The 72,089-nt window shown below is 40.7% G+C and overlaps 1 protein-coding gene and 1 non-coding gene across 2 annotated transcripts; both read right to left on the bottom strand.

Moving 5' to 3' along the window:
* Nucleotides 1-23,013: 23,013 nt before the first annotated feature.
* On the bottom strand, nt 23,014-23,120 carry LOC147376022 (U6 spliceosomal RNA). Its single transcript, XR_015161782.1, has one exon. It is a non-coding gene; the product is annotated as a U6 spliceosomal RNA (small nuclear RNA).
* Nucleotides 23,121-32,110: 8,990 nt separating this feature from the next.
* CD53 (CD53 molecule) lies at nt 32,111-71,035 on the bottom strand. The gene is made up of 8 exons (XM_086391736.1): nt 70,879-71,035; nt 53,790-53,870; nt 52,491-52,679; nt 50,969-51,043; nt 50,283-50,378; nt 34,969-35,049; nt 33,815-33,898; nt 32,111-32,961 (listed from the first exon to the last, which is right to left on the bottom strand). Exons 2-8 carry the CDS (start codon nt 53,850-53,852, stop codon nt 32,890-32,892), a joined length of 660 nt encoding a protein of 219 aa, XP_086247862.1. The 5' UTR covers nt 53,853-53,870; nt 70,879-71,035; the 3' UTR covers nt 32,111-32,889.
* Nucleotides 71,036-72,089: the final 1,054 nt, after the last annotated feature.

The following is a 72,089-nucleotide window of genomic DNA, read 5'->3' as shown; positions in this document are numbered from 1 at the left end:
GTCCTTGTTAAACCTTTCTTGCATCTTCTCAATCCTTGTCTCCAGGCTATTTATCTGTAACTCCATTTTGTTTTCAAGATTTTGGATCATTTTCACTATCATTATTCAGAATTTTTTATCAGGTAGATTCCCTATCTCTTCCTCTTTTGTTTGGTTTGGTGGGCATTTATCCTGTTCCTTTACCTTCTGGGTATTTCTCTGCCTCTTCATCTTGTTTATATTGCTGTGTTTGGGGTGGCCTTTCCGTATTCTGGCAGTTTGTGGAGTTCTCTTTATTGTGGAGGTTCCTTGCTGTGGGTGAGGTTGTACGGGTGGCTTGTCAAGTTTTCCTGGTTAGGGAAGCTTGTGTCAGTGTTCTGATGGGTGGAGCTGTATTTCTTCTCTCTGGAGTGCAATGAAGTGTCCAGTAATGAGTTATGAGATGTCAATGGGTTTGGAGTGACTCTGGGCAGTGTATATTGAAGCTCAGGGCTATGTTCCTGTGTTGCTGGAGAATTTGTGTGGTATGTCTTGCTATGGAACTTGTGGGCCCTTGGGTGGTGCTTGGTTTCAGTGTAGGCATGGAGGTGTTTGTTGAACTCCTGTTTATTAATGTTCCCTGGAGTCAGGAGTTGTCTGGTGTTCTCAGGATTTGGACTTAAGCCTCCTGCTTCTGGCTTTCAGTCTTATTTTTACAGTAGCCTCAAGACTTCTCCATCTACACAGCACCATTGATAAGACATCTAGGTTAAAGATGAAAAGTTTCTGCACAGTGGGGGACACCCAGAGAGCTTCACAGAGTTACATGTTGAAGAGAAGATGGAGAGGGAGATATAGGTGACCAGGAGGAGTTGAGGGGGAATCAAAAGAAGAGAGAGCAAACTAGCTAGTAATCACTTCCTTATGTGCTCTCCACAGTCTGGACCGCTCAGAGATGTTCACGGAGTTATACAGAGAGGAGAAGAGGGAGGAAGGAGACAGAGGTTGCCAGAAGGATAAGGGGGGAAATCAAAAGGAGAGAGACAGATCCAGCCAGTAATCAGTTCCCTAAGTGTTCTCCACCATCTGGAACACACAAAGAGATTCACAGAGTTGGGTAGAGAAGAGAAGGGGGAGGGAGGAGATAGAGGAGACCTGGTGGAGAAAAAGGAGAGTCCAGAGTGGGAGAGAGCAGTCAAGCCAGTAATCTCTCTCCCAAGTATAAATGGGTACTGAAGATTGGGTTCTTGAAGGTACAAAATTGATAACAAATACCAAAAAGCAAAGATTAGAAATCTAGAGTACAGGTTGGATTTTCAAAAATACAATATTAAAGAAAAAAAACGAACATCACAAAAATTATAATATATATATATATATATATATATATATGAATTTTGCTTTAAAAATAGGGTCTTTTTTTTTGCAAAGTAATAGTAGGTTATTTAAAAATTAAGAAAAAAAATTTTTTTAATTTAAATCATGATAATAGTAAAAATATATCTAGGACTTTCTCTGGTGTTGTTGTGGGTAGTGTGGGGTCATTTCATTTTCAGAGAGTTTCTTGATCTGGCTTATACTTCTCAAGATCTATGGGCCCCTTTCTATGTAGTTGGTGCTAACTACAGGGTTTAAATCTATTACACCTGTCACTTCCAAGTCCGTTCCCTCTGTTTGTTTTAGCTTCTTCTGTTTGCTGGTCTCTTCAGTGTCTAATTTCTGCCCTGACTCAAGAGGGCGGTGGTGGACACTTTTTTAGGCTCACTTGTTCAATCGTGCTGTGCAAAGGGAAGAACACTGCAAAAAAATAACACTGGCGTGTGCTCGCAGTATCTTGGCCACACTGGGTTTGCCCCTGTTCACCGCGTGTGTGCTTTCCCTGTCTACACTGCTTAGGCTCTAGGTTACTCTGCGGGAATTGTCTGAGGCCGGCCCTGGGTTGTATGCATTTCCCAGGTCTAAGCCGCTCAGGTTCAGGTACTCAGGTACTCCTAAAGGCGCAGACTCGGTTGGGCCTGTGTTTTGTGCCCTTCCCAGGTCTGAGCAGCTCAGGTGACCAGGTGCTTGGCGAGCATGGTTGCTGTGACTTATTGCCTCCCCTGTCCCTGCCGCTCGGTTTTCTGGGTGTACAACCAGCCTACCTTCTCAGGTGTGCTGTGTGTCTCTTCTGGGGAGCTGATCTCTGGCTGCGACCCTCCCGGTGGATGTCGACCATCCAGAATCCCAGGAAGTCTTGGTTAGCAATGAAGCCTGCTTGCAGTTTGGTAGATGATGCCTCTCTGGGGCCGTGATTGCCCGCTTCTGGCTCTGGCTGCCCTCACCTGCCTGTCTCCAGCAGAGTAGGGGACTGTCCACAGCCGGCCAGCTCTGCTCAGTCCTTTGTTCTGTGAGCCAGCCTGGTGGTGTCTTAGGTTAGGGCTTTTCGTGGGATAGCTATCCCAGTCTGGTTTGCTATCTCAAGTTAGTTCCCTCAGATTGCCCTCAGGGCATTCAGGCCTGGTCCTTACTCCAAGCAATGCAGCCACGCCTCCCTGCCCAGCCCCTGCTTGCTAGTGGCAGATGCAGATGTCTGCGCTGCTTCTCCACTGGGAGTAACATTTGGGCATGTAATCTGTGGGTTTTAATTATTTATTTATTTTTCCTCCTGGTTATGTTGCCCTCTGAGGTTCCAAGGCTCGCCACAGACTCACCAGAGTGTTTCTTGGTGTTTGGAAACTTCTCTCTTTTTTAAGACTCCCTTCCTGGGATGGATCTCCATCCCTACCTTTTTGTCTCTCTTTTTATCTTTTATATTTTTTCCTACCTCCTTTTGAAGACAATGGGCTGCTTTTCTGGGTGCCTGATATCCTCTGCCAGCATTCAGAAGTTGTTTTGTGGAATTTACTAGGCGTTCAAATGTTCTTTTGATGAATTTGTGGGGGAGAAAGTGGTCTCCCCATCCTATTCCTCCACCATCTTAGGACCGCCCCCCCCTTTTTTTTCTAACATATGCATTTAAGGCTGTAAATTCTCTCCAAACTGTAGCTGCTTCCCATATATCTTGAGCAATATATATATATATATATATATATATATATATATATATATGTGTGTGTGTGTGTGTGTGTGTGTGTGTATTAGCGTTATCATTCACAATATTCTGTGATTTATATTATGATTTCTTCTCTATTCCATGAGTACTTCCTAAATTCTAAATAAAAGAAAGTCCTTTTTTGTCTTTCTTTAGTAGATTTCCAGTATAAATGGATTATGAGCAAAGGACATATTCTATATATTTTCAGGTCTTTGAAATTTTAGATATTTCTCTTGTAAATAATATATAATTTGATGTTCAAAAAATTCAGTGTGATACTTTGTCTTTTGACTAGTTCATGTCATTCATTTACATTCAATTTCAGTTCAGTTCAGTTCAGTCACACCGTCATGTCCGACTCTTTGTGACCCCTATGGACCACATCACGCCAGGCCTCCCTATCCATCACCAGCTCCCAGAGTCTACCCAGAATCATGTTCATTGAGTCAGTGATACCATCCAACCATCTCATCCTCTGTCATCCCCTTGTCCTCCTGCCCTCAATCTTTCCCAGCATCAGGGTCTTTTCTTTTCTTTCTTTTTTTTTTTTTTTTTAAATTTATTTTAATTGGAGGCTAATTACTTTACAGTATTGTGGTGGTTTATGCCATACATTCACATGAATCAGCCATGGGTGTACATGAGTTCTCCATCCTGACACTCCCTCCCACCTAACTCCCCATCCCATTGCTCAGGGTCATCCCAGTGCACCAGCCCTGAGCACCCTGTCTCATGCATTGAACCTGGACTGGCCATCTATTTCACATATGATAATGATGTTCACATATGAATATGTTTCAATGCTATTCTCTCAAGTCATCCCACCCTCGCCTTCTCCCACAGAGCCCAAAAGTCTGTTCTTTACATCTGTGTTTCTTTTGCTGTGTCTTTTGCCATCTCTCACATACAGGGTCATCATTACCATCTTTCTAAATTCCATATATATGCGTTAATATACCATATTAATGTATATTGGTGTTTTTCTTTCTGACTTATTTCACTCTGTAAAATAGGGTCCAGTTTCATCCAGTTTCATTAGAACTGAGTCAAATGCATTCTTTTCAATAGCTGTGTAATATTCCATTGTGTATATGTACCACAGTTTTCTTATCCAATTGTCTGCCAATGGACATCTATGTTGCTTCTATATCCTGGCTAGTGTAAACAGTGCTGCGATGAACATTGGCGTACATGTTTCTCTTTCAATTCTGGTTTCCTGGGTGTGTATGCCCAGCAGTGGGATTGCTGGGTCATATGGCAGTTCTATTTCCAGTTTTTTAAGGAATCTCCACACTGTTCTCCATAGTGGCTCTACTAGTTTGCATTCCCACAACAGTGTAAGAGGCTTCTTTTTCTCTGCACCCTCTCCAGCATTTATTGTTTGTAGACTTTTGGATAGCAGCCATTCTGATTGGCATGAGATGGTACCTCATGTGGTTTTGATTTGCATTTCTCCGATAATGAGTGATGTTGTATATCTTTTCATGTGTTTGTTAGCACTTTTTGCATCAGGTGGCCAAAGTTTTGGGGTTTCACCTTCAACATCAGTCCTTCCATTGAACACTAAGGACTGATCTCCTTTAGGATGGACTGGTTGGGCCTTCTTGCAGTCCAAGGGCCTCTCAAGACCCTTCTCCAACACCACAGTTCAAAAGCATCAATTCTTCGGCACTCATCTTCCTTTATAGTCCAACTCTCACATCCATATGTGACCACTGGAAAAACCATAGCTTTGACTAAATGAACCTTTTTGGCAAAGTAATGTCTCTGCTTTTCAATATGCTGTCTATATTGGTCATAACTTTCCTTCCAAGGAGTATGCTTCTTTTAGTTTCATGGCTGCAGTCACCATCTGCACTGATTTTGGAGCCCCCAAAAATAAAGTCCGACACTGTTTCCACTGTTTCCCCACCTATTTGTCATGAAGTGAGGGGACAGGATACCATGATCTGTTTTCTGAATGTTGAGCTTTAAGCCAACTTTTTCACTCTCCTCTTTCACTTTCATCATGAGGCTCTTTAGTTCTTCTTTGTTTTCTGCCATAAGGGTGGTGTCATATGCATATCTGAGGTTATTGATATTTCTCCCAGCAATCTTGATTCCAGATTGTGCTTCTTCCAGCCCAGCGTTTCTCATGATGTACTCTGCACATAAGTTAAATAAGCAGGATAACAATATACAGCCTTGACGTACTCCTTTCCCAATTGGAACCAGTCTATTGTTCGATGTCCAGTTCTAACTGTTGCTTCCTGATCTTCATACATATTTCTCAAGAGGCAGGTCAGGTGGTCTGGTATTCCATCCCTTTTAGAATTATGCACAGTTTATTGTGATCCATGCAGTCAAAGGTTTTGGCATGGTCAATAAAGCAGAAATAGATGTTTTCTGAAACTCTCTTGCTTTTTTTTTTTTTTTTTTTTTGATGATCCAGCAGACGTTGGCAACTTGATCTCTGGTTCCTCTGCCTTTTCTAAGTCCAGCTTGAACATCTGAAAGTTCACGGTTCACATATTGCTGAAGCCTGGCTTGGAGAATTTTGAGCATTCCTTTACTAGCGTGTGAGGTGAACGCACTTGTGCAGTAGTTTGAACGTTCTTTGGCATTGTCTTTCTTTGGGATTGGAATGAAAACTGACCTTTTCCAGTCCTGTGGCCACTGCTGAGTTTTCCAAATTTGCTTGCATATTGAGTGCAGCATTTTCACAGCATCAGCTTTTAGGATTTGAAATAGCTCAACTGGAATTCAATCACCTCCACTGGCTTTGTAGTGATGCTTCCTAAGGCCCAGTTGACTTCACATTCCAGGATGTCTGGCTCTAGGTGAGTGATCACACCATCGTGATTATCTGGGTTGTGAAGATCTTTTTTGTTTAGTTCTTCTGTGTATTCTTGCCACCTCTTCTTAATATTTTCTGCTTCTATTAGGTCCATACCATTTCTGTACTTTATTGAGCCCATCTTTGCATAAAATGTTCCCTTGGTATTTCTAATTTTCTTGAAGAGATTTCTAGTCTTTCCCATTCTATTATTTTCCTCTGTGTCTTTGCACTGATCAGTGAGGAAGGCTTTTGTATCTCTCCTTGCTATTCTTTGGAACTCTACGTTCAGTTGGCTTTATCTTTCTTTCTCTCCTTTGCTTTTCACTTCTCTTCTTTTCACAGCTATTTGTAAGACCTCCTCAGACAGTCAAAAACTCAATTTAATTACTGATAAATTAGGATTTCTTTCCACCCTCTTATTTTGTTCTTTACATTTATTATATGTGTTCACTGTGTTTTATTTCTTTTTTTATTTTTTAATTTATTTATTTTAATTAGAGGCTAATTACTTTACAATATTGTATTGATTTTGCCATACATCAACATGAATCCACCACGGGTGTACACGTGTTCCCAATCCTGAACCCCTCTCCCACCTCCCTCCCCATACCATCTCTCTGGGTCATCCCAGTGCACCAGCCCCAAGCTTCTGGAATTCTGCATCGAACCTGGACTGGCGATTTGTTTCTTATATGATATTATACATGTTTCAATGCCATTCTCCCAAATCATCCACCCCCTCCCTCTCCCACACAGTCCAAAAGACTGTTCTATACATCTATGTCTCTTTTGCTGGCTTACATACAGGGCTATCAGGTGATGATAACCCTGTATGTGAGCCAGCAAAAGAGACACCGATGTATAGATCAGTTTTATGGACTCTGTGGGAGAGGGAGAGGGTGGGGAGATTTGGGAGAATAGCATTGAAACATGTATAATATCATGTATGAAACGAGTCGTCAGTCCAGGTTCGATGCACGGTACTGGATGCTTGGGGCTGGTGCACTGGGACGACCCAGAGGGAGGGGAGGGGAGGGAGGAGGGAGGAAGGTTCAGGATGGGGAACGCAGGTATACCTGTGGTAGATTCATTTCGATATTTGGCAAAACTAATACAATATTGTAAAGTTTAAAAATAAAATAAAATTAAAAAAATATTTACCCACTTTCTAGATTAAAATGAGTATTTAACTCCATTTATCCTCTTCTTGATTTGTTGTCTAGTGTTGTAAAACTATATTTTTCCATCCCAACAACACATTATTATAATTTTTTTATAGAATCAATGGTCATTTACATTTGCCCATATATTTACTAAGCTTTTTCTCCTTGATTCTTTTTCTATTTCAGATCTTCCATCTAGGATCACTTAAGTTCAGTTCAGTTCAGTCACTCAGTCGTGTCTGACTCTGCGACCCATGAATTGCAGCACACCAGGCCTCCCTGTCCATCACCATCTCCCGGAGTTCACTCAAACTCACATCCATCGAGTCGGTGATGCCATCCAGCCATCTCATCCTCTGTCGTCCCCTTCTCCTCATGCCCCCAATCCCTCCCAGCATCAGAGTCTTTTCCAATGAGTCAACTCTTCGCATGAGGTGGCCAAAGTACTGGAGTTTCAGCTTTAGCATCATTTCTTCCAAAGAAATCCCAGGACTGATCTCCTTTAGAATGGACTGGTTGGGTCTCCTTGTAGTCCAAGGGACTCTCAAGAGTCTTCTCCAACACCACAGTTCAAAAGCATCAATTCTTCGATGCTCAGCCTTCTTCACAGTCCAACTCTCACATCCATACATGATCACTGGAAAAACCATAGCCTTGACTAGATGGACCTTTGTTGGCAAAGTAATGTCTCTGCTTTTGAATATGCTATCTAGGTTGGTCATAACTTTCCTTCCAAGGAGTAAGCATCTTTTAATTTCATGGCTGAAGTCACCATCTGCAGTGATTTTGGAGCCCAAAAAAATTACCTTAGGCCTAAAATTTATCCTTTGGAATTTTCTTTAGTGAATACCTGCTGATGACAAATTCTTTTGACTATTATTTTCCTAAAAATATTCTTATCTCAGACTCAGCACTTTGAAGTCCACTCTCTTCTGGAGAGAGTTACTACTGATATGTCAATGATCAATCTGTCATTTCTTCAGAAGTAAATTTTCTTTGACTGCTGTTAAGATTTTTCTCCATCTTTGGTTTTCTTCAGTTTTCCTATGATATTCATGACTGTAGATTTATTTTTACTTATTTTTTAGATTAAATGAATCTGTTAAATCTATGCATTGGAGTCTTTCATTAATTCTTAGATACATTGTCTTCAAATTTTCCCTTTGGTTCATTTCTCTCTATTCTTTTCAGGACTCAAATCAAACAGATTCGAACTATTTTTATATATCTTTTATCCTCTCTACATTTTCTGTATTTTTATATATTTATGCTGCATTCTCAATATATTTTTCTGTTTTATCTTCCTGGTCAAAAATTCTGTCTTTTGTTTCTATTCAATCTATTGCCACATACATTTGTTGAAGTTTTTAATTTTGATTATTGCTTTTTTCATTCTAGATGTTATTTGGTTCTTTTTAAAGTCTATGGTGTTTTTTTTTTTTTCTTTCTAATTTCCAGTGAAAAATTTTAAGTTTATGACTTACTTTTATTACACATTAAACATAATTGCTTTAAAAGATGCATCTGAAACGTTCAACATCTGAAATCTGTCTCTGCTGACTCCAAATTATGTTGGTTCTTGCTCTTGTTATAGTGTCGTTTTGTTTCATGGCTCACAAATTTGAATTGCTTGCTGGCCACTGTACTTTAAAAATTATCTGGGGGCATTTCCTGAGGCATAAGACAGATTTCCGCTCCTCCACATAGGTTTTTTGTTTACCTCTATTAGGTCTCTGGGCATATTTAGTTCAGTTCAGCTCAGTTCAGTCGCTCAGTTGTGTCTGACTCTTTGCGACCCCACAAATCACAGCATGCCAGGACTCCCTGTCCATCACCATATCCCAGAGTGTACCCAAATTCATGTCCATTGAGTCAGTGATGCCATCCAGCCATCTCATCCTCTGTCGTCCCCTTCTCCTCCTGCCCCCAATCTCTCCAAGCATCAGGGTCTTTTCCAATGAGTCAACTTTTCGCATGAGGTGGCCAAAGTATTGGAGTTTCAGCTCCAACATCAGTCCTTCCAATGAACACCCAGGACTGATCTCATTTTAGATGGACTGGTTGGGTCTCCTTGCAGTCCAAGGGACTCTCAAGAGTCTTCTCCAACACCACAGTTCAAAAGCATCAATTCTTCGGTGCTCAGCTTTTTTCACAGTCCAACTCTCACATCCATACATGACCACTGGAAAAACCATAGCCTTGACTAGATGAACCTTTGTTGGCAAAGTAATGTCCCTGCTTTTCAATATACTGTCTAGGTTGGTCATAACTCTCCTTCCAAAGAGTAAGTGTCTTTTAATTTCATGGCTGCAATCACTATCTGCAGTGATTTTGGAGCCCAGAAAAATAAAGTCTGAAACTGTTTCCACTGTTTCCCCATCTATTTCCCATGAAGTTATGGGACCAGATGCCATGATCTTCGTTTCCTGAATGTTGAGCTTTAAGCCAACCTTTTCACTCTCCACTTTCACTTTCATCAAGAGGCTTTTTAGTTCCTCTTCACTTTCTGCCATAAGGGTGGTGTCATCTGCATATCTGAGGTTATTGATATTTCTCCCAGCAATCTTGATTCCAGCTTGTGTTTCTCCCAGTCCAGCGTTTCTCATGATGTACTCTGCATATAAATTAAATAAGCAGGGTGACAATATACAGCCTTGACGAACTCCTTTTCCTATTTGGAACCAATCTGTTGTTCCATGTCCAGTTCTAACTATTGCTTCCTGACCTGCATACAGATTTCTCAAGAGGCAGGTCAGGTGGTCTGTTATTCCCATCTCTTTCAGAATTTTCCACAGTTTATTGTGAGCCACACAGTCAAAGGCTTTGGCAGGCATAGCCAATAAAGCAGAAATAGATGTTTTTCTGGAACTCTCTTGCTTTTTCAATGATCCAGTGGATGTTGGCAATTTGATCTCTGGTTCCTCTGCCTTTTCTAAAACCAACTTGAACATCTGGAAATTCATGGTTCACGTACTGCTGAAGCCTGGCTTGGAGAATTTTGAGCATTACTTTACTAGCATGTTCAATATCATGGTAATCCAAGCCTATGCCTCAACCAGTAACACTGAAGAAGCTGAAGTTGAACGGTTCTATGAAGACCTACAGGACCTTTGAGAACTAACACCCAAAAAAGATGTCCTTTTCATTATAGGGGACTGGAATACAAAAGTAGAAAGTCAAGAAACACCTGGAGCAACAGGCAAATTTGGTCTTGGTGTACGGAATGAAGCAGGGCAAAGGCTAATAGAGTTTTGCCAAGAGAACGCACTGGTCATAAACACTCACTTCCAACAACACAAGAGAAGACTCTACACGTGGACATCACCAGGTGGTCAGCACTGAAATCAGATTATTATATTCTTTGCAGCCAAAGATGGAGAAGCTCTATACAGTCAGCAAAAACAAGACAGGGAGCTGACTGCGGCTCAGATCATGAACTCCTTATTGGCAAATTCAGACTTAAATTGAAGAAAGTGAGGAAAACCACTAGACCATTCAGGTATGACCTAAATCAAATCCCTTATGATTATACAGGGGAAGTGAGAAATAGATTTAAGGGCCTAAATCTGATAGACAGAGTGCCTGATGAACTATGGACAGAGGTTCGTGACATTGTACAGGAGACAGGGATCGAGACCATCCCCATGGAAAAGAAACACAAAAAAGCAAAATGGCTGTCTGAAAGGCCTTACAAATAGCTGTGAAAAGAACAGAAGGGAAAAGCAAAGGAGAAAAAGAAAGATATAAGCATCTGAATACAGCGTTCCAAAGAATAGCAAGGAGAGACAAGAAGGCCTCCTCAGTGATCAATGCAGAGAAATAGAGGAAAACAACAGAATGGGAAAGACTAGGGATCTCTTCAAGAAAATTAGAAATACCAAGGGAACATTTCATGCAAAGATGGGCTCGATAAAGGACAGAAATGGTATGGACCTAATAGAAACAGAAGATATTAAGAAGAGGTGGCAGGAATACACAGAAGGACTGTACAGAAAAGATCTTCATGACCCAGATAATCACGATGGTGTGATCACTTATCTAGAGCCAGACATCTAAAGCCATTGGAATGTGAAGTCAAGTAGGCCTTAGAAAGCATCACTATGAGCAAAGCTAGTGGAGGTGATGGAATTCCAGTTGAGCTATTTCAAATCCTGAAAGATGATGCTGTGAAAGTGCTGCACTCAATATGCCAGCAAATTTGGAAAACTCAGCAGTGGCCACAGGACTGGAAAAGGTCAGTTTTCAAGTTTAGTTGGGACAACTCAAATCAAAGTTCTGTGAGTCATTAGTCCGCCTAGACCTTGTATATACAGTGTGCAAACACATGTGATTAGACACTTGATTAGCTGAAAGACACTTGATTAGCTCTTATAACCACACAAGTAGGTCTCTTTGCTTTTCTTGTTCTTTTTCTCTTCTTACTTGCTTTAAAACATCCGCAACCCATTCCATAATTAGAGTTTGTAGGAAGTTTCTGGTTTATTATTGAGGATGTGGTCCAGTATAGAGGTCTCTCACCTTTTCCCCTCCCCCTTACCCATAATGGTTGGTCTTATCAGAGAACTGGAACATAAGTACTTGTGGCATTAGCTCATATCTTCTGGAAAAGGGCAATTTTGGTGCTCTAAATACACTTTTGTTTGCCCATTGCTAGAACTGCAACTTCTATGGCTATTTTCAAGTTTTTTTTCTTTGTTCTTATTGAGGGTCACTATGATATGTCTAAGTATGATTTTGTATTTTCCTTCAGAAAATAATTCATTGGGCTTTATTTAGTAATTGTATTTTTCATCACTTCTGGAATATTCTCAGACATTATCACTTCAAGTATCTTGTCTACCAATCTTTGTATCTCCTCTCTCTAGAACTCCAGTTACACTTACGTTAGATTCTTTAACTTAATCCTCACCATTTCTTAATTCCACCTTTATATTTTTCACTCTTTCTATGTGTTCATTTACTAGAGCTGCTGGAACAAATAACCACTAATTCTGTGTCTTCAAACCACATAAGTTTTATTCTTTTATAGTTCTGAAGGCAGAAATTCTGTGTCTTCAGGGTTTATTCCTTCTGGATGCTCTGGGGAAGAATCTGTTCCATGTCACTCTCTTATCTTCTGGTGGTTGTTGGCAAGTCTTGGTGTTCTTTGGCTTGTAGACTCATCACTTCATTCCCTACTTCTGACTTCACATGGCCTTCACCTATGGGTCTTCCTCTCTGAATCTGTGTTTTGAATATTCCTCCCCCTTCTCTTATAAGGATGACAGACATTATATTTAGGGGCCTCCCTAAATCTAATGTTTTTTTGTCCTAAATGTAGGATGATCTCATCTCAAGATCATTAATTTAATCCCATCTGCAAAACCCTGAATAAGGTCATATTCATAATACCAAAGATTAGAATTTGAACATATCTTTTGTGGGGTCAAAATTCAACAAGCTGCAGCTACATTCTGATAAATTTACTTTTATATATCTTCTGACTCAATGGACATGAGTTTGAGCAAGCTCCAGGAATTGGTGATATACAGGGAAGCCTGGTATGCTGCAGTCCATAGGGTTGCAAAGAGTCAGACATGACTGTGTGACTGATCTGAACTGATATATCTTCCTGTTAATTAATCTATCTGTAGTTGTATTTCAAATCCTGAAAGATGATGCTGTGAAAGTGCTGCACTCAATATGCCAGCAAATTTGGAAAACTCAGCAGTGGCCACAGGACTGGAAAAGGTCAGTTTTCATTCCAATCCCAAAGAAAGACAATGCCAAAGAACGTTCAAACTACTGCACAATTGCACTCATCTCACACACTAGTAAAGGAATGCTCAAAATTCTCCAAGCTAGGCTTCAGCAGTACATGAACCATAACTTCCAGATGTTCAGGCTGGTTTTAGAAAAGGCAGAGGAATCAGAGATCAAATTGCCAACATCCATTGGATCATCAAAAAAGCAAGAGAATTCCAGAAAAACATCTATTTCTGCTTTATTGACTATGCCAAAGCCTTTGACTGTGTGGATCACAACAAACTGTGGAAAATGCTGAAAGAGATGGGAATATCAGACCACCTGACCTACCTCTTGAGAAATCTGTATGCAGGTCAGGAAGCAACAGTTAGAACTGGACATGGGTAGGTGGTCCTGAGACGGTGGAGGAATAGGACGGGGAGACCACTTTCTCCCCCACAAATTCATCAAAAGAACATTTAAACGCTGAGTAAATTCCACAAAACAACTTCTGAATGCTGGCAGAGGACATCAGGCACCCAGAAAAGCAGCTCATTGTCTTCAAAAGGAGGTAGGAAAAAATATAAAAGACAAAAGAGGTAGGGACAGAGCTCTGTCCCAGGAAGGGAGTCTTAAAAAGAGAGAAGTTTCCAAACACCAGGAAACACTCTCACTGCTGAGTCTGTGGTGAGCCTTGGAACCACAGAGGGCAACATAACTGGGAGGATAAATAAATAAATAAATAAAACCCACAGATTATGTGCCCAATGGTAACTCCCTCAGCAGAGAACCACCGCAGACCTCTGCACCCGCCACAAGCAAGCGGGGGCTGGGCAGGGAGGTGCGGGCTGCATTGCTCAGAGTAAGGACTGGGCCTGAATGCCCCAAGGGCAATCTGAGGGAACTAACTTGGGCTAGCAAACGAGACTGTAGGATAGCTACCATGCGAAAAGCCCTAACCTAAGACAGTGCCAGGCCTGCTCACAGAACAAAAGACTGACTAGAGCTACGTGAAAAGCCCTAACCTAAGACACTGTCAGGCCCACTCACAGAACAAAGGACTGAACAGAGCTATCTGGCTGCAGACCATCCCTTCCGGTGACAGGCAGCCAGAGCCGGAAGGGGGCAATTGCGGCCCCAGAGAGGCATTATCTACCAAACTGCAAACAGGCTTCTTTGCTAACTAAGACTTCTTGGGATTCTGGACGGTCAACATCTGCCTGGGAAGGTGTGCCAGTTGTACACCCAGAAAACCGAGCAGCAGGGACGGGGGGAGGTGATAAGTCGCAGCGACCATGCTTGCCAAACGCCTGATCACCTGAGCTGCTCAGACCTGGGAAGGGCACAAAACACAGGCCCAACCAAGTCTGTGCCTCTGAGGACTACCCAAGTGCCTGAACCTGAGTGGCTTAGACCTGAAAGGTGCATGCAGCCCAGGGCCAGCCTCAGACGGTTCCCAGCGGACCAACCTAGAGCCTGAGCAGTGTGGGCACGGGAGGCCACATGTGCCGTGAGTGGGGGCAGACCCAGTGTGGCTGAGACACTGAGAGCACACGCCAGTGTTATTTGTTTGCAGCGTCCCTCCCTCCCCACAGTGCAACTGAAAAAGTGAGCCTAAAAAAGTGTCCACCACCACTCCCTTGTGTTAGGGCAGAAATCAGACACTGAAGAGACCAGAAAACAGAAGAAGCTAAAACGGAGGGAACCGCCTTGGAAGTGACAGGTGCAATAGATTAAAACCCTGCAGTTAGTACCGACTGCATAGGAAGAGGCCTATAGATCTTGAGAAATATAAGCCAGACCAAGGAACTCTCTGAAAATGAACTGACCCCACACTGCCCACAACACCAGAGAAAGCCCTAGATATATTTTTACTATTTTTAATATCATTCTTTAATTTTTAAATTTTTAAAAAAATTTTAAGTCCTCTATTACTCTTTTAATTTTCATTTTTATAACCTACTATTACTTGACAAAAAAAAAAAAAAGAGACCTTATTTTTTAAAGCAAAAAATTCAATATATATATATTTTTAAATAATTTTTGTGACTTTTTTTCCTTTAATGTTGTATTTTTGAAAATCCAACCTGTACTCTAGATTTCTAATCTTTGTTTTTTGGTATTTGTTATCAATTTTGTACCTTCAAGAACCCAATCTTCAGTACCCATTTATACTTGGGAGCGAGATTACTGGCTTGACTGCTCTCTCCCACTCTGGACTCTCCTTTTTCTCCACCAGGTTGCCTCTATCTCCTCCCTCCCCCTTCCCTTCTCTACCCAACTCTGTGAATCTCTTTGTGTGTTCCAGATGGTGGAGAACACTTAGGGAACTGATTACTGGCTGGATCTGTCTCTCTCCTTTTGATTCCCCCCCTTATCCTTCTGGCGACCTCTGTCTTCTTCCTCCCTCTTCTCTTCTCTGTATAACTCCGTGAACATCTCTGAGCAGTCCAGACTGTGGAGGACATATAAGGAAGTGATTACTGGCTAGCTCGCTCTCTCCTCTTTTGATTCCACCTCATCTCATTCGGGTCACCTCTAACTCCTCCTCCCTCTTCTCTTCTCCATGTAACTCTGTGAAGCTCTCTGGGTGTCCCCCACTGTGCAGAAACTTTTCATCTTTAACCTAGATGTCTTATCAATAGTGCTGTATAGATGGAGAAGTCTTGAGGCTACTGTAAAAATAAGACTGAAAGCCAGAAGCAGGAGGCTTAAGTCCAAATCCTGAGAACACCAGACAACTCCTGACTCCAGGGAACATTAATAAACAGGAGTTCAACAAACACCTCCATGCCTACACTGAAACCAAGCACCACCCAAGGGCCCACAAGTTCCATAGCAAGACATACCACACAAATTCTCCAGCAACACAGGAACATAGCCCTGAGCTTCAATATACACTGCCCAGAGTCACTCCAAACCCATTGACATCTCATAACTCATTACTGGACACTTCATTGCACTCCAGAGAGAAGAAATACAGCTCCACCCATCAGAACACTGACACAAGCTTCCCTAACCAGGAAAACTTGACAAGCCACCCGTACAACCTCACCCACAGCAAGGAACCTCCACAATAAAGAGAACTCCACAAACTGCCAGAATACGGAAAGGCCACCCCAAACACAGCAATATAAACAAGATGAAGAGGCAGAGAAATACCCAGAAGGTAAAGGAACAGGATAAATGCCCACCAAACCAAACAAAAGAGGAAGAGATAGGGAATCTACCTGATAAAAAATTCTGAATAATGATAGTGAAAATGATCCAAAATCTTGAAAACAAAATGGAGTTACAGATAAATAGCCTGGAGACAAGGATTGAGAAGATGCAAGAAAGGCTTAACAAGGACCTAGAAGAAATAAAAAAGAGTCAATATATAATGAATAATGCAATAAATAAGATAAAAAAAACATTCTAGAGGGAACAAATAGTAGAGTAATGGAGGCAGAAGATAGAATACATGAGATATAAGAAAGAATGGTAGAAATAAATGAAACAGAGAGGAAAAACGAAAAACAAATTAAAAGAAATGAGGACAACCTCATAGAACGCTGGGACAATGTTAAAGGCCCAAACATTTGAATCTAGGAGTCTCAGAAGAAGAAGACAAAAAGAAAGACCATGAGAAAATACTTGAGGAGATAATAGTTGAAAACTTCCCTTAAATGGGGAAGGAAATAATCACCCAAGTCCAAGAAACCCAGAGAGTCCCAAACAGGATAAACCCAAGGTGAAACACCCCAAGACACATATTAATCAAATTAACAAAGATCAAACACAAAGAACAAATATTAAAGCAGCAAGGGAAAAACAACAAATAACATACAAGGGGATTCCCATAAGGATAACAGCTGATTTTTCAATAGAAACTCTTCAGGCCAGGAGGGAATGGCAGGATATACTTAAAGTGATGAAAGAAAATAACCTGCAGCCCAGATTACTATACCCAGCAAGGATCTCATTCAAATATGAAGGAGAAATCAGAAGCTTTACAGGCAAGCAAAAGCTGAGAGAATTCCACACCACCAAACCAACTCTCCAACAAATGCTAAAGGATCTTCTCTAGACAGCAAACACAGAAAGGCTGTATAAACTCGAACCCAAAACAATGAAGTAAATGGCAATGGGATCTTACTTATCAATAATTACCTTAAACATAAATGGATTGAATGCCCCAACCAAAAGACAAAGACTGGCAGAACAGATACAAAAACAAGATCCCTATATATGTTGTCTACAAGAGACCCACCTCAAAACAAAGGACACATACAGACTGAAAGTGAAGGGCTTGAAAAAGATATTCCACACAAATAGAGACCAAAAGAAAGCAGGAGTAGCGATACCCATATCAGATAAAATAGACTTTAAAACAAGGGCTGTGAAAAGAGACAAAGACAGACACTACATAATGATCAAAGGATCAATCCAAGAAGAAGATATAACAATGATAAATATATATGCACCCAACATAGGAGCACCACAATATGTAAGACAAATGCTAACAAGTATGAAAGGGGAAATTAACAATAACACAATAATAGTGGGAGACTTTAATATCCCACTCACACCTGTGGATAGATCAACTAAACAGAAAATTAACAAGGAAACACAAACTGTAAATAATACAATAGACCAGTTAGAGCTAATTGATATCTATAGGACATTTCACCCCCAAACAATGAATTTCACCTTTTTCTCAAGCATACCCGGAACCTTCTCCAGGATAGATCACATCTGGGGCCATAAATTTAGCCTAGGTAAATTCAAAAAAAGAATGAAATAATTCCAAGCATCTTTTCTGACAACAGTGCAGTAAGATTAGATCTCAATTACAGGAGAAAAACTATTAAAAATTCCAACATATGGAGGCTGAACAATACGCTGCTGAATAACCAACAAATCACAGAAGAAATAAAAAATGCAATCAAAATATGCATAGAAAATAATGAAAATGAAAACACAACCCCAAACCTGTGGGACACTGTAAAAGCAATGCTAAGGGGAAGGATCATACCCATACAGGCATACCTCAAGGAACAAGAAAAAAGTCAAATAAATTACCCAACTCTACACCTAAAGCAACTAGAAAAGGAAGAAATGAAGAACTCCAGGGTTAGTAGAAGGAAAGAAATCTTGAAAATTAGGGCAGAAATAAATGCAAAAGAAATAAAAGAGACCATAGCAAAAATCAACAAAGCCAAAAGCTGGTTCTTTGAGAAGATAAATCAAATTGACAAACCATTAGCCAGACTCATCAAGAAACAAAGGGAGAAAAATTAAATCAATAAAATTAGAAATGAAAATGGAGAGATCACAACAGACAACACAGAAATACAAAGGATCACAAGAGACTACTATCAGCAATTATATGGCAATAAAATGGACAACGTGGAAGAAATGGACAAATTCTTAGAAAAGTACAACTTTCCAAAACTGAACCAGGAAGAAATAGAAAATCTTAACAGAACCATCACAAGCACGGAAATTGAAACTGTAATCAGAAATCTTCCAGCAAACAAAAGCCAAGGTCCAGACGGCTTCACAGTTGAATTCTACAAAAAATTTAGAGAAGAGCTAACACCTATCCTACTCAAATTCTTCCAGAAAATTGCAGAGGAAGGTAAACTTCCAAACTCATTCTATGAGGCCACCACCATCCTAATACCAAAACCTGACAAAGATGCCACAAAAAAAGAAAACTAGAGGTCAATATCACTGATAAACATAGATGCAAAAATCCTTTACAAAATTCTGGTAAACAGAATCCAACATGTTAAAAAGATCATACATCATGACCAAGTGGGCTTTATCCCAGAGATGCAAGGATTCTTCAATATCTGCAAATCAATCAATGTAATACACCACATTAACAAATTGAAAAATAAAAGCCATATGATTAAATCAATAGATGCAGAGAAAACCTTTGACAAAACCCAACATCCATTTATGATAAAAACGCTCCAGAAAGCAGGAGTAGAAGGAACATACCTCAACAAAAGAAAAGCTATATATGACAAATCCACAGCAAACATTATCCTCAATGGTGAAAAATTGAAAGCATTTCCCCTAAAGTCAGGAACAAGACAAGGGTGCCCACTCTCACCACTACTGTTCAAAATAGTTTTGGAAGTTTTGACCACAGCAATCAGAGCAGAAAAAGAAATAAAAAGAATCCAAACTGGAAAAGAAGAAGTAAAACTCTTACCATTTGCAGATGACATGGTCCTCTACATAGAAAACCCTAAAAATTCCACCAGAAAATTACTAAAGCTAATCAATGAATATAGTAAAGTTGCAGGATATAAAATCAACACACAAAAATCCCTTGCATTCCTATACACTAATATGAGAAAATAGGAAGAGAAACTAAGGAAACAATTCCATTCACCATTGCAATGAAAAGAATAATATACTTAGGAATATATCTACCTAAAGAAACAGAAGACCTATATATAGAAAACTATAAAACAAGGTGAAAGAAGTCAAAGAGGACACTAATAGATGGAGAAATATACCATGTTCTGGATCAGAAGTATCAATTTAGTGAAAATGAGTACACTATCTAAAGCAATCTATAGATTCAATGCAACCCCTATCAAACTACCAATGGTATTTTTCACAGAGCTAGAACAAATAATTTCACAATTTGTATGGAAATACAAAAAACCTCGAATAGCCAAAGCAATCCTGAGAGAGAAGAATGGAACTGGAGTAACCAACCTGCCTGACTTCAGGCTCTACTACAAAGCCACAGTCATCAAGACAGTATGGTACTGGCACAAAGACAGAAATATAGACCAATGGAACAAAATAGAAAGCCCAGAGATAAATCACATGCACCTATGGACACCTTATCTTTGACAAAGGAGGCAAGAATATACAATGGAGAAAAGACATCTCTAACAAGTGGTGCTGGGAAAACTGGGGAACCAGTTGTAAAAGAATCAAATTAGAACACTTTCTAACACTGTCCACAAAAATAAACTCAAAATGGATTAAAGATCTAAATGTAAGACCAGAAACTACAAAACTCCTAGAGGAGATCATAGGCAAAACACTCTCCGACATAAATCACAGCAGCATCCTCTATGACCCACCTCCGAGAATACTGGAAATAAAAGCAAAAATAAACAAATGGGACCTAATTAAAATTAAAAGCTTCTGCACAACAAAAGAAACTATAAGCAAGCTGAAAAGACAGCCTTCAGAATGGGAGAAAATAGTGGCAAATGAAGCAACTGACAAAGAATTAATCTCAAAAATATACAAGCAACTCCTGCAGCTCAATTCCAGAAAAATAAACCACCCAATAAAAAAATGGGCCAAAGAACTAAACAGACATTTCCCCAAAGAAGACATACAGATGGCTAACAAACACTCGAAAAGATGCTCAACGTCACTCGTTATCAGAGAAATGCAAATCAAAACCACAATGAGGTACCATTTCACGCCAGTCAGAATGGCTGCTATCCAAAAGTCTACAAGCAATAAATGCTGGAGAGGATGTGGAGAAAAGGGAACCCTCTTACACTGTTGGTGGGAATGCAAACTAACACAGCCACTATGAAGAAAAGTGTGGAGATTCCTTAAAAAACTGGAAATAGAACTACCATACAACCCACCAATCCCACTGCTGATCATAAATCCCGAGGAACCCAGAATTGAAAGAGACATGTGTAGCCCAGTGTTCATCGCAGCACTGTTTATAATAGCCAGGACATGGAAGCAACCTAGATGTCCATTAGCAGACGAATGGATAAGAAAGCTGTGGTACATATACACAATGGAGTATTACTCAGCCATTAAAAAGAATACATTTGAATCAGTTCTAATGAGGTGGATGAAACTGGAGCCTATTATACAGAATGAAGTAAGCCAGAAAGGAAAACACCAATACAGTATGCTGCTGCTGCTGCTAAGTTGCTTCAGTCGTGTCCGACTCTGTGCGACCCCACAGATGGCAGCCCACCAGGCTTCGCTGTCCCTGGGATTCTCCAGGCAAGAACACTGGAATGGGTTGCCATTTCCTTCTCCAACGCATGAAACTGAAAAGTGAAAGTGAAGTCGCTCAGTAAGTGTCCGACTCTTCGTGACCCCATGAACTACAGCCTACCAGGCTCCTCCGTCCATGGGATTTTTCAGGCAAGAGTACTGGAGTGGGTTGCCATTGCCTTCTCCCCAGTACAGTATACTAATGCATATATATGGAATTTAGAAAGATGGTAACGAGAACCCTGTATGCGAGCCAGCAAAAGAGACACAGATATATAAAACAGTCTTTTGGACTCTGTGGGAGAGGGTGAGGGTGGGATGATTTGGGAGAATGCCATTGAAACATGTATAATATCATATATGAAATGAATCGCCAGTTTGGTTTCATACATGATACAGGATGCTTGGGGCTGGTGCACTGGGATGATCCAGAGGGATGGTATGGGGAAGGAGGTGGGAGGAGGGTTCAGGATGGGGAACACGTGTACACCCGTGCAGATTCACGTTGGTATATGGCAAAACCAATACAATATTGTAAAGTTAAAAAAAACACACACACAATATTATATTGGTTCCAGGTATTTAGAACTGAAATTTTTAAAAATACCATTTACAATAGCACCAAAAAATGAAATACCTAATTATAAATCTAACAAAATATGTACATATCTATGTCCAGAAGACTATGGAACAGTGTGGGAAAAAATCAAATAAAATCTAAGTAAATGAAAAAAAAAGAAAAAGAACTGGACATGGAACAACAGACTGGTTCCAAATAGAAAAAGGAGTACATCAAGGCTGTATATTGTCACCCTGCTCATTTAACTTCTATGCAGAGTATATGCGAAACACTGGGCTGGAAGAAGCACAAGCTGGAATCAAGACTGCCGGGAGAAATATCAATAACCTCAGATATGCAGATGACACCACCCTTATGGCAGAAAGTGGAGAGGAACTAAAAAGCCTCTTGATGAAAGTGAAAGAGGAAAGTGAAAAAGTTGGCTTAAAGCTCAACATTCAGAAAACGAAGATCATGGCATCCGGTCCCGTCACTTCATGGCAAATAGATGTGGAAACAGTGGAAACAGTGTCTGACTTTATTTTGGGGGATCCAATTTTTTAATTAATATAATTTCAATTATTAAATTTTCATTTTAAAAATTCCTGGTCTTTCTGTAGTGTCTTCTCTGCACCTATTTTTTAATTGTCCTTAATTTTTATAAATATATGAAAACATGGCTGTTTATATTTTGTGTTAAGTATCAAAGTTTCATGAGCCCTTTCCTATCTTGTTGCTTCTCTTGGTTGACAGTGCCTTGTTTTTCATGCGTTTAGTGAATTTTGACTGTAAATAGCTGAATTTCATTGAAAATTTCCTCTTTTAGATTCATGGAGATCTGGTATTATGTGTGTTCCTCCAGAAATTGTGTGTATTTTTCATCTGCGAAGGCTCTAGATAACTGTTCATTTGGAACTATGTTAAACTAAATTTTTAGTTTGTGAGTCTGGATTTGGACAGTATAAATTTTTACCTTAAGTCAATATGATAACCAGACTGTGAATTCAGGTTTTTTTGTTGTTTGTTTAGAGTGTGATTTTTTGTTTTGTTTTATTTTAATTTTATCTACTTATTTATTTTTTGCTGTGCTGGGTCTTTGTTGATGCTGAGGCTTTTCTCTAACTGTTGCAAGTGCAGCTAGTCGCTTGTTGTGGAGCCTGGGCTCTAGAGTGTGAGGGCTTCAATAGTTTTGGCTCCAAAGCACTAGAGAACAGATTCAATAGTTGTGACGCTCAGGCTTATTCATTCCAAGGCATGTGGGATCTTTCCTGGATCTGGGATCGAACCCAAGTCTCCTGAATTGGCAGGTGAATTTTTTTTTTTAAGCACTGAGCCACCAGAGAAGCCCCTGAATTCAGTTTTTTAGGGCTGTTGCCTTCCTCTGTTATACTGCCAAGTTTCAGGCAAATTTCATATAAACTTTGGTGAAAGTGAACAGTATTTCTAGTTCTCTGTCACACTAAAGTGGAACCCTTTGGGGTCTTTGACTTAAAGGAGGAAAGGTCTCTTCTTATACTCTCCACCATGAGCAGATCCCCAAGTTTTCCTCCTGTACTCCATGTGCCATGAGACTATGAAACTGATACCCAAGTTCACCTAATTTGGCAAAGGCCCTCAAATTCCTCTTATTTCTCTGATTCATACCATCACTATGTCTCTGACTTGAGAATTCTTGCTTTCTTTGCAGCTCAACAGTGTTTGTTTTCTGTCTTTCTTTCTTTTTTTTTAAATGAAAGTCTTCATTAATTTTCATATCATCCTTACACAGAGGGCATGCTAACCTTCTCTGTATCATTCCAATTCTAGCATTTGTGCTGCTGAAGAGAGCACTCAAAATGCTCTTAATAAAACATTTTAAAGTTTTTATCTAGCATTTTAGTTATTTAAAATGGAAAGTTTAGTAATATTGCTATTGTCTTATCAGAAACAGAAATCCTCTTTTTATTTTTGAATCAATTTGGATAATTTCTGCTATTTTAGAAACTCATCTCTACCACCTACATTTTAAAAGTTGTTTGACCTATTTTTTTTTAACCGTATTCCCTCAAGGGTTTTGTATCTGTGGTTATGGCCCAATTTTTATGTGTAGTTAATCTGTACCTTTTCCATCTCTTTTTCTAATATGATCAGGCCAATATAATTAATAAAGACAAATAATTGATTAAAAAAGAGAAATAGGTGATAAAAGGAAATGTGATAAGATCTATGAAATTTCTATGTGTGTTATGGAGGTACACACAAGAGACATTTTGGCAAGATTTAAATGGGAAGAATTTAAATGTATGTAAAACTCTCATGCTTGGTAAAGCCTCAAATAGACTGTGATGCCAAAAGCTCGGCCTCTGTCTATCAGTGTCAACTAGAATCTCAAAGATAGAGCTTTGAATGAAGTAGAAAATACATATCATGTAAGGCCTCATAAGCGTAATAAGGTGCAAAAGGGGACACAGCAGATATAGTTTTTGTTGCCAAAAAAACTATATGTCCCAACATGGGATGATTTGTTGAGGAGTTTTATAGCAAGGGTGCAGACTGAAGGCTGCTGATAAGCTAAGAGCAGGGGAGTGCAGGGCCTCCACTCCTCTAATCTGGTCTCAGGTAATCTTGATCAACTTTTCTGCTTCTTTTAATAGAAGCTCAGGTGATCTTTCTCAGGTGAATCAGTTCAGTTCAGTCGCTCAGTGACTCTTTGAGAACCCATGGACTGCAGTACTTCAGGCTTTCCTGTCCATCCCCAACTCCCTTAGCTTGCTCAAACTTATGTCTATTGCATTGGTGATGCCATCCAGCCATCTCATCCTCTGTTGTTGTTGGGAAGCGTAGTGCAAAATAGCCGTAAAAGGAGAAAGTCCTTGGGAAAATGGAGAAGGGCCAGAAGTACCCGGCTTTGCACTGCGGACAGAAAAACATCTCCTGCCTTTGATTATGCTCAGCGCCAAGAGTTAATAGGGATGTTACTTGTGAAAGTGGGTTATGGGATAAGCCCATGAGTCATTTAGAGCGTGCTGTCCTTGAAATGTTTTTACTGATTATGTGTTAACTCCGTATGCACTCTGCTGGCCCTATACTTTAAGCTCTTTGTTCCTGCTTCTATAAAAAAGCTTGACTGCAGAAATAAACTTGTCAGTCCTTGCAAGAGACTGTCCAAGTGTCATTCTTTCAGATTCGTTGCTTCCAAGTCCCAGGGAGAAAATCCCCAACAGTTGTCCCCTTCTCCTGCCTTCAATCTTTCCCAGCATCAGGGTCTTTTCCAGTGAGTGGGATCTGCCTATCAGGTGGCCAAAGCTTCAGCTTCAGCATAAGTCCTTCCAATGAATATTCAGGACTGATTTCCTTTAGGATTGACTTATTTGATCTCCTTGCAGTTCAAAGGACTCTCAAGAGTCTTCTCCAACACCACAGTTCAAAAGCATCATTCTTTGGTGCTCAGCTTTCTTTATGGTAAGAAGAATGCTGACATGTAAAAGAGCTTAGAGACATTGTTACCTGTATACTTTAAGGTGGAATCAGAACCCTGCCTTAAGTCTGCACTATTGTTTCCTGGCTGCCCCTCCCTTTTCTTTGCCTCACTTCCCTTCCCAGATTCAGTCAGTCAGTCAGTCCAGTCACTCAGTCATGTCCGACTCTTTGCAACCCCATGGACTGCAGCATGCCAGCCCTCCCTGTCCATCACCAACTCCCAGAGCCTACTCAAACTCATGTCCATTTGAGTTGGTGATGCCATTCAACCATCTCATCCTCTGTCATCTCCTTCTCCTGCTGCCTTCAATCTTTCCCAGCATCAGGGTCTTTTCAAATGAGTCAGTTCTTCACGTCAGGTGGCCAAAGTATTGGAGTTTCATCTTCAACATCACTCCTTCAGATGAATATTCAGGACTGATTTCCTTTAGAATTGACTAGTTGGATCTCCTTGCAGTGCAAGGGACTCTCAAGAGTCTTCTCCAACACTACAGTTCAGAAGCATCAATTCTTCAGACTCAGCTTTCTTTACAGTCTAATTCTCACATCCATACATGACTACTGGAAAAACCATAGCCTTGACTAGGTGGACCTTTGTTGACAAAGTAATGTCTCTGCTTTTTAATATGCTGTCTATGTTGGTCATAACTTTTCTTTCAAGGAGTAAGCGACTTTTAATTTCATGGCTGAAGTCACCATCTGCAGTGATTTTGGAGCCCCCCAAAATAAAGTCTGACACTGTTTCTACTGTTTCCCCATCTATTTCCCATGAAGTGATGGGGACAGGATGCTATGTTCTTAGTTTTCTGAATGTTGAGTTATAAGCCAACTTTTCCACTCTCCTCTTTCACTTTCATCAAGAGGATCTTTAGTTATTTGCTTTCTGCCATAAGAGTGGTGTCATCTGCATATCTGAGGTTATTGATATTTCTCTGGGCAACCTTGATTCCACCTTGTGCTTCTTCCAGCCCAGAGTTTCTCATGATGTACTCTGCATATAAGTTAAATAAGCAGGGTGACAATATACAGCCTTGACGTACTCGTTTCCTGATTTGGAACCAGTCTGTTGTTCCATGTCCAGTTCTAACTGTTGCTTCCTGACCTGCATACAGATTTCTCAGGAGGCAGGTCAGATGGTCTGGTATTCCCATCTCTTTCAGAATTTTCCACAGTTTTTTTGTGATCCACACAGTCAAAGGCTTTGACATAGTCAATAAAGCAGAAGTAGATGTTTTTCTGGAACTCGCTTGCTTTTTCGATGATCCAACAGATGTTGGCAATTTGATCTCTGATTCCTTTGCCTTTTCTAAATCCAGTTTGAACATTTGGAAGTTCACAGTTCACGTATTGTTGAAGCCTGGCTTGGAGAATTTTGAGCATTCCTTTGCAACTGTGTGAGATGAGTGCAATTGTGCGGTAGTTTGAGCATTCTTTGGCATTGCCTTTCTTTGGGGTTGGAATGAAAACTGACCTTTTCCAGTCCTGTGGCCACTGCTGAGTTTTCCAAATTAGCTGGCATATTGAGTGCAGTACTTTAACAGCATCATCTTTCAGGATTTGAAATAGCTCAACTGGAATTCTATCACCTCCACTAGCTTTGTTCATAGTGATGCTTGCTAAGGCCCACTTGACTTCACATTCCAGGATGTCTGGCTCTAGGTGAGTGATCACGCCATCATGGTTATCTGGGTCGTGAAGATCTCTTTTGTTTAGTTCTTCTGTGTATTCTTGCCACCTCTTCTTAATGTTTTCTGCTTCTGTTAGGTCCATACCATTTCTGTCCTTTATTGTGCCCATCTTTGCATGAAATGTTCCCCTGGTATCTCTAATTTTCTTGAAGAGATCTCTAGTCTTTCCCATTCTATTATTTTCCTCTATTTCTTTGCACTGATCACTATGGAAGGCTTTCTTATCTCTCCTTGCTATTGTTTGGAACTCTGCATTCAAATGGGTATATCTTTCCTTTTCTCCTTTGCTTTTCACTTCTCTTCTTTCCAGAGCTATTTGTAAGTCCTCCTCAGACAGCCATTTTGCTGTTTTCCATTTCTTTTTCTTGGGAATGGTCTTGATCATTGCCTCCTGTACGTCATGAATTATCATCCATGATTCATCAAGCACTCTATCAGATCTAGCTTGTTAAATCTATTTCTCACTTCCACTGTATAATTGTAAGGGATTTGACTTTGGTCATAGCTGAATGGCCTAGTGGTTTTTGCTACATTCTTCAATTTAATTCTGAATTTGGCAATAAGGAGTTCATGATCTGAGCCACAGTCAGCTCTCCATCTTTTTTTTTTGCTGACTGTGTAGAGCTTCTCCATCTTTGGCTGCAAAGAATATAATCAATCTGATTTCAGTGTCAACCATCTGGTGAAGTCCATGTGTAGAGTCTTCTCTTGTGATGTTGGAAGACTGTGTTTGCTATTACCAGTGTGGTCTCTTGGCAAAACTCTGTTAGCCTTTGGCCTACTTCTTTCCGTACTCCAAGGCCAAATTTGCCTGTTATTCCAGGTATCTCTTGACTTCCTACTTTTGCATTCCAGTCCCCTATAATGAAAAGGTCAACTTTTTGGGGTGTTAGTTCAAGAAGACCTTGTAGGTCTTCATAGAACCATTCAACTTCAGCTTCTTCAGCATTGCTGGTTGAGGCATAGACTTGGATTACCATTATATTGAATGGTTTACCTTGGAAACGAACAGAGATCATTCTGTTTTTTGAGATTATATCCCAAGTACTACATTTCGGACTCTTTTGTTGACTATGATGGCTACTCCATTTCTTCTAAGGAATTCTTGCCCACAGTAGTAGATATAATGGTCGTCTGAGTTAAATTCACCCATTCCAGTCCATTATAGTTCACTGATCCCTAAATGTCGACGTTCACTCTTGCCATCTCCTCTTTCACCACTTTCAATTTGCCTTGATTCACGGACTTAGCATTCCAGGTTCTTATGCAGTATTGTTCTTTACTATACAATATTGTTCTTTACAATTGGACCTTGCTTCCATCATCAGTCACATCCACAATTGGGTATTGTTTTTGCTTTGGCTCTATCTCTTCATTCTTTCTGGAGTTGTTTCTCCACTGATCTCCAGTAGCATATTGGGCACCTACTGACCTGGGGAGTTCATCTTTCTGTGTCCTATCTTTTTGTCTTTTCATACTGTTCATGGGGTTCTCAAGGCAAGAATACTGAAGTGGTTTTCCATTCCCTTCTCCAGGTGACCACATTTTGTCAGAACTCTCCACCATGACCCATCCGTCTTGGGCGGCCCTACATAGCATGGCTTATACTTTCATTGAGTTAGACAAGGCTGTGGTCCATGTGATTAGATTGGCTAGTTTTCTAGGATTGTGGTTTTCATTCTTTCTGCCCTCTGATGGAGAAGGATAAGAGGCTTATGGAAACTTCCTGATGGGAGAGACTGACTGGGGGTGAAAACTGGGTCTTATTCTGATGGGCCAGTCCATAATTAGTAAATCTTTAATCCAATTTTCTGTTGATGGGTGGAGCTGTGTTCCCTCCCTGTTATTTACCTGGTGGAAAATTCTGAAAGAGATGGGAATACCAGCCCAACTGACCTGCCTCTTGAGAAACCTATATGCAGGTCAGGAAGCAACAGTTAGAACTGGACATGGAACAACAGACTGGTTCCAAATAGGAAAAGGAGTACGTTAAGGCTGTATATTGTCACCCTGCTTATTTAACTTATATGCAGAGTACATCATGAGAAACGCTGGGCTGGACGAAGCACAAGCTGGAATCAAGATTGCCGGGAGAAATATCAATAACCTCAGATATGCAGATGACACCACCCTTATGGCAAAAAGTGAAGAAGAACTAAAAAGCCTCCTGATGAAAGTGAAAGAGGAGAGTGGAAAAAGTTGGCTTAAAGCTCAACATTCAGAAAATGAAGATCATGGCATCTGTCCCATCACTTCATGGGAAATAGATGAGGAAACAGTGGAAACAATGTCAGACTTTATTTTGGGGGGCTCCAAAATCACTGCAGATGGTGACTTCAGCCATGAAATTAAAAGATGCTTACTCCTTGGAAGAAAAGTTATGACCAACCTAGATAGCATATTGAAAGGCAGAGACATTACTTTGCCAGCAAAGGTCCACCTAGTCAAGGCTATGGTTTTTCCATTGGTCATGTATGGATGCGAGAGTTGGACTGTGAAGAAAGATGAGCGCTGAAGAATTGATGCTTTTGAACTGTGATGTTGGAGAAGACTCTTGAGAGTCCCTTGGACTACAAGGAGATCCAACCAGTCCATTCTGAAGGAGATCAACCTGGGTGTTCTTTGGAAGGAATGATGCTAAAGCTGAAACTCCAATACTTTGACCACCTCATGCAAAGAGTTGACTCATTGGAAAAGACTCTGATGCTGGGAGGGATTGGGGACAGGAGGATAAGGGGACGACAGAGGATGAGATGGCTGGATGGCATTACCGACTCGATGGACGTGAGTTTGAGTGAACTCCGGGAGATGATGATGGACAGGGAGGCCTGACATGCTGGGATTCATGGGGTCGCAAAATGTCGGACATGACTGAGCGACTAGATTGAACTGAACTGAACTGAACTGAAACTATGGTGGAGGTAATGAAGATAATGGCGACCTCTTTCAAAAGTTGCCATGTATGTGCTACTACACTCAGTGCCCCCAACCCTGCAGCAGGCCACCACCAACCTATGCCTCTGCTGGAGACTCCTGGACACTCACAGGCAAGTCTGGGTCACTCTCTTGTGGGGTCACTCCTCCTTTCTCTTGGGTCATGGTGCACACAAAGTTCTGTTTGTGCCCTCCAAGAGTCTGTCTCCCAGTCCTGTGTAAGTTCTGGCAGCTCTGTGGTGGGGTTAATGGCGACCTCCTCCAAGAGGGCTTATGCCATACCTAAGATTAGCAACTATTCCCAGATTAGCAACTATTTGAATCTTCCCTTTGGAACTCAGGGCTTCCCTGGTGGCTTAGATGGTAAAGAATCTGCCTGCAGTGTGGTAGACCTGGGTTCGATCCTTGGATTGGGAAGATCCCCTCGAGAAAGAAATGGTAACCCATTCCAGTATTCTTGCCTGGGAAATCCCATGGACAGAGCAGCCTGATGGGCTGTAGTCTATGGGGTCACAAAGAGTCAGACACCTCCAAGTGAGTGACACTTTGGAACTCAGGGAAGATCATAGAGGCAGGAATCAAGAAACGGGGACAATTTTGTTCCTTTTTATGGATGAGTAATAGTCCATTGTGTGTGTGTGTGTACATATATACCACATTTTCTTTATTCATTCCTCTGCTAATGGACATTTAGGTTGCTTCCATGTCCTGGCTATCATAAAAGTGCTGCAATAAACATTAGGGTGCGTATATCTTTTGCAATTATGTTTTTCTCTGGATATATGCCAGTAGTGGGATTGGTGTGTCATACAGTACTTCTATTTTTAGTTGTTTAAAGGAACCTCCGTACTGTTCTCTATAGACTGTAGTCTACCAGGCTCATCTGCCCATGGGATTTTTCAAGAATACTGGAGTAGGTTGCCATTTCCTCCTCAAGGGGATCCTCCCAACCCAGGGATTGAACCGTGTGTGTCTTGCATGTCTCCTGCATTGGCAGACAGGTTCTTTACTACTAGCGCCACCTGGGAAGCCCACTGTTCTCTATAGTGGTTGTAAAAGGAATGAAATTGTTCCATTTGCAAAGGTGTGGATGGACCTAGAAGCTGTCATACAAAGTGAAGTCAGAAGGAGAAAAATAAATATCATATATTGACACATATATGTGGAATCTAGAAAAATGGTACAGATGAGCCTATTTACAAAGCAGAGTTCCTTGGACAGCAAGGAGATCAAACCTGTCAATGCTAAAGGAAATCAACCCTGAATATTCATTGGAAGGACTGATGCTAAAGCTGAAGCTCAAGCTCCAATACTTTGGCCACCTGATGCAAAGGGCCAACTCATTGGAAAAGACCCTGATTCTGGGAAAGATTGAGGACAGGAGGAGAAGGGGATGACAGAGGATGAAATAGTTGGATGGCACCATTGACTCAAAGGAAATGAGTTTAGCAAACTCCGCGAGATAGTGAAGGACAGGGAAGCCTGGTGTGCTGCAGTCCATTGGGTCACAAAGAGTTGGATATGACTTAGTGACTGAACAACAACAACAAAGACAATTAAATTTAGCTTCTCCTAACCCAAAAAATCATGGTGTGGCTGGTCACCTCTAAGACAGCTCCCAGTGGTCTCTACCCCATAGTTTCTATATGCTGTATAATTTCCTCCCTTCAAGTGTAAACTTTTCAACTTACTTCTAAGGAATAGTGTACAGCAGGACAGTTTGATGGCACTTCTGAGTTAGCTTATAAAAGGATTTAATGGCTTGTTTTTGGTGCTGTATTTCATGCTGTCTCTTGAATGTCTTGCTCTGGGGAGAATCAGTTGCCATGTCATAAGACAGTGCTGTGGATAGGTACATGTGGCAAAGAACTGATGCCTACCAGGAGCCATAATGAAATTGTGTAACTCAGACTGAGATTTGAATTCAATATTTTAACTGAAATCCACACCTGGTTTCAGGAGTTAATGAAGTTCGGGTTCTTGATGTCTCATCACAGAAAGAATTCAGTGAGAGACAAAGTGATAGGTAAGAAGTGGATTTATTTAGATAGAAACACACTCCACAGACAGAGTGTGGGCCACCTCAGAAGGCAAGAGTGGCCTCACAATGTTGTGTGGTTAGTTTTCATGGGATGGGAAATTTTTTAGGCTGATGAGTGGGAGGATTATTCCAATTATATTGGAGAAAGGGCAGAGATTTCCAGGAATCAAGTCACCTCTAACTGTTTGATCTTTGATACTCAGGCTCAGAACTGTCATGGCACTGTTGAATGTGTCACTTAGCTTATGTTAATGTATTACAATAAATGTATAATGAAGCTCAAAGTCCACTGGAAATCAAATACTCCACCATCTTGGACCTAGTTGGTTCTAACCAGTTTTTGTCATATCATATGTTTATGTCATTCTTTTAAAGGCTGTGTCCTGCCCCCTTCCCTCCGGTTTCAATATGACAACTTAGAAGTGTGTCCTCTTCTAGTTGAGACTTGAGATGACTGCAGCTGACATCTTGACTGTAGTCTTGAGGGAGATCACAAGCCAGAATCAGCCAGTTAAGCTGCTCTCAGATTTATGATCCACAAAAAACTGCGAGATAATAAGTATTTGTTGTTGTCAGTGACAAATTTTGTAGTAATTCATTATTTAGCAATAGATAACTAATATCCCTAACTTGCAGGCAGGACAATCAGGCTGGGTCATGAAAACTATACTTGAGACAAAGAAATAAGAATGTAGTGATTGAGAGATCATAAGCTATTTTATTTATTGAAGAATTAAAATATTACATTAAGAAAAAACTTATCTAAAAAAGAATTAACACCAGAACTCTTTTGAATGTGATTATTACCTCAACCACCAGAAATAATAACCCTGCTGAATTAGTTCCTTGATAGTTATGTAAATCAAAATCTAAGCAATTGGCTGAAATCAGAATGTGAGTCATTGGACAGTTCCTCTTAGGAAGACTTAGATGAATCAATAAAGAAATTGAAATGAAACCTAACCTTTGGAGAAAGAGTATTTTTGTCATTCCTGTAGCCAAGGCCCCTAGTCAAAAGGAAACAGAGGATTGTGATAATGATCCAGTGAATCTGCCCCTGGAGCTCCCTTAAGCTTATCTCTTGTTTGACTTTGGAGAGTGGACTCTGTGTGATTTAGAGGCCAGAGACTTTTTGGCAATGGAAAGATGCAGAAAGCCAAGCTATAGACCCATCCTTTGATTTTGAGCCATTAGTACCACAGGTTCTCTTGCCCTTTCATGTCTGACAAATGCTCAGGTATTAAAGAATGATAAGGCTACCGCCATGAATGAGTAAAGGAATTTCTTGCTGTCTGTCAGGGAAGTGCCTGACCAACACCCTCTTCTCTGGTTGTATAAGACAGGGACCCCATAAGGAAGAGATGGGAGGGAGAACAAAGACACCAATTCAAGAGGTGGTCATTTAGGACTTCATGATACAAGTTGTTTTGGATTTCCAGCGATGAAAGAAGTCTCTCCAGCACATGGCAGCAGCAGGTCAGAGTCCTAGGACCTGACTGGTTTTGTCAATCTGGCAGTTCAAGGTCAGTGCAAAGGACATCCCTAATACCTGAAGAAAGAGTTGGTAAAAAGTGAGGTCTTTACAGGTAAAACATCTCACCCACAGACCCTAGGATGAGTCCCAGAGGAAAAGAAAGTGTCCATCACACTGAAACTACCCTTTCTACTATCACTTCTAATTCCTTCTCAAGAGTTTTCTCCTTTAGCTTTAGAATGGCAGTGGGGAGAGAAATGAGGGTGATGATGGCAAGATAGTGGAATATTAAGAACTGGAACATCTTTTTGTCTTTTTAAGAAACCACAGAAATCCTGCTGCTGGTATAATCAAGTTCTGCACAGGTCAATACTTTGTGCAATGAGTCTTCTCTACCCATGCCTTAAGCCTCTTTGGTTTCCAAGCAGAGAAAAATCATTTCTCTTTGAGCTTCCTAAGTAGATTTTAGCTAATCTGTGATACACTCAAGACACTTGGGTATAAAAATAGTAGGAATATAACATAATAAAAAAGAACAAGAAATTATCCCCATTTACCCCTGACTTGTCAAGATAAGCAGAGAAGCAATGAGGAAATTGATTATAGTTTCATCATCAGCTCCTCCTTAGCACACAAGGCCAATTTTTCAAGTGAAATGTTTTATTTAACAGGCTTTTCCAGATGAGCTGAATGAGGAATCAAAGTAAGGTTCCACTTAGTGGCTTTTAATTTGACCATGATACACTCATTTCTATCAGGAATAAATTGACCAGATAGATCTTACAGCATTATTTTCTGTATGCCTTAAACTGGTAATACATAACTTTCTACTTGAATAGGGGAGCTCATATTTATCAAGAACATACTTTAAAAATTACATGACTTAATTCATTTAATTCTCAAAATAGTCCTCTGATTAAGCTCTTACCTGGATTACACATACACAGATAGTGGTGATTCCAATATACAGGAAATTAGAGTGAAACCACTGTTTTGCTTGTATATAGCAACCCTAGAAAAAATTACATGTACAAATGACACTACTATATTACTCAACTTTATCAAGAGGCTTATTTGGGATAATAGTTTGTCTCTTGCCAAGACACTTAGGACAGGCATTTTATATATATATATATATATATATATATATATATATATATATATATATTATATGGATGAAGAAATGAGCATGAAGTAGAGAACATTAAACTAGAGACTTTTCCAGTATTATTATAATTACAGTGGAAGTAAACAAACTAGAAGTCTTATATATTTACACAGTGCATTAAACTAACTCCCAAGAGGCAGGTCAACAACATATGTCCTTGTATTGTTTGAACATTCACTACTGTCTTGGTATTGACAAATAGGAATATAGGCTATGCAATCCTATGACTGGTTGCATTTCAGCTTCTGCTTCAAAAGCCAGTAATCATATCATAGCCCTACCAAGCTGCAGGGCAGTTGCTGGTTGGTGGGTGTCCCAGTCTTTCTTCACAGACTGCCCACCCACCCAAATTCCAGAGATTTCCAAACAATATCAAGTGGGTGACATGGGTAACAGGACCTTAGGGACTTGGTCTAGTTGGAAGATGATTTGGGCTTCTTCCCTGGGTCTAGTCAGAAGTTCCATCAACTTTCTCACCCTCAGCTCCTCACTCTTCACTTATAATTAATTCTGCTAAGGGATTGGATGCTGCCATCTCCAAGGAATAGAAAGAGAAGCTTTTCTGCTTCTACCTTGCAAATTTCAACCATAAGAAGACCTAATTATTACTCAAGAAAAATCTAGACATAGTCTTCTGCCACTATCACATAAACTTTTCCCCTCTAATATAATAGTTCAGAGTAGCAAGATTCTTAATGGCATCTCTAGTCTAGATAAACTTGTTCTTTTTTTTTTTTTTTGCTTATTTTTCTTTTTTGTTTTCTTATTTTCTAGTTATATGTTTCCCTAGTCTCTCTTTTGTTTGAGGTTTCCTGTTTATGGATGGGATCCAGTCCTGTATGACTGGATTTCTAAGGGAATTAAAGGTTTAATCACAGTGGCCAATAGCAGAAACGTTTCCAAAAATAAATTACCTTAACAGCTGAGCCTTTGGGGCAAGATGCTGGTGGTCCAGATGTCCAGTCACTCGTGCCATTTACACCACAACATTGCAGCTGAAAGCCAAAGCCCCAAAAAGCAATGGTTAGTCAGATAACAGAAAGAAAACATGGGCCTTGGAGAAAAGGTGAACCTTTCTGATTTGACTCTATAGCAGAAAATACAGAACTGACTTGTTTACTATGGCTCCATAGAACTGAGTACTTTCAAACCTGTTATACCATTTTACTCACAAACCTGTTATACCATTTTATTCACATAAAACTTCTTGAAGTGGAGAGGGCATATTTAACTTATTCACATTTAATAGATCAAAAATTAGGCACACAGGGGACTTTATAATGGAGGGATCAGGCTGACCACACCTAGACCCACTGTATGTCTGTTAGCATAGCTGATGCCATCTTGGGCCCTTACAGTTTCTCCCTGTCCTACACAGACCCTACCCCTGTGCAGTGAATCACCTCTATGTCATTAAGGGTTTTATAAATAATAGGTATTGTGGCCTTTATGCTCCATTAGTTCCCAAACAATGATGAAAACTTTTGCTGATGTATTTTTGGCACCCAGACGACTAGTTACCATTCATCTTGACTAGGAGTGCGTGTCCTGTTTCCAAGCATCTACCTCCATACCCTAAGTTAACTATCAAATCCTCCTAATAGCCCCTTGGCAATATGGAGTGTACATGTGAATGCTTCCAGATTGTTGTCCACCTGATCCTGATACCACCCTATGAGTAAGCTACTCTTTAATAAACTCACCCAGTGATTATATGGAGCTACCCAGCTTGTTTTTGTCTCAAGATGCCTTCTCAGTTCACTGGGCATTTTCTGTTCCTTCCATCCTTAGACAATTGGCAAGCTAGGCAGGAGACTGAAAATGATGCAAGAATGGGTGAAGGGGCCAAGCAGGGAAAAGCTTGCTGTTGTGGGAGAAATCCCAGGTTGGCCAGCCATTTCCACGTGGGGTGATCTGGCTAAATTTATGGAACAATTCAGGCTGATGCAAGTGTACAGGGACACAATGGAAACACCAAAGGACTTACTAAATACATTAACCAAAGAGGTAGCAAAGCAAAAGTGGAGGGGGGGGGGGGCAAAAGTGAGCGATCTATTGCAGCTGTTGCATGGCCTTTGTTATGCACTCTAAAATTTAGCACAGAAAAGGAATTACAGCTCAGTTGGGCACTAGAGAGAGATGTATGGATGGCATGTTCTGCAACTTAGGACATTATGTCAAAGAAAGTACAACAGGAAGAACCTACTGAAATGATAGAATGTAAGATGGCTAGATGTAGGGCCCTAGGCTACCCCATTCAAAGGTGAGGACTATTATTTCACAGGACAACTGGGACCCCAAGAAGTGGAATTCTTGGGCTCATGACTCCTCAGAAGATGAGGACATAATTATAGAAGAAGAAGAGGACCTGCAGTCACAACCTCTGATTCAAACTAAAGCACAGGATGCTAGAGAACCGAGAGATAATAGGAAGGAAATGGCAACCCACTCCAGTATTCTTGCCTGGAGAATCCCATGGACAGAGGAGCCTGGCAGGCTACAGTCCATGCGGTCATAAGAGTCAGATATGACTTAGCAATTAAACCACCGCAAGAGCTGAAAAACAACCCCATGAGATTTTTCCCTCCCTGAACTAGTAGAAATAACCAGAATATTTAAACAAAAAGTAGAAAGGGCATTGCAGCCTAGGTTCTCCATTTGTGGGATACTGGGGACAATGGCATTGTGTTAAATGGGCCACAAATGTGTAAAATGGCTTCTGTTATAGCACCAACTGCCTTCTGGCAATGTTTGTATGGGGCTGGGGTGGGAGAAAAATGAGGGCACCCAGCCAACTTAATTAAAAGGATATTTGCAGGTATACCCTGGATTCCTAAGGATTAGAGGTGGGGTTAAGGGTGCTCCTTGGTATGCAGGTCCCAGGTTGAACAGACTATTTATTGGTCCTGCACCAATAAACAGATTGTTCTAGCAAATACTGTACAAATGCACCATGATTTATTGACATCCATCTAAGTTCCAAAGGGAAGTAGCAACCATTGATGGGATATGAGGTCAAACATTCTAAGGTGAAACAAGTGAGCTTGTATTTACAAATCAGAAGATTGCCTCTCCCTCCTTTTCTGGTTTATCTTCACCCATATCTGAGTATATTTTGGGTGTGTATGTCCTATAGGACCTGGACCTCAAACCACCATGGGTGAGTTCGACTTATGGATCAGACACTCAAGTTTATGATGGTTAGTCATGCTAAATTGGAGTTGTAAAGTTGCCTATCTCCCCAGAGAGTAGTAGCAATAAAAAACAATAATGGGTACCTGAGGGATAAGAAAAAATAACTTCTACCATTAAAGAATTAGAGAAAGTGGTGGTTATAATACCAGCACAAAGCCTGTTCAGTAACCCCATGAAGCCAGTGAAAAAAACCAAATGGTACCTGGTGTATGGCAGTAGACTGTAGAGAATTAATCAAGGTAATACCCTCTATCTATGCAGCAGTTACAAAAACTCTTGGATAAAATTGCCACTTCTCTCAAGGCATAGCCTCCTCTCAAGACAGTGTCTTAGATTTGTCTAATGCCTTTTCTTATTAAACACTTAGATAAGGGGTCCCAAGACCAGTGCACCTTCATGTGGGAAGTGGGGGGGGGTGCGGAGGACAATGGTCTTTTACCATCCTACCCCAATGTCATCTCACTATATGTCATGGGATGGTGGCCCTGGACTTGAAGAAATGGACTCTCTTTCTTTCTGTAGTTCTCTATCATTACATTACACTGACAATACTAGGTTAACCTGTTATGACTTGTTTTCTCTTTCCCAAGCCTCTTCTGGAACATTTAAGCATAAAGATGGGAGTTCAACACCAATAAGCTACAAGGACCTGGACAGTCAGTAAAGTTGCTAGGAGTTATCTAGTCTGCCAAGACTGAAGGGATGCCCAAAGCTGCTGTTGATAGAATATAGATAAACCATGTCCTACAATAGAAAAGAACTACAATCCCTTATAGGTGTGCTAGGGTATGGGCGGCCTTTTATTCTCCACCTTGTCCAAATATTGAGACCCCTATATTCTTTGGGGCTTCCCAGGTGACTCAGCAGCAAAGACTTTGCCTGCAGTATAGGAGCCATGCGAGTTGTGAACTTGGGTTCGATCCCTGCTTTGGGAAGATCCCTTTGAGGAAGAAATGGCAACCCACTCCAGTATTCTTGCTGGGAAAATCCCATTGGACAGAGGAGCCTGACAGGCTGCCATCCACAGGGTTGCAGAGTAAAAACACTACTGAGCACACAGCACATATGATTTAGTGAAAAAGGGAAATACCTGGGTTAGGAATACCCCACCCCACAAGCCCACAAGAGGCTTTTGAAAAGGCAAAACTGATTGTCAAATAAGTCCAAGGACTGGAGGTGTTAATGCCAGACACAAGTTGTGAGTTGGATGTAAGTCTGTACCCAGGAGGGTTTGAATAAGGACTATGGTAGCGACAAAATGGGAAATGAGTCCTACTAGGATTTTGGTCTCAGTTTTGGGAAGGGGCAAAGAATTGATATAGTACTATGAAAAAACAATTGTCAGCAATATATCTAGACTTACAACAAACTGAGTGTCTAGCCACTGACTTACCTGTCAGTGTACAGACATCCCTGCCTGTGGGGGGATGGATTAAGTAGTAGTAGTAGTAGTAGTAGTAGTAGTAGTAGTTAAGTCGCCAAGTTGTGTCTGACTCTTGTGACCCCACAGACCCTGCCAGGCTCCTCTGTCCATGGGATTCTCCAGGCAGGAATACTAGAGTGGGTTGCCATTTGCTTAGGATGGATTAAAGACATGTTTTTAAAGCCTATGAATGCTGTGCACAACTGAGTACCTTACAAAAGTGGCATGCATACCTTCAAGAGAGAAGCACTTATAACACTGGTCCACTTATGCAGGAGTTGCATATAGTGACCTATATCTACCCACCAGAGACCCCAGTGACATCACCTGTTGGACCCGATTTACTTCAAGTACAGGAAGGTACCTGGATGCCCCTTGTGGATACATGGTACCCCGAGGACAGCTGTAAGGGTGATCTACCTTGGTGATCACCATAGCTGTTCTTCTGGATTCACATGTCATCTGATTCAAGGAAGGGACTGGACATAATAGTCATTGGGCAGAACTCAGAGCAGGATGGCTGGTGATTGCTTACAATCCCATGCCCCTCAACCTTGCCACTGACATTTGGGCAGTATGGAAAGGCTTGACAATATGGATGTCTCAATGGCATCAAGATAATTGGAAACAGTAAATGAACCTCTGTGGGAGTCTGAGTTATGGGCTGATATCTGAACTGCTTGCACATAACCTTGTGCCAATGTGACCATATGGTACAGACCATATGGCATGCTTTCGCTCACTCACCCTCAACTCTGCCAGGAAATTGCAAAGCAGATACATTAGCAGGGACAAGAGGCTTGTGTCTGCAAGAATTACAGACCTCCTCCAATGCAGCAGAACGACTCCACCGAAAGTCAGACATAGAATTCCTGAAACAACTTGGGAAATAGTAAAAAGGCTTCATTTGCCTCTCAAATCTATGGGCCTCCAAGTTACAGATAAGGACTGCATTATGCATCATTTGAGGTGGTGCCCTCTTCTGGTTACCAGATGGCAAGTGGACCACATAGGCTTTTGCCTGTGTCAGAAGGGTATAAATATGCCCTTACCTGTGCTGATACAGCCTCTGGGTTGGTGCTAGCCTTTGCTAGTAGGAAAGCCAATCAGACTGCTATTAATACAATCAAAGGCAAAATTGTCAAACTACCAAAACTGGAAGTTATGTGTGGAACACCAGCCCAAATTGGCAGTGATCAGGTGACTGGACATGAAAGATAAGAGTGAGCAGAAGCCCAAGAAATTCCCTGGACTTTCAATCTGCCATATAACCCCACCATTGTTCAGTCACTCAGTTGTGTCTGACTCTTTATGACCCCATGGACTGCAGCATGCCAGGCTTCCCTGTCCTTCACTATCTCTGAGGGTTTGCTCAAACTCATGTCATCCAGCCATCTCATCCTCTGTCGTCCCCTTCTCTGCCTGCCCTCAATCTTTCCCAGCATCAGGATATTTTCAAATGAGTCAGCTCTTCACAGCAGGTGGCCAACGTATTGGAGTTTCAGCTTCAGCATCAGTCCTTCCAATGAATATTCAGGATTGATTTCCTTTAGGATTGACTGGTTTGATCTCTTTGCTGTTCAAGGGACTCTCAAGAATCTTCTCCAACACCTTAGTTCAAAAGCATCAATTCTTTGTCATTCAGCCGTCTTATAGTACAACTCTCATATTTGTACATGACTACCAGAAAAATCATAGCTTTGACTATAGCTTTGTCTGCAGAATGATGTCTCTGCTTCTTAATATGCCAAGTTTGTCACAGCTTTTCTTCCAAGGAGCAAGAGTCTTTTAATTTCATGGCTGCAGTCACTGTAGCTGGCTTTATAAAATGTGTCAACCAGATAGATGTTAAAAGCCTTATTTCCTGCTGCTGCTGCTAAGCTGCTAAGCCGCTTCAGTGTCCAACTCTGTGCGACCCCATAGATGGCAGCCCACGAGGCTCCGTCATCCCTGGGATTCTCCAGGCAAGAACACTGGAGTGGGTTGCCATTTCCTTCTCCTATTTCCTGAGGGCACATTAAAAGTTTGGTCCTGAGGGCTGTCTGAAGCTATCAGACTATTAAATGCCTCGGGCCAACAATCTGCATATGAATGGCTGGCTGGATGGACAATAAAACGGAGGCTGAGAGTGCAGGTTCAAAAGGGAGGTCTTGTCCTAACATATAGCACAGGGACTCTGCTCAATGTTATGTGGCAGCCTGGGTAGGAGGGGAGTTTGGGAGAGATTGAATATGTGTATATGTATGGTTGAATCTCTTTGCTGTTCACCTGAAATTATCACAACATTGTTAATCAGCCATGTTGTTATTCAGTCATTAAGGCATATCTGACTCTTTGCAACCCCTTGGACTGCAGCATGCCAGACTTCACTGTCTCCACTGTCTCCTGGAGTTTGCTTGAATTCATGTCCATTTGAGTCAGTGATGCTATCTAACAATTTCATCCTCTGCCACCCCCTTCTCTTTTGCCTTCAATCTTTCCCAACATCAGAGTATACACCCCAAAATAAATTTAAAAGTTTAAAAAAAAGGAAGCCTTGGGCCTGTCAGGTGGGATGAAGATCTTGTGGGTTTTTTTGTTTGTTTGTTTGCTTTTTAGGGGGAAGCTACGGGACATCCCACCTGGTGTTACTAAAATTCATTGGTGTTTAAATTGTTCTCTCCATTCCAAGTGGCTTGGTATCCTAACCCCTTGGGAGACAGGATTTGCTTCCAGTATCACCTTCAGTCCAGATGGACAATAAAAAAGTTTTATAGAAAATATTTATATAGAAAGTTTATATAGAAATGGGACCCCTTCGGGCCCAAATCACCTCTCCAGAAGCATTAGTACAGTGAGCTAAACCCACAAGAAGTAGGTTTACTCAGGTGGATTCCCACTGAGCCCCTATCTGCAAATGGTGGCGGCCGGGAGGAGCTACCCCACGCCCCCACGCCCCCATGCCCAAGGCCAGGGGTGGCGGCCGGGAGGAGCAATCCCCACGTCCAAGGAGCGGTGGCTGCCCGGGCACGGGAGGGCCTAGAGGAGCTATCCCACGTTGAACGTCAAAAAGGGCGGTGGTGAGGAGATACCCCTTGTGCAAGGTAAGAGAAACCCAAGTAAGATGGTAGATGTTGCAAGAGGGCATCAGAGAGCAGACACACTGAAACCATATTCAAACTAGTCAATCTAATCACACTAGGACCACAGCCTTGTCTAACTCAATGAAACTAAGCCATGCCCATGGGGCAACCAAAGACAGGCGGGTCATGGTGGAGCGATCTGACAGAATGTGGCCCACTGGAGAAGGGAATGTCAACCACTTCAGTATTCTTGCCTTGAGAACCCCATGAACAGTATGAAAAGGCAAAATGATAGGATACTGAAAGAGGAACTCCCCAGGTCAGTAGGTGCCCAATATGCTACTGAAGATCAGTGGAGAAATAACTCCAGAAAGAATGAAGGAATGGAGCCAAAGCAAAAACAATACCCAGCTGTGGGTGTGACTGGTGATAGAAGCAAGGCCCGATGCTGTAAAGAGCAATACTGTATAGGAACCTGGAATGTCAGGTCCATGAATCAAGGCGAATAGGAAGTGGTCAAAGGAGAGATGGCAAGAGTGAATGTCGACATTCTAAGAATCAGAGAACTAATATGGACTGGAATGGGTGAATTTAACTCAGATGACCATTATATCTACTACTGTGGGCAGGAATCCCTCAGAAGAAATGGAGTAGCCATCGTGGTTAGCAACAGAGTCCGAAATGCAGTACTTGGATGCAATCTCAAAAACGACAGAATGATCTCTGTTCGTTTCCAAGGCAAACCATTCAATATCACAGTAATCCAAGTCTATGCCCCAACCAGTAATGCTGAAGAAGCTGAAGTTGAACGGTTCTATGAAGACCTACAAGACCTTTTAGAACTAACACCCCCAAAAGATGTCCTTTTCATTATAGGGGACTGGAATGCAAAAGTAGGAAGTCAAGAAACATCAGGCAAATTTGGCCTTGGAATACGGAATGAAACAGGGCAAAGGCTAATAGAGTTTTGCCAAGAAAATGCACTGGTCATAGCAAACACCCTCTTCCAACAACACAAGAGAAGACTCTACACATGGACATCACCAGATGGTCAACACCAAAATCAGATTGATTATATTCTTTGCAGCCAAAGATGGAGAAGCTCTATACAGTCAACAAAAACAAGACCAGGAGCTGACTGTGGCTCAGATCATGAACTCCATATTACCAAATTCAGACTTAAATTGAAGAAAGCAGGGGAAACCATTAGACCATTCAGGTATGACTTAAATCAAATCCCTTATGATTATACAGTGGAAGTGAGAAATAGATTTAAGGGCCTAGATCTGATAGACAGAGTGCCTGATGAACTATGGACAGAGGTTCGTGACATTGCACAGGAGACAGGGATCAAGACCATCCTCATGGAAAAGAAATGCAAAAAAGCAAAATGGCTGTCTGGGGAGGCTTTACAAATAGCTGTGAAAAGAAGAGAAGCGAAAAGCAAAGGAGAAAAGGCAAGATATAAGCATTTGAATGCAGAGTTCCAAACAATAGCAAGAAGAGATAAGAAAGCCTTCCTCAGCGATCAATGCAAAGAAATAGAGGAAAACAACAGAATGGAAAAGACTAGAGATCTCTTCAAGAAAATTACAGATACCAAGGGAACATTTCATGCAAAGATGGGCTCGATAAAGGACAGAAATGGTGTGGACCTAACAGAAGCAGAAGATATTAAGAAGAGATGGCAAGAATACACAGAAAAACCGTACAAAAAAAATCTTCACAACGCAGATAATCACGAAGGTGTGATCACTCATCTAGAGTCAGACATCCTGGAATGTGAAGTCAAGTGTGCTTTAGAAAGCATCACTATGAACAAAGCTAGTGGAGGTGATAGAATTCCAGTGTAGCTATTTCAAATCCTGAAAGATGATGCTGTTAAAGTACTGCACTCGATATGCCAGCAAATTTGAAAAACTCAGCAGTGGCCACAGGACTGGAAAGGGTCAGTTTTCATTCCAATCCCAAAGAAAGGCAATGCCAAAGAATGTTCAAACTACCACACAATTGCACTCATCTCACATGCTAGTAAAGGAATGCTCAAAATTCTCCAAGCCAGGCTTCACCAATTCGTGAACTGTGAACTTCCTGATGTTCAAGCTGGTGTTAGAAAAGGCAGAGGAACCAGAGATCAAATTGCCAATATCTGCTGGATCATGGAAAAAGCAAGAGAGTTCCAGAAAAACATCTATTTCTGCTTTATTGACTATGCCAAAGCCTTTGACTGTGTGGATCACAATAAACTGTGGAAAATTCTTTAAGAGATGGGAATACCAGACCACCTGACCTGCCTCCTGAGAAATCTGTGTGCAGGTCAGGAAGCAACAGTTAGAACTGGACAAGGAACAACAGACTGGTTCCAAATAGGAAAAGGAGTATGTCAAGGCTGTATATTGTCACCCTGCTTATTTAACTTATATGCAGAGTGCATCATGAGAAATGCTGGACTGGGAGAAACACAAGCTGGAATCAAGATTGCTGGGAGAAATATCAATAACCTCAGATATGCAGATGACACCACCCTTATGGCAGAAAGTGAAGAGGAACTAAAAAGCCTCTTGATGAAAGTGAAAGTGGAGAGTGAAAAAGTTGGCTTAAAGCTCAACATTCAGAAAACGAAGATCATGGCATCTGGTCCCATCACTTCGTGGGAAATAGATGGGGAAACAGTGGAAACAGTGTCAGACTTTATTTTTGGGGGCTCCAAAATCACTGCAGATGGTGACTGCAGCCATGAAATTAAAAGGCGCTTACTCCTTGGAAGGAAAGTTATGACCAACCTAGATAGCATATTCAAAAGCAGAGACATTACTTTGCCAACAAAGGTCCGGCTAGTCAAGGCTATGGTTTTTCCATTGGTCATGTATGGATGTGAGAGTTGGACTGTGAAGAAGGCTGAGTGCCAAAGAATTGATGCTTTTGAACTGTGGTGTTGGAGAAGACTCTTGAGAGTCCCTTGGACTGCAAGGAGATCCAACCAGTCCATTCTGAAGGAGATCAGCCGTGGGATATCTTTGGAAGGAATAATGCTAAAGCTGAAACTCCAATACTTTGGCCACCTGATGCGAAGAGTTGACTCATTGGAAAAGACTCTGATGCTGGGAGGGATTGGAGGCAGGAGGAGAAGGGGACGACAGAGGATGAGATGGCTGGATGGCATCACTGACTCGATGGACGTGAGTCTGAGTGAACTCGGGAAGTTGGTGATGACAGGGAGGCCTGGCGTGCTGCGATCATGAGGTCGCAAAGAGTTGGACACAACTGAGCAACTGAACTGAACCTGGAGATATTAAAGGACAATTTGTGTAGTGTTGTTAGGTAGTTAGAATAGGAAAAAAGAGTCCAAAATGGCAGTAGCTAAAAGACAAAGAAAGGGAGAAGCCTGAGAAAATGGAACAAAAGAAAATCCGAGGACTGGCGTGAGAACCTGAGGTGAAACAAACAGCCTTCCTGGCTATCCCAGTTTACATACGGCAGGTTCATGGGGAGGAGACAAAACATACAAAAAGAGGAGCCAGGATTGATCCTCCCTTTTTGGGTTGGCCCCTCCTCATGCCTCAAGGATGTACTATCCTTCGCTTGCCAAATAAAACTAAACTGTAACAGAGCTGTAACACTCGTCCATTGTTTCAAATCTTTGCTGCAATGAGACAGAACCAAGGAAATTACACACTCCCCTGACAGTATCACCCACTGGGAAAAAAGCCAAAATTGGGGATAGTTTTCTCCAATGCTACTCATGAATGAGATTTTGTCTTATCTTTTACCCCTAAAACATCTCTGTTGTCACCCACAGTGTTTGCCTCATGGACTATTTGGCTCTAGTTACTGGAAATATGTTCCTCTCCTGTGGCCCAAACATACGCAGAGGTCCACAACTATCCTTACTTCTGGGTCTGTGGCCTATCTCCAGTACCAAGGGGATTCTGTGAAAACTTCAGCCACTCATCTGCACCAAATGTATACAGTGGCTTGGGCTGGTGACCAAAAATCCCCTTGCTATGTGACTCCTGTTTATGGAACCTCTATGTTTAACTATAGTGACTCTAAATAGTATGTTTTTCCCCTGCTGTGAAGTAGATCAAATAATCTCCAGATTCCCAAGGTTTGTCAAATTTGGGATGGCTTAGGGTAGATGAGAGGTGAGTATGGAGTCTTGATGTCCATAGCCCCCATCTATATAGAAAGGAGCAATCATACCCAAACAAGGGCTTCCCTAGTGGCTCAGATGGCAAAGAGTCTGCCTACAATGCAGGAGACCTGGGTTCAATCTCTGGATTAGGAAGATCACCTGGAGAAGAGAATGGGAACCCACTCCAGTATTCTTGCCTGGAGAATCCCATGGACAGAGGAGCCTGGTGGGCCATGGGCCATGGGGTCACAAAGAGCTGGACACAACTGAGTGACTTTCACTTTCAAACTTTCATACCCAAGCAAATCATAGACACATGGAGGTGGCGGGGGTGGGCAGCTTCCCTACTGTCTGTCAAGTAACTCACAAGATATTGCATTCTAAATGGACAGGAAAAGAAGAAGCTCCCTACAGAGCAGGTGCCTCTCTGGTTCACAAACAAGAGATCTGAATATGTGGAGTCTCTGTGGGCTTTTCCGCCCTATGAGTGGACAGGTTGATGCACCTTGAGATTTCTTTCCCTCTGGGCTGGTATATATACCCCTTTACTGGAAGTTCCCCATAACCTTCTTGCTATTAAGTTCAAGTGGTAGGCCTGTGGTAGTATGTCATGGTGGGAATGGCCAACATTTGTTTTCCTTCCCTAAAATGTAGGTATAAGTGCTAAACTAGAAATCCAGGAGTTAGCATACCTCACCTCCCCTCAGAAACACATCAAAATTACATCTACATGTGGAACAATTCTCACTGAAAACTAACTTAAAAAGCGCAGAAGGACTCCTGTACAACTAAGGCTGTAAGAAAGATACACATGTAATCAGGAGGTCAGGACCTGTGACCCTGGGAGGGGACTCAGAGTAAAAAGGAGTGTACATGGGTGGGACACCACCCACTCTGGGGAGTGAGAAGTTGAGAGCCACAAATCTGGAGCCCCAGTCCTGGGGTCCTACACTGGGGAGACAGGGTCCCTTTGTTGATTGGCGGACTGTTTGAATTAACAAGAGAGCTGTAGAAACCTGGACTCCACCATGAGGAGCACAGGCATGCTGGCTTTCCTCTAAGGCAAGGTGGAGAGAGGTCTGCTTTAGTGGGTGCCAGGTTGCTTGCAACTACCTGTGGGCATGCCCCAACCCGAGTCGAGCAAATGCTCTTTCCCCACTCATTCCATGTCACACTGCAGCAAGTGATCTGGGGTGGCCATGACCAAAGAAATGATTCAAACCTTAGAATACAAAGGTGACCCAGGGCCTGGGTGGGGCAGCAGGTATTGGTGAAAGAACAGACAAATAGATATAGAGAGCCCAGAAGCAGGCCTGCGTAAATACAGTCAACTGATCTTTGACAAAGAAGCAATACAATGCAAAAAAGATAACTCAACAAATGGTGCTGGAAAAATTAGACATTCATATACCAAAAACAAAAACACAAAAACGAACAAACAAAAATAAACAAACAGAGACAGAGAACCCAAACCACTCACAAAAGTTAACTCAAAATAGATTATAGATCTAAGAGTAAAATACAACACTACAAAAATCTTAGAAGATAATACGGGAGAAAACCTACATGACCTTGGTTATGATGATATCTTTTTAGAAATCACACCAAAAGTATGATTCATGAAAGAAATAATGGATAAGTTGGACTTGGCTAAAATTAAAAACTTCTATTCTGCAAGAGACAGTATCTGGAGAAATAGAAGACAAGCCACAGACTTGGAGAAAATATTTGCAAAAGACACATATGATAAATGACTGTTAGCTAAAAATCTATATATAAAAGAGAGAGACAACCCTCTTAAAACTGAGCAATAAGATAACAACTAACCTGATTAAAAAATGAACCAACAAACTTAACAGACACCTCACCAAAGAAGATATAGAAATGCAAAATAAACATATGAAAATCTACATCATATGTCATCAAGGAAATGAAAATTAAAGTAATGAGCTACCAGTACACACTTATGAGGATGGTCAAAATCTGGAACACTGACGCTAAATACTGGTGAGGATGTGGAGCGACAGGAACTTTCATACATTGCTGGTGGGAATGAGAAGTGGTACAGATGCTTCAGAAGACCATTTGGAGGTTTCTTACAAATTATGCATACTTTTACTAAATGATCCATCAACCACACTCTGGTATTTATGCAAAGAAGTATAAAACTTATGTCCACAAACAAAAATGCTGCTTATTAATGATTATGGAAGCTTTATTCTTAATTGCCAAAACTTGGACACTATCAAGATGTCCTTCAATAAGTGAATGAGTAAGTAAGCTGTGGTATATACAGACAATGGAATATTAACACTAAAAAGAATGAAGCTATCAAGTCATGAAAAGACAAGGAGGAATCTTAAATGCATATTACTAAGTGGAAGAAGCCAATTTGAAAAGCTTATAAACAGTATGACTTCAACTATATGACATTCTGAAAGAGGCAAAACTATTGAAAAATAACAAGATCAGTGGCTGTGAAGGATGAGGGGAGGAGGAGGAGGGAACACAGAGGGTTTTCAGGAGGGCAAAGCTATTCTGCATGATATTATAATGATGCATATATGTCATTATAAATTTTTTCAAACGCATAGAATGTGTAACACCAAGAGTGAACCCTAATGTAAACTATGGACCTTGGGTGATAATTATGTGTCAATGTAGGCTCAGCCTTTATTTTAAAAAAGTACCATTCTGGTGAGTGATGTGGATAATGGGGGAGACTATACATGTGTGGAAGTATATGGGATATCTCTGTACCTCCCTTTCAGATTTGTTGTAAACCTAAGACTGCTCTTGGACAATGGACATGAGTTTGAGCAGGCTCCAGGAGATGTTGAAGGACAGAGAGTCCTGGCATCCTGCAGTCCATGGGGTTGCAAAGAATCAGACACAACTGAGCAACTGAACAACAACAAGACTGCTCTTTAAAAATTGTTTTTTTTTTTTAATTTATTTATTTTAATTGGAGGCTAATTACCTTACAATATTGTATTGGTTTTGCCATGCATTGACCTGAATCTGCCACGGGTGTACATGCATGCAAATAAAGCTGCTAACTAAGCCACTAATCTCATTAGGTAAGAATTAAATCTTTACCATTATTTACGGTTTCAACAACTTAAGTCACTATTGGAAATTTGTCTTTTGACCAAAAATGATCAGTAAAGAGCTTACTTGTTATTATATTATTTTAAAAATGGATATACATATGTTTGTTAAATTCCATTTGCTAAATGTGTACTTAAATGCTATGTAACTTTTATTAAACCAGAGAAAAGGGAAAACATTTTTAAAATGCAAGGAGAAATGTGAGTTTAAGATAACAAAATGTTCTGTCTTATTTCAACACAGTTTCAAATTCTCACCTTCTTGAAAAAAATTGATTTTGATTACTTTGACTAGAATGCCAAAGTTGCTCTTTCCATATATGGAATCACCTAGGTGATTTTGCATCACTTTATGGTTTCTCAGAGCTTAAACACACACACACACACACACACACACACACAAATTGTTTTTTTTAAACAAAGTTATTATCTTCATATTTAATTTTGAAATGATATATCTATTATTTGCTTTAAAAAGTTCTAGCAAAAAATGCACAGAGGATTAGCTAAAATAATATTGCCAAAATGTTAACTGTTGAAGCTGGGTGATATGTACCCACAGATTCATTTTACTATTATTTGCTTTTCTCTTATATCAGCCTAGAAATTCTATAATAAAAGGTTTATAAACTGGATCTTTAAAAGAAAGAAGAATAGGGATCCAGAAAGTTAAGTGACTTTCCCAAAGCCACCCAATCCCGGTCTCTGGACTTTAATTCCTGTGCTATTTCTTTTACCCCACGCTAAGCAGGCATGGCAGGGCCACAGGTGGCTCCAAATGGTCATAATGGTATTGTCTGAGACACAAACTATGCCATTGTCAGACTGGCTCCCTGACCCCAGCACACCAAGGAAGGAATGCTGAGTTAAAATATATGTTTGTGGCGGGGAGGGGCATGAGAAATGGGGTTCTGGTGAGCTAGGTAAAAAGAATGTGTTGGGCTACTCAGGAATTCAAAAGAGATTTTCTATATTAAATAATTTCTGTTTTCAGAAAAAAAAATTGGAAAATACATAAACTAATCTAGTATGACATGTTTGGGTCTTTCTTACATCTTACTAGGGCTGAAACAATGAGCCAGAGTGGGTAAAGGGTAAAAGAGAGAATGTATTAATAGACACCTTTGTACCAACCAGGCTGATTCTCATGCTCTCCTGTTTCTGACAGCCAAGCATTATTCTGAACTTAGAGGCTGTGGACCTTAGATTTTGAAGGTTTCATGAAAGAGAGACCCTTCCAGTGCCCAGGGACTGGGGCTGGGAAATTACATCTGGGCTGAGCTAAGGAGGATTTTGTACTCACAAATGACTGGATGGAGTCCCACGCTGCCTTGGTGCTGTTGTCTGAGTTGTATCGCTGGATGCTTTCGGTCAAACCCTCAGCCACGTATTCTTTCAACTGTATGGGGCACATTCCAGCAGAGGAGGCATTGTAAAAAGCAGGTGAGTTCAAGGAACAGGGAATTTCTAATGCAGGCTAATAAAATAGTTCCATTTGCTCATCCCTTCCAAATGATCTCTTCAGAACTAAGTCAGGGGAGGGAGCTTATATATAGGAAGAAATGCTGAGGATGGGATGGCAATGAAGGAAGAAACATACAGCATTTTCTTGACCTTCCAAAACCCTGGGTTTACAAAGGATGCAAAGGGGCAAACCAAACATGGGTTCTCTTAGGCACTTAGACACTTTAGACACTTAGACACTGAGGCACTGGAGACTTTACTTCCAGATAGATGGAGAAAAGTAAATAGGTAAATAAGGGGAAGATAAACTTGATTTTTACTGTTCTTCCCATTCATCCTTCAAAGCACCACTCAAATACAATCACCTTCATAATTTTTTTTTCTCCCCAATTACAATCTCTTTTTCCTTCATCCTTCCACTTTGACTCTAGCTCTATCATAGGACTTACTTGTGCCAACTTCTCCTCCCCACACCCCCTGTCCCCTCTTAGCAATCCAACATGAATTGTGTTTTTTATAACTTACCTTCTGTTCGTACACAAACAGCAGGATGGCCAAGGTCACCTCAGCAAGGAGGATAATCAGCAGCAGGACAAAGAACTGGGGCAAAGCAAAGAGATGCTCACAGCACTGAGCCCAGCTACTCCCCCACTCCCACTCTACCCTGAGAGCATAAAGGCAGATCTCTGTACATGGGCAGAAGTTCCCACCTACTCGAGCTTTCATAGGCTTTTTCATGTTTTGTGAGGAATATCTGTTCTTTTCCTACAACCAGACTTCAAGACTCTAGAGGGCAGATCAGCTGTCTTCCAGCTTCTCTCTCTTCTTCCCATTGCATCTACTGAGTTCCAGGTGCATAGTGAATATGGATTACCATTTGTTGAATCAGTGAAGCAGTTTTGACATTAGCTAACTGAAACAGTTGAGCAAAAGACTAGTAAACTAAATCCTGTGTCTTCTGCACATGGGACCTGGTTCTTTCTGCAAGCAGAGGGCTATTTTGGGGTGGAGGAAGGTGATAATAGAGATTGAGAGGAGCCCTGTACAGACAGGGAGAAGAGGTGCTCCAATCATGATCTTCACTCATATTCATCTCCAATTTTAGATGTTTGTGCTAATCACACTTAACAGCAAACACATTTTCACTTTTTCATTTTCTTTCATTGTTTTACCCCAACACAAACTTTGATTATTTAAAACCTTTTTCCCACGTCTATTATCTTCCATCTTTTGCTAATGGTCTGGGAACTATCTGAGAACAAGGACTTTCTTATTCTATCTTTTGGCTTCAGTTTAACACATAAAGGAAAGAAGATTAACCACATGACTTGAGGAAGAAGAAAAGTGATTGGGAACCTGTATTTATGGATAGAGTGGTGCTTTATTATCGAGCTCTGTGTGGGCACACCAGAGAAATGAGAAACTCTTCTTTCATAGAGCTTATAGGCAAAGCCTAAGTCTAAAGGTGCTCCCGAGGCTAGTTAGCCAACAGGGAGAAAGTGAAAAGCTCTAGTATCATCTCACGTTAGACCCCGATGGCCTCAGCCTAGGCTCTCACCCAGCTGGGCCACTCACACTGTGGTGTAGCTAGTATAGATCTGAGACAGATACACATCCTCTGCCATCTTAGGAGGGTCACAGTACTCAGAAGAATCTAGAGACTAGATTTTCCACCAGTGAGTGACTCTGAGTCAGATCCTGGGAATATATACTAATGTGAGGAAGATTTAGGTAGATGGATGATGCTTGATTTCAACCATATATAAAGAATAAATAAAAAGCTATGAATGCAAATTATACTGATAAGGGTCATCATTAACAGTGTAAAATGGATACTAAGGAGGACAGTGGTATCTTCTCTTATTTATCCCTCTCAGAAACAAAATACTATGGGCCTAGACCCACTGGACTGAGCTGAGGAGCCAACCTCATGTTCCAACAATTTTTTTGCACTCATAGATGAGCTACCAGAAAACGTCTTGCCTGTGGTTTAAGGCATCATGCCCACCTCCCCCACTTAGGCGCATCAGCTGTGAGAGTCACTCACCGACATAAGCAGGCACTTATTCTCCTTGATGGATCCCATGCAGCCCAGGAAGGCAACCACCATGATGACGGAACCCACAATGACAAGCACATTGCCCAGCGTGAGAGAAGGGAGGTTATGGAAGAGTACTCCAAACTTGCTGTGGATCAGGAGGTAGATCCCAAGGCCCAAAATGCAGCAGCCACAGAACTGAAAAGAAGAATCACATAACATTCTGAAATGCAAGGTGGTTCTTAAATATCTCCTCATACCCCCTTACTTGACATTAGAATCATTTTTCCCCATTGGCCCTAGCCAACAAACTCTTCACCCAGATTTCTCCAAGTGCCTAAAAAATAGGTATCATCTCCTGTGATGTCCCACGCATACCTCATCCTATTCATATCAGATATCAAAAAGGTCATTCCTATGGATAACACAGTATTTTCATGATTCAGATTCCTACTTCTTTTTCTAGATCTTCATGATTCAGATACCTACTCCTTACTGGCTCAACTGCTTATATGTGGTCTTCCCTTTGTAAAGGGAATACACTGGTTGAGAAGTTCATCTTTCTTGGCAGAAGATTAGAGAAGCCAAACTTTTAAGAATCTTCTCATAGAAACATGAGTTACAACTCAACCTATGTCTGAAATTCAATTGCTAAATTTGATACAGTGAAAGTGTTAGCCTCTCAGTCCTGTCCAGCTTTTTGTGACCCCATGGATTATACACTGCTCCCCCCGACCTCCCCCAGGCTCCTCTATCTATCCACAGAATTCTCCAGACAAGAATACTGGAGTGGGTTGTCATTCCCTTCTCCGGAGGATCTTCACGACACAAGGATTGAACCCTGGTCTCCTGCATTGCGGGCAGATTCTTTACTGTCTGCATCACCAGAGAAGCCTTAATATAGTGAAACCTCCCCAGAAAAGGGGACTTCCTTTTTGATCAGCTATTTTTTCCAGGGATTCAGGGTTGGGGTCTGGGGAGCAAGAAAAAAAGGGGCATTCAGTACAGGGAGTGTAGAATCTTAGGTTTCTCACCCATAGATGTCAGCAGTGAGCAAAATAACCTAAAGCTCCCAGAGAAACAGCTTCACCAATCACACTGGTGTCTTTCAATTTTGCAGGCTTTTCTTACAGCAGGATGGGAATAGGAGAGAAAATTATCATTCCCTTCTTCTTAGGCTGGGTGTACTGCACATGACCTTTGCACGCATGAATTGCACTCCACATCAGGCTCTTCAGGAGAGGAGAGAGAAGTAGAGTGTAGCTAGGAAGAGGTGAGCTTAATCATGCTCAGAAAAGACACACTTACCCAAAAGATCAAATTGAAGAAAAACAGGACAAACTTCAGCAATTTCAAGCTACTCATGCCCATGCTTGAGATATTCTTGCCCTAAAAAGTAGAAGGAAGAAGAGAGGATGTGAGTGACCTGACTCTGCAAAGTGGCACCAGAGATCAGAGGACACAAATGTTCAGGGTTCAAGGGTCTCCAGCATCACTGTGAGTTTTAGCTGTGAATCTTCTCTGAAAAGTTTCCCCAAACTTCTTGCTCTTTTAGTCTCTGAATCGAGGTACCAATTAGCTCATCTTGGACATTCACTTTTGCTTCAGTTCAGCAAGCCAGAGTGCTTAACATTTAATTAAGCACTCTAGAAGTACATAGTAAAGCCATTCTTAGAGGAGGGTGAATTACAGTGACACAAAGCAGGCATCTGGGGGATAAGGGATAATCTGGTCAATCATCTGGGGAGGTCAGTGACTTGATCCACCAGTTTCTTAAATACCCTGAGATGCATATACACTCTACATTTGGTCTACGAACTTCTCTACATGAAAGTGGAGGGAGCATACCTATGCCTCAGTCATTCTTTTACCAAAGAAACATATATGATGTTTTCTGTTCTAGGTGCTGTGGGAGATATAACCATTACTAAGCAATAACTATCTTCCAGAGAATGTCAGTCTTACAGCAGAGATAAAACTGACCAACAGATATCCAGTGAAGAAATGAAAAGAGATTAGCAATGAGAGCTTGAATTTTTTAAAAATAGAATTTAATTTTTCAGTAGAGAACATCAATATTCAAAGTCTGGTCCTCAATTCTAGAGATCCAGATACACAATTTTTAAATTTCTTTCAGAATTAATGAGGTTATATAGAAGGACTCATATTTTAAAACTGCACATAAGACTGATACATAAAGCAGAATGTCAATTTGTTGTTTTTCTCCCAATATAACTATGCCTTTTCTAGTTCATGGATTGCTTTTATAATCCATTATACTGTCCTTGCAGTATCAAGATGCCCAGAAATGAGATGATCTTAAGGGATAGTTCATTTAGGCTATAAATAAGCCTAAGGGTTTTATATTATCTGGTCTCACATTCAGGGCTTCCCTTGGGGCTCAGCTAGCAAAGAATCAGCCTGCAATGCAGGATACCTGGGTTTGATCCCTGGTTTGGGAAGATCCCCTGGAGAAGGGAAAGGCTACCCACTCCAGTATTCTGGCCTGGAGAGTTTCATGGACTACAGTCCATGGGGTCGCAAAGAGTTGGACAAGACTGAGCAACTTTCACTTTTTTTCTTATATTCAGGCCTTTAATCTATTTTGAGCTTATTTTTGTGTGTGGTGTTAGGGAGTACGGAGATTCCTTTAAAAACTAAAATAGAATTGTCATATAACCCAGCAATCCCGCTACTGGCATATACCCAGAAAAAATCATAATTCCAAAAGACACATGCACCCCAATGTTCACTGCTGTAGTATTACAATAGTCAGAATATGGTAGCAACCTAAATGTCCATCAACAGAGGAATGAATAAAAAAGTTGTAGTACATATATACAACAGAATATTACTCAGCCACAAAAAAGAATAAAACCAGGTCACTTGTAGAGACGTGGATGGACCTAGAGACTGTCGAACAGAATGAAGTAAGTCAGAAAAACAAATATCGTATATTAATGCGTATATGTGGAATCTAGAAAAATGGTATAGATGATCTTATTTGCAAAGCAGAAACAGAGACACAGATGTAGGGGGCAAACATATGGGGACCAAGAGGGGAAAGGTGAGGGTGGGATGAATTGGGAGATTGGGACTGACATATGAACACTATTTTTTTGCTTTTTTAAAATTTATTTTTAATATGTATACACTATTAATACTATGTATAAAATAGACAACTAATGAGAGCCTACTGTATACTTGGATAACTCTACTCAGAGCCTTGTGGTGACCTAAATGGGAAGGAAATCCAAAAAAGAGAAGCTATATATACATATATATATATATATATATGTATATATACAGGTATAGCTCATTCATCTTGCTGTACAGTAGAAACTAATACAACATTTTAAAGTAACTATATTACAATAAAAATTAATTTTAAAGAAGTGTGATGATTTACTACACAAACTTTGAAGTCAAATTTGATTTCAGCTCTCACATATACCACCAAACAAGTATGTGAGATTTGGAAACTTGCTTAACATTTCTAGTCACAATTTATTCCTATGTAAAATGGGATAATACTTATACCTCACAGGGTAGAAGTGAATATTAAATCATCTTATCACAGAGACTGATATACAACCAGTACTCGGTAAATGGAATCCATGCTTATTAACATGAATTTGAGTGTTTTCCAGGCCTCATAATCAAGGGTTAGCTGCCCAAAAGGACTACACTCATTTGAATGTGTCCACTGAAATGTTACCTCCTTTATCAATACAGCTGAAAATCTTTGAATTTCCATAGCATTTAGTGCTGTTCTTTGGGATTTGATAGCCACACACTGGAAACAACCTGTGATATTGTGGCTTATAAGAAACATATTATGATGACTAAAATATATTTCTCAGAAACATTTGATCTTCATCCATAGTTCCTGGCTCACAGCTCCCAAAACTCTTGGGAATACACTGAGCAATAAGAACAATCAGAACATTTTTTGATATATAGTATTTGGTCTCTCATCCTCAACTCCTGAAAATAATTCAGAACCATAAATGTATCTTGTTATTCATAACAAGCCCTTACCGCCACAACTGGGTTAATGCTAATGAAGGTGACTTATTTTTTATTGACATATAGTTAATTTACAACATTGTTTTGGTTTTACATGTACAGCAAACTGATTCAGTTATGATATATATATTTTTTTCAGTTTCTTTTCCATTATTATAAGATATTGAGTAGAGTTTCCTATGCTAATAGTAAGTTCTTGTTGTTTACCTATTCTATATATAGTAGTGTATATATGTTAATCCCAAACTACTAATTATCTCTCTCCTTTCCCTGACTGTATCATATTAAGTGAAGTAAGTAAGACAAAGACAAATAACATAGATATCACTCTTACATGAAATATAAAAAAAATGACATAAACTAACTTATTTACAAAGGAGAACAGATTCATAGACAGAGAAAACAAACTTTCCAAAGGATGTTCAAACTACCACACAATTGCACGCATCTCACATGCTAGCAAAGTAATGCTCAAAATTCTCCAAGCCAGGCTTCAACAGTATGTGAACTGTGAAATTCCAGACATTCAGGCTGGATTTAGAAAAGGCAGAGGAACCAGAGAGCAAATTGCTAACATCTGTTGAATCATTGAAAAAGCAAGAGAGCTCCAGAAAAAACATCTACTTTTGCTTTATTGACTTCACCAAAGCCTTTGATTGTATGGATCACAACAAACTGTGGAAAATTCTGAAAGAGATAAGAATACCAGACCACCTTACCTGCCTCCTGAGAAATCTATATGCAGGTCAAAAAGCAACAGTTAGAACTGGACATGGAACAAGAGACTGGTTCCAAATAGAGAAAGGAGTACATCAAGGCTGTATATCGTCACCCTGCTTATTTAACTTATATGCAGAGTATATCATGCAAAATGCCAGGCTGAATGAAGCACAAGCTAGAATCAAGATTGCTGGGAGAAACATCAATAACCTCAGATATGCAGATGACACTGTCCATATGGCAGAAAGCAAAAAAGAACTAAAGAGCCTATTGATGAAAGTGAAGGAGGAGAGTGAAAAAAGTTGGCTTAAAGCTCAACATTCAGAAAACTAAGATCATGGCATCCGGTCCTATCACTTCATGGCAAATAGATGGGGAAACAATGGAAATAGTGACAGACTTTATTTTCTTGAGCTCCAAAATCACTGCATATGGTGACTGCAGCCATGAAATTAAAAGATGCTTGCTCCTTGGAAGAAAAGCTATGACCATATGAAGCTATGAGCATATGAAAAAGCAGAGACTTTAACAACAAAGGTCTGTCTAGTCAAAGCTATGGTTTTTCCAGTAGTCATGTATGGATGTGAGAATTGGACTATAAAGAAAGTGGAGCACTGCAGAATTGATGCTTTTGAACTGTGGTGTTGGAAAAGACTCTTGAGAGTCCCTTGGACTGCATGGAAATCAAACCAGTCCATCCTCAAGGAAATCAGTACTGAATATTCATTGGAAAGACTGATGCTAAAGCTGAAACTCCAATACTTTGGCCACCTGATGCAAAGAACTGACTCATTGGAAGAGACCCTGATGCTGGGGAAGATTAAAGGTGGGAGGAGAAGGGGGGCAACAGAGGATGATAGGGTTGGAGACGGACATGAGTTTGAGCAAGCTCCAGGAGTTTTATTGACATACAGTTTTGTGTATAGTGATGGACATCGAAGCCTAGCATGCTGTAGTCCATGGGGTCGCAAAGAGTCGGACATGACTGAGTGACTGAACTGAACTGAGGTCCATTCAAGTTGCCACAAATGGCATTATTTCATTCTTTTTGTGGCTGAGTAATATTACATTGTATCCATGTGCCATATCTTCTTTATCCATTCGTCTGTTGATGGACATTAAGGTTGCTTCCATGTCCTGACTATCCTAAATGGTACTGCTAAGATCATTGAGGGGCATGTATCTTTTATGAAGGTGAACTTTGCAAAGCACCAAAGGATAGAGCCTAGTTGCCAGGAGAACCAACTGTGAATAGAGGATCGAAACTTGGTCTCATTCCTTGATTTTCAAGGAGGGGAGAGGGGAATAGAGGTTGAATCAATCACCAAGTGAATTAGTCAATCATGCCTCCACAAAAAAAAAAAAAAAAAGGAGGAGTTCAGAAAGCTTCCACTTGGGGGAGAACCAGAACATTTTTATGTGCTATCATTCTGGTTCCAAGCTTCATACAGACAGAAAGACCTTTTGTTAGGACTTCATCCTATGTATCTCTTCATCTGACATTACATATTGTTTGTATTAAAGCAGTAGTCTAGTGAGTAAATGGATTCTCCTGAGTTCTGTGAGCTTTTTTGGTAAATAAGTTGCACCCAAGGATGGGGTTATGGGAACCTCTGACTTATAGGAAGTAGGTGGGTCAGAAGCTTGGGTAACACTTGGACTTGGGGCTGGTATTTTAAATGGACAGCAGCCTTGTGAGACTGAGCCCTTTGCTTGTGGAATCTGATTCTATTTCTGGGTAGACATTGTTAGAATTGAGTTGAATTACTGGACACTCTGCTGGTATCCAAGAATTGCTTGCTGGTTTGGAAAAGCTGCCACCCACATATATATTGGAATCAGGTCCAGGAAGCTAATCTATAGCCTAAAGCTCTAACAATAGGTGAATGGATGAATAAATGGTGGTAAAACTATATAATGGTATACTTCTTGGGAATAAAAAGAAGGAACTGTTGCTACATGTTAGAATGTAGGTGAATCTCCAAATGATTAAGGTGAGTGAAAGAAGTTAGCCAAAAAGGAGTACCTAATGTGTGGTTAGACTATATAAAATTTTAGAAAATGAAAAGTATAAGAGCAGAAAGCAAATGAGTGATTCCCTAGGGTAGAGGAGTGTGAGAGTGGGGGTAAATAGAGCAGGGAAGAACAAGAGGCGAGATCACAAAAGACCATGCACAATCTTTTGTGAGTGGTGAACATATTTGTTACTTTGATTGTAGTGATGGTCTTTTTTTTTTTAATTTTGAGGAAAACTTACAACTTCATTTTTCTCTATCTGTTTGGGTTTTTTTTAATTGAAATATATTTGCTTTACAATGTTTGTAGTCATGGTTTTATGTGTGTATTCAGTTCAGTTCAGTTCAGTCACTCAGTCGTGTCCGACTCTTCGCGACCCCATGAATCGCAGCACGCCAGGCCTCCCTGTCCATCACCAACTCCTGGAGTTCACTCAGACTCAAGTCCATTGAGTCAGTGATGCCATCCAGCCATCTCATCCTCTATGTGTATATGCATGTCAAAAGGCCCTTCTTAATTTTCTCCTCTCCATCTCTCCAAATTCATAGTAACATTCCGAGGCTTATACTTTAAAATCTAGCAAGTAATGTTGGATACTTTTCTCCGTGCTTCCTTTCTTTCAATTGTTCAGTGGCACTTTCCTGGAATTTGCCCCTTTATTTTCCTCTGACCCCATAATTTGATTAGTTACTCATCATTCCAAGACTCGGGTGACTAGAATGTCAGCTCCTTGAGGGTAGGAGGTAGTTTATTCATCCTTGAATCCTTGAGTCTTAACACAGTAACTGATTACACTAAAAAAGTGAGATTGTTGAAAGAACAAATGACTGGAACTTTGCTCGTTAATTCTGAATAATCTGATGGAGTGGAATGAGCATGACACTATAGAGTGAGGAGCTTTGGACTTGAGATTTACTGTGCCACTAAACTAATCTTCTGGACATGAGAAAATAACTGACCCAGAAGGAGATTGGGCCAGGTGCCTCCTAGAGTCACCTCATGTCCAATATCCTCAGAGCCTGTGACAACTGCTTCAGGCCCTGTAATCTAATTGTCCACAGAGCACCCACTAATGAGGTGCCCACAAACCGGGGGATGTCCCCACTGATCCTTCCCTTCACAGACAGGAAAGAGAATCTCTTTCTCCTTCCCTGATTTTCCACATAGTCTTGCACTGAATTAAAGGAGAACAACTGCCCATTTTGTGAAGATTTTTAATACTTTTACTGTATTCAATGATGATCCCAGTTTTCACAGAGAGAGTGCCACCTCTTCCCTCTTTCCTTTTTTCACTGTGGCTAGTCAGTTATGGAGTTACCACCCCTGCCAACCCCACTGGAAAAACTGACACCCTTCTGCAGTCAAAATCTGTGACTCATGTGGTCCTGTGAAAAAAATCCCTGACGTCAGCTTCCAGGAAACCTCTGTGACTGAACTGCCGTTAGGTGTGGTACCTCCCACACCCCACTGTGGAGGCCAGAAAGGAAGTTCACCCTTTAGTTTTCTCCAAGAAAAGAGCTCTTGGGCTGATAAACTGTCCCATTAATTTCTAGTTCAATCTCTTTTTCTCTGACCCATACTTATGGGTCATCGAATATAGTCTTGAATCTAATCAAGCCTAGAAGTGGCTAAGGTCAGACAGGAGTCCCAAGAAAGTATCACTTCTTGCTCTCCAGCCTTATCTGATTCAAGTTCAATCAGAACTTTGGATACACCCAAAACAGCTTTGGTGTTAGACTACTATATTTATGAGATGTTAGTAAGTATTCCTAAAACAAAAACAAGCAAAACCATAGGGACTGAGAGGAATCTATGGTTAATTGTTTCAGAAGTGAGATAAAATAAAATAAAACATAAACAATGAAGTTTTTTTTTTTTTTTCTGATCAACTTCTGAGAAAACTGTTATATACTAATGTACATTGTGAGTCTCTAAGAGAAACGTCTACTTATATAACTACAAACCTATTCATGTATTACAGATTACTTATTAACAGCTCATAGTATTTCATAGCTCAGAGAATATTGCATTCCATGGAACAGTTTGGCAAACTCTAGTACTGGACTTGGGTAGGTTTAGTTTTGAATTCTAACATTTGTGCTTACCAGAAGTATGGCCCTGGGCAATTTCCTTAACCTCTCTGACTTTCCCAATTTCTTCTTCTTTAAAGTGGTGATACAATAATTCATACCTTATTAGCTACAGGACATAATATTTCCTGGGTGGCTCAGTATCAGACTTCCAGGTTCAGTGAAAACTGAAAGATCAAATCTAGAACTTCCCTAACAGTCCATTCTTAAGGGTGACTCTGAAATTTCTGCTAGATCTTTTTTTTTTAATTTTAATTTTTTTTTAATTAATTAATTAATTAATTTTACTTTACAATATTGTATTGGTTTTGACATACATTGACGTGAATCCACCATGAGTATACATGTGTTCCCCATACTGAACCCCCTCCCACCTCCCTCCCCATACCATCCCTCTGGGTCATCCCAGTGCACCAGTCCAAAGCACCCTGTATCATGCATCAAACCTGGACTGGTGATCATTTCACATTTGATATTTTATATGTTTCAATGCCATTCTCCCATATCATCCCACCCTCGCCCTCTCCCACAGAGTCCAAAAGGCTGTTCAATACGTCTGTGTCTCTTTTGCTGTCCCACATACAGGGTTATCGTTACCTTCTTCCTAAATTCCATATATATGTGTTAGTATATTGTATTGGTGTTTTTCTTTCTGGCTTACTTCACTCTGTATAATAGGCTCCAGTTTCATCCACCTCATTAGAACTGATTCAAATGTATTCTTTTTAATGGCTGAGTAATATTCCATTGTGGATATGTACCACAGATTTCTTATCCATTCATCTGCTGATGGACATCTAGGTTGCTTCCATGCCCTGGCTATTATAAACAGTGCTGCAATGAACATTTAGGTACACATATCTCTTTCAATTCTGGTTTCCTCAGTGTGTGTGCCCAGCAGTGGGATTTCTGGGTTGTATGGCAGTTCTATTTCTAGTTTTTAAAGGAATCTCCACACTCTTCTCCATAGTGACTGTCCTAGTTTGCATTCCCACCAACAGTGTGAGAGGGTTCCCTCTTCTCCACACCCTCTCCAGCATTTATTGTTTGTAGACTTTTGGATCGCAGCCATTCTGACTGGTGTGAAATGGTACCTCATTGTGATTTTGATTTGCATCTCTCTGATAACGAGTGATGTTGAGCATCTTTTCATGTGTTTTTAGCCATCTGTATGTATTCTTTGGAGAAATGTCTGTTTAGTTCTTTGGCCCACTTTTTGATTGGGTTGTTTATTTTTCTGGAATTCAACTGCAGGAGTTGCTTGCATATTTTTGAGATTAATTCTTTGTCCGTTGCTTCATTTGCTATTATTTTCTCCCATTCTGAAGGCTGTCTTTTCACCTTGCTTAGAGTTTCCTTTGTTGTGCAGAAGCTTTTAATTTTAATTAGGTCCCATTTGTTTATTTTTGCTTTTATTTCCAATATTCTGGGAGGTGGGTCATAAAGGATTCTGCTGTGATTTATGTCAGAGAGTGTTTTGCCTATGTTCTCCTCTAGGAGTTTAATAGTTTTTGGTGTTACATTTAGATATTTAATCCATTTTGAGTTTATTTTTGTGTGTGGTGTTAGAAAGTGTTCTAGTTTCATTCTTTTACAAGTGGTTGACCAGTTTTCCCAGCACCACTTGTTAAAGAGATTGTCTTTTCTCCATTGTATATTCTGCTAGATCTTGAGGAATAAAATACATTAGGTGCCAGAAGTCCTTTTAGTAATCCTTTGCCCATTTCGTTTTTTGTAATATCTTTAAGTTTTGTGTGCTCTTGTTAAAAAAATTCAAACAATATAGAGAATACAAAAAAGGAAATAAAATCTCTGCAACCCCACATCCCAGAGATAACCACCTTTAACATTTTTGGTGAACATCTTCCCAGACATTTTTTTCATATACAGATCTATTTGACAATTTACATAGAAGAACATGGTATCCAGCAAGTAGTTATCGGTTTCCCATTTATTCCTATACAGAGTCTGTAGAGGTCTTTTATTCATCACTGGGGCCATAACTAACACAAGTTTTTTTTCTAAATAAGAGAAGAAATCTGTTCTCTATAAGTGCTCCCAAATTATGGCCCTCATGACAAAATAAATTTAGATAAATGATATAGTTCATCAAACTCTGCAAAAGGCCAAGCTCTTCATAAATAAATTTTATCTATAAATTTAGCCCCACTTTTCAAACAGGAAGTCCAAGGCTCAGACAGCCTACGTAACCAGCATAAGATCACCCAGCTAATAATCAACAAAGACAGGGCATAGGCCAAGGTCTTTCATCCTCCCAAGCCTACGTTCCTTCCATTGTCCCACGACCTGGGTACCCATCTCCCACTTCATCATTCAACTCCCTCCCTGCAATGTGATGAACCTCCAGGAGGACTCTTTTCATTTTTCACAGTTCAAACCCCTGTGAACAGTGGCTGAGGTAGGATGTGGGTTTGCAAGTATGTCTATTTATGGAGTAATAAGCATTTATGGGTGGAGGGGTGTTACTAAAATCAAATAAAACCATCAACTTTATGCATTAATTTCTTCTCATGTCTACATCACTTCATCAAAAGAATGTGTCTGTCAGTTTATTCTTTCCTTAAATCGTGTTCTGGTGAAAATTTCCTTTCAAGGCTGCTCTCCAGGGAGAGGAATCAGTGATTTATAAAAGAGAGAAAGAAGGAAGAAGCAAAGAGAAGAGAAACAAATGAGGAACACAAATCCAGATGATCCTGGGGTCTCATTTTCCTCCATTTGGGAGCTTAGCAAGGTCATCACTCAACAGAAAAACCACAGATGATCCTAGTGGCTGAGCTGAGACAGGACCTATATAACAAGGTGGCTCTCAAAACTGGAACAGTTACATAAAACAGCTACAACTTCTCCAGAGTCAATGGACTAGTAATTCTCTTTCCTTAGCATAAAATATGTAGAATTTTGATGCAGAAGGTCCCTGTCCTAGAGACTTGTCCATGGTGTGTTCAGCAAGCTATGTCCACAGTGGGCAGGACTCTCTGTGAAATAATGAAAGCTATTTTTATAAGTATTCCTGTTAAAAGTTGGAATAGCCTGAATCTAGTCATGAGGAAACATCAGACAAACCAAAATAGAGAGACAATCTAGAAAATATTTGCCAGTAGTCTTTACTCTTGCCTGGAAAATCCCATGGACAGAGGAGCCTGGTAGGCTGCAGTCCATGGGGTCGCTAAGAATCGGACATGACTGAGCGATTTCACTTTGACTTTTCACTTTCCTGCATTAGAGAAGGAAATGGCAATCCACTCCGGTGTTCTTGCCTGGAGAATCCCAGGGACGTGGGAGCCTGGTGGGCTGCCGTCTATGGGGTTACACAGAGTCGGACACAACTGAAGTGACTTAGCAGCAGCGGTCTTTAAGAATATCAATGTCATGAAACAAAGAAAGACTCAGGAACCATTCCAGATAGGAGAAAATTACAGAGACAACACTTAAAAGCAATATATGGTCAGAGATTCTAATAGCCAAGAACAGCAATGCCACAGAATGTTCAAACTACTGCACAATTGCACTCATTTCATGTGCTAGCAAGATAATGCTCAAAATTCTTCAAGTTAAGCTTCAGCAGTACATGAACCAAGAATTTCCAGATGTATAAGCTGGATTTAGAAAAGGCAGAGGAACAAGAGATCAAATTGCTAACAGTTATCGGATCATAGAGAAAGCAAGGGAATTCCAGAAAAGCATCTACTTCTGCTTCCCTGCCTATGCTAAAGCCTTTGACTGTATGGATCACAACCAACTGTGGAAAATTCTTAAAGACCACCTGACCTGTCTCCTGAGAAATCTGTAAGCAGCTCAAGAAGCAAGAGTTAGAACAGGACATGGAACAATAGACTGGTTCCAAATTGGGAAAGGAGTACGTCAAGGCTGTGTATTGTCACCCTACTTATTTAACTTATGTGCAGAGTAAATCATGTGAAATGCCAAGCTGGATGAAGCACATGCTGGAATCAAGATTGCCGGGAAAAATATCAATAACCTCAGATACGCAGATGACACCACCCTTATGGCAGAGATCAAAGAGGAACTAAAGAGCTTCTTTATGAATGTGCAAGGAGAGCAAAAAATCTAGCTTAAAACTCAACATTCAAAAAAGCAAGATCGTGGTATCCAGCCCCATCACTTAATGGCAAACAGATGGAGAAAAAGTGGAAGCAGTTACAGATTTTTTTCTTAGACTCCAAAATCACTGTGGATGGTGATTGCAGCCATGAAATTAAAAGACTCTTGCTCCTTGGAAGGAAAGCTGTGACAAACCTAGACAGCATATTAAGAAGCAGAGATACCACTTTGTCAACAAAGTTCCATATAGTCAAAGCTATGATTTTTCTAATAGTCATGTACAGATGTGAGAGTTGGATCATAAAGAAGATTGAGCACAGAAGAACTGATGCTTTCAAATTGCATTGCTGGAGAAAATGCTGGAGAGTCCTTTGGACTGCAAGGAGATTGAACCAGTCAATCTTAAAGGAAATCAACCCTCAATATTCACTGGAAGGACTGATGCTGAAGCTGAAGCTCCGATACCTTGATCAACATCTTTTGGCCATAACTATGATGTATTTTCATTGGAAAAGACCCTGATGCTGGGAAAGATTGAGAGAAGGAGGAGAAGAGGGCGACAGAGGATAAAATATTTGGATGGCATCACCAGCTCAATGGACATGAGTTTGAGCAAACTCTGGGAGATAGTGAAGGACAGGGAAGCCTGGTGTGCTGCAGCTTAAGGCTGCAACTCTCGTAAAGAGTTGGACACAACTTAGCAACCAAACAACAACAATATAGAATATTAGTGGGCCAAAAGGGAGAGGATAAATGTATACATATAGGTGATTCACTTCATTGTACAGCAGAAGCTAACGCATCATTGTAAAACAATTGAACTCCAACAGGAAAAAATAAAAAGAAAGAAAGAAAGAGTATTAGTGGGGCAATTGGGAGAATCTAATAAAATCTATGGAGTGGTAATAGCATTATATCAGTGTTAAAATCCTGATTTTGATCATTGTAAAGTGGATATATAAGAAAAGGATTTTGTTTTTATACACCCTAAACACTTAAGGGGGAAAGATACCATGTCAGCAATAGCTCTCAAATGAGAAAACTGGGAAAACATAAAGAAAATGTGATAAAATGTTAATATTTGAGAAATCTGAATGAAGGGGGTTCAGAAATTTGGGGTATTGTTTTTGTAACCTTTCTGTAAGTACAAATTTTTGTCAAAATAAAAAGTGAAAAAAATTGAACGTAAGTAAATACCTAAGGAATTCTGATCTTGAAATCATTATAATTTAAGCCCCTCATGGTATAAATATTGAGATTCTACAATAGTTAATTTCAGAAGAATAAACCATAGGTTGTTCCTGATATAGAATAAATATGAAACTATGAGATCAAATTTGCCTGAGCAAATTTTAAAACATACACAATATCAAAATCATTTCTCACCTTTATTTCTCCATCAAGTTCTGAAATATAAAATGTCAAAAAAGTTTGGCAAATTAAATATTTGACTTGCTAGCCTATTGATTCGGAGAAGGCAATGGCACCCCACTCCAGTACTCTTGCCTGGAAAATCCCATGGACGGAGGAGCCTGGTAGGCTGCAGTCCATGGGGTCGCAAAGAGTCGGACACGACTGAGCGACTTCACTTGCACTTTTCACTTTCATGCATTGGAGAAGGAAATGGCAACCCACTCCAGTGTTCTTGCCTGGAGAATCCCAGGGATGGAGGAGGCTGGTGGGCTGCCGTCTATGGGGTCACACAGAGTCGGACACGACTGAAGCGACTTAGCAGCAGTAGCAGCAGCAGCCTATTGATTTCAGATATTTAGGATTTATAGTTAAGTTGTATTCTCATGTCTGTTTATGTTAAAACACACTGGAAATTTCTTTATGTGAACAAATAACACAGTTCAATGATGCCTATTTAATACGTCTGAAAGAAAAGGATGTAGTGTGGAGAAAAAAACATTTCTTAGAGAATCAAGAAACATTCTATATAACTAGTTAAGTAATTTTGTGATTTTGAACAAGTTGTCTGACCTAAAAAATAGGCAGATTGGAGTGTTATGGTAGCAAAACTGGGCTCTCACTATGAGTTGACGTTTTCTTTGAACATTTATATAATCTCTAAGTTCCCTTTAAGTATCAACATTCTAACACTTAAAATATATCACATTTATTTTAAATTGTTATAGAAATGTATTGCTGTGGCGAAACAACTTTTGGTCATAGCTATGATGTACTGATGCTACTGCTGCAGTGGGAACTCTACCGTGAAGCAGGAAATGAAGAGAAGACTTGCCTCTGTATTCCAACACAGAGATGCATGGCCTCCCCTCTGAGTGCCCACACACTCGCTTTGTAAATGCATTGTCTTCCTCTTTCTGAAAGCCTACTTCCAGACAGCTTTCCCAAACTGACCACCCAGCCTCCAGTTGCAATCCTTTCATTCTGTGCCCCAGAGACCACCCTGGAGGCCCATTCTGTCTAATATCTCTGCATTTGTTTCAGTGTTCTGCACCTGATGTGGCAGCTGGGTCCTGGACCTTCCTGAAGCCAGGTATCCAACCTCTAGGCCCAGGGTGATCTGCTCACACTGAACGCTCACGTGGTACAGGAAGTACTGTGTGCTGACTAATTCAGGAAAGTAAACCAAACCACTGTAAGTAAATCAACACAGCATTTTCGGAAACAGAAGCTGAAAGAAAATGGCTGTAACCTTGCAGAAAAGCTCCAGCCTTCACTAAAATCTAAGGGGGAAACCTAGGTCAAGGAGAAAGAAATTTGCCTCTCATTCTCATTTCAACCCATATTCCATCAAGTCTGTTAAGTGGATATTTCAGGCATAGCTCTGTCCGTGGCTAGCTTGGAACTTGCCTAATTAGTGAGCTTGCCTTCCATTTTAGGTTCTGGAGTTCTAGAACCAAGTAGAAAGAATTTCCTACTTCTTGTGGTCCTGCAACCATGGCTTGTTATACTCCAGTCTCATTTGCTTACTCTCATTTCCAACATGCCTGGGTGTTCACATTTCTTTAAGTTTGCATATTCTGTTTGAAATGCTGTTACCCCTAGTCCCCATACCAAATTCATCCTTCCCTGAAAATGAACCTGAGCAATCATCTCTCCCAGGGAGTCTTGGGCACACTCCTAAACTCCTCCTACATTTTGTGCACAGGACTGTTCCATTATAGAAAAGATTATATTGTATTGCTGTGTATATTGCTGTGACTGTCCTCATGCTACTCTACAAATACCACATCAGTTATCCTTGTGTCTCCTGTGCTTAGCACATGCCTAGCTCCTGGTCTGTTGCAAGGTAGGATTGAGGAAGGTGAACAGACTTCACATGCTAGTCTGAAGCCCCCTGGACAGTCAAAAATCAATCTGAAGTCGTAAGAAGCTAAAGACCAACAGAGTGAGGTTTCCAGTGTGTGCCTTTGTCCATTACCAAGTGTGAGGTCACTTCGGTAGTAGTAGATGTGAAAGGTGAAAGGCTGGGCTTTGACTAATTCCTTGCTGGTTTAAATGTGTCAAATCCTTTTATTTCAAGGCTAAATACTCTTAATTGGCCCACAGAGGAAATCATGCTACAGTTCAGCCTCTGCTCTAATTTAACCACAGTTTCGAAACAGTGCAGATTCTAGTGGAGATTGAGAAAGCAAAACTTTGTTTAGCCAGCAGCTAAGATTCTGTTTTGTTCAGTTCTGTTCCCTGGCAAGCATATCTGATATTTCTTATCTCCCAAGGGAGTTCCTTAAGGGCAAGACTGTTTGCAGGACAAATACGTTCCTTCTATTATCCCCCCACACCCCCACCTCCCACCCTTACCAGGCATAGTACCTGGCCCTGCTGCTGCTGCTAAGTCGCTTCAGTCATGTCCAACTCTGTGCAACCCCACAGACGGCAGCCTACCAGGCTCTGCCATCCCTGGGATTCTCCAGGCAAGAACACTGGAGTGGGTTGCCATTTCCTTCTCCAATGCGTGAAAGTGAAAGTGAAGTCACTCAGTCGTGTCTGACTCTCCGTGACCTCATGGACCGAAGCCTACCTTCGTCCATGGGACTTTCCAGGCCCTAGGATGTGCTTAACATCTGATTATTAAATGAATTCATTACAAAGTCTGATCTTTATTTTGAAATTCAAAGGTCAATAGCCCCTGAGATGCTTATAGAATCTATAGCCCTTTGCCCCATTCCCGTGTCTCATTATTAGGTGGATGAGTGTGGTTCTACAGAAATTTCCTTTCCATTCCCTGTATGATTCTTGCAGATCTTGGAAGGAGAAAGCTTTCATCTAGAGTTCCTTGTGGTAATCTGAACCCCAACGACTATAGTGGTTACAGAAAGCCAGGACCAAAGCTTGGCTATCACTTTCTGAGTCCATAATACTGCAGTTATTAGTTATGGGGCCCAAATTAGAAATCCTTGCAATATTGTTTTGTTTTCCAAGTCATCCAGATTTGGTACATGTCATATTATATTTATCAATATTCTTGTTTTGAATACTAAGGGAAAGCGTTAGTTGCTCAGTCATGTCCGACTCTTTGAGACTCCATGGACTGTAGCCCGCCAGGCTCCTCTGTCCATGGAATTCTCCAGGCAAGAACACTGGAGTGGGTAGCCATTCCCTTCTCCAGGGGATCTTCCTGACCAAGGGATCAAACCCAGGTTTCTCACACTGCAGGTAGATTCTTTACTGTCTGAGTCACCAGGGAAGCCCATTGAATACTAAGGATAAGTTTATTTGGGGGAATCCTGAGGATCACAGTGCTCTTCCTGCTCTTTTAAAACAACTAATCTATGCAGCTCTTAGCAATGTCTATCTTTTACCTCTTTTTTTTTTTTTTTTTTTTGTATAATAAAGTTTCATTAAAGTATAAAGGAGATAGAGAAAGCTTCTGACATAGGCATCAGAAGGGGGTAGAAAGAGTACCCCTATCTTTTACCTCTTGAAACACAGGTTCTGAACATGTCCTGTGTCCTTGACTCTGAGCTGGGTGTTAAGATTAATCACAGTCCTTCTGTTTAGTGTCTCTGAGGAGTCACTAACTTTACTTTTGAAAATTTCTCAAATTAAGAAGATCTGCATCTCCCAGTTGCCTTTTAGAATAGTTCTAGCTGTTGGTTCTCTGCTCACTTTAAAATTACAAGACCAATCTTCTAAAAACCAGATCAAGTAGGAAATCTTCCAGTTTCATTTCACATAAATGGCTCTGGTCATCGGTAATGGCCAGACAGAGAAGTTCAAGTTCTGAAGCAATTTAAGCACATGAAAACCATGACCCATCAAATAATTGGAACCCAGTTAACTGAAAGTCTTTCTGGGCAGATTGCCTTTTGAAGGCCACTAGAATCTTGCTTATAATTTTACTACCTGCAGTAAACATTTGCAAAAGCTTCAGGAAAGTTTACAGTCTACTAGAGAGATACACAGAGACTCCTAAGAAGATACCTTAGCCCACATAATATGGTTTAGTTCTCTGCTTTCAAGCCAAATTAAAATGTCACCAATCTTACCTTTAAGCAGGCACTTTTCCTCTCACCTTTAGACAGAATTGGTGATTATCAATGAAGCGCCAAAACAAGACTGGTAACACAGATGTCAGGGCTATTTGTGTAAAAGGAGAAGTGAAGGGGGAATAAATGTGATCACACTGTGACGACAGGAAGCCCAGATGAGGAGAGGGAGGAAGTGAGGCTGGGCCCACCCTCTTTAACCACAGAAATGCAATCCTTCCCCTGTGGCTTTTCAGACACCTATCTCACAACTCACCCAAATATCTACACCAGTTTCCATGAAAAACAGGAAAACTCGAAGACCAAGTTGATTCAGGCAGGAATCTGTGAGAATTGGTGGGTTGTGGAGTGATCTGACATTGATTTTTGCCTAGAAAAGGACAACGTTTCTTAATCAAAATGACATCTCAGAATTACCTGTGGATCTGATCAAGAATAAATATACCTGACCCCACCATACTGACTCAGTCCCAGTTAGGTAGATAGACAGGAATGGAACCCAAGAATCAATATTTTGAGAAGTTTCTAGGAATGAAAATTAGGAATGTCTCCTAAGCCACTTCACCTTCTCCTCATTCTTCCTCTGGCCACCTTCTGGAAGCTTTGTAGTCTCCAGTTTGATTGAGTCACTACTTTCAGACTTCCATGTCTCAGAAGCTAGACTGCCCTTACGGAAGTGTATTGTCAGGGGCAGACTCCAAGGCACAGTCCAAGGGCACTAGTAGAATTGATTTGATTAGTAGAGAGAGCCCCAGATTCAGAGTCCCAAGATCTGGGTTTCAGTCCCAGCTTTATTAGTGTTAACTGTGAGATACTGAGGAAATCTCAACCTCTCTACTTCAGCTTATTAACAGTAACATCCAATAATTACTGTCTTCCTTCACCCTAAGACTTTAAAATTCTAGTATAACTTCTGAGCGGGGTTGGCTTATGGGGAAAACTGAGTTAGAAGAAAAGAAGAAAAGATTCTTTACTGCAGACTGTGTCTTATCAGTCTTTAATATTCTGTGTGTGTACATGTGCTTAGACCCGTGTGTCTGATTCTTTGTGACCCCAAGGAGCCCACCAGCCTCCTCTGTCCATAGGGATTCTCCAGGAAAGAACAGTGGACTGCGTTGCTATACCCTCCTTCAGGGGATCTTCCCAACCCAGGGATTGAGCCCAGGTCTCCTGTATTGCAGGTGGATTCTTTACCATCTGAGCCACCAGGG

This window comes from Bos grunniens, chromosome 3 (assembly GCF_055505025.1).
Source record: "Bos grunniens cultivar Pamir isolate PY7600 chromosome 3, Bosgru_T2T1.0, whole genome shotgun sequence".
NCBI lineage: Eukaryota > Metazoa > Chordata > Mammalia > Artiodactyla > Bovidae > Bos > Bos grunniens.
Note: the sequence above shows the minus strand (reverse complement) of the source record. Positions and strands in the feature narration are given on the sequence as shown.

Coding starts and splice junctions, on each gene's coding strand:
- CD53 (XM_086391736.1), bottom strand. CDS start 53,852: ATGGGCATGAGTAGCTTGAAATTGCTGAAGTTTGTCCTGTTTTTCTTC. Junction 51,044..52,490: donor ATAAGTGCCTGCTTATGTCG/GTGAGTGACTCT, acceptor GCTTTGCCCCAG/TTCTTTGTCCTGCTGCTGAT. Junction 35,050..50,282: donor GGGACTCCATCCAGTCATTT/GTGAGTACAAAA, acceptor TTTGGCTTTCAG/CTGCAATGTTGTGGTGTAAA.